We start from the raw sequence: 72,089 nt of genomic DNA on the forward strand, positions 1-72,089 counted from the left end.
GGATTTGACCTCATAATCGGACGTCTTCCAGTCGATATTTAAACTTTGCCGTTTACCGCAAGTCTCTATCTATTACCGTTCTCTTCCAATTTAGCGTTAGGTTCTGGCCGGACGGACGGACGGCCGGAAAAAAGATTTTTTGGCGCATACGTTTTTTGGAATGTGGGGATAGGGAATTAGGGATTCGTGCTCATCTCAAGTTTGAGCCCGATCTGACGACTTTCGATTTTGCACGGTACACAAAAGCTGTCTCTGAGAGAAACACAGCTAAAATATATAGATAGGTATATTTTATTTATAAAGTTGAAGATTTTTTCCATGAGGCACAAAATGTGGAAAACAAATAATATTCATAATTTACCAGAATATGTACCTATGTTATTAAAGTCTTCCTGCGTATAATTTTTCATTTGCGCAGCCAAGAAAAGTATTTGAGTGTCAAATTAAAATAATTTTGAGCTCAAAACTACATAAAGTTAAAAAAAAGTCCCTTTTAATCATTTTTAGCATTCCTTAGTTTAAAAATCCAATTCATTTCGTTTACAAAAATTGAAATATAATGCCATGTAAATGTTTGAGAGAGTTGATTTGGCTAAAATTGATATTTTAATTAATAAATATTGCAAATTAATTGGGCTTTCTAGGAATTCAATGAATATATTGACGTAATATTCGAATATTGAAACAAACATAGAACATACAAAGTTAATAAATTGGAAAATAACATCCTACATCATGTCTCATATAAAATAGACAAACGGACAAACGAAGTTATGAATTTTTTTATAAAAACTCTTCACCAATTCTCAGAAATTTATTCGTTTTATCTTTCAAGTAGCTGTGTGGAGGGTGGATTCCATGAAAAGTTGAATAAACCAAAAATTCGATGAATTATCTCACATTTCCAAATGCGAAAGCTATAGAAAGTCAGTTGGTTGAACACGTTTTTAGGAGATAAAATGAATTTTTCAATCCATTCCACCTTTTTGAAACGAATTAATCAAATCAACAAGTTGTCATACATATTGCGAGGGTGGATGAAAGCTGCTTCTGCACTTCGCATCTCATGGGTGAAAGTTGAGGGGATTTTTATTAATTTCGCCGAGAATTTAAAGTGCTGACTGCCCGTTGACTCCTCCAACAATCATCCACCACAATTTGCTCGTCCTTTTCGTAGGAATTCGCTTAAAAGTTCACAATTCCAAACACGTGCGTAAGTATTTACTTATTTGGTCAGTGCTTTCCCAACACGTGACCGGTGTTCCAACACACCCTGCATCCACCTTTCGCAAGTCAACAAAATTCTATTTGCAGCTACTGTTGGGATGTTCAACATATACGTTAGAGTTCACAAGAAAACTCGATTAATTGCCACACGTTAGGAATTTTTGTTCACTATTTCTTAACCTTTTTATCGCATTGTTATTTTTTTAAGGATATTGTAAATCAAATTTAAAAGAGAAACAACCAATTGATTTTCTGCATAGAGAAAAAAATATCTCAAATACTCTCCTGTAAAGTTAAAACAAATCTTTTAATTTAAAATGAAAGATTCGATTTTCTTCTCATTGCAAATAGAGAACGAGGTAAATTGTCGCTCCGCTCCAATTTACCTCGCCCCGCTTCGCGGGGATTTGTTGCGCTTCGCGCAAATTTTAGAGAACAAAAATTGTGATGGTTTAGAAGTAGATTGGGGCCACTTATCAAACCCGAAAGAAAAAAATTGCAGAGAGAAGAAATCATTTTCATGCAACATGTCAGGCGCCAAATTCAAAAATTTGCAAAAACTGCATGAACTTTATATGGGGGCTACCTGAAGGGGGACTTTGGGGGGGGGGAATGAATACGACCATCTGAAACCGCCTGTTATAAGAGCCTCTGTACCAAATTTCATCGCGATCGGATAAACGGTGTGGATTTGTATAGAAAAGTCTGAACGACGATTACCAACAAACAGACCTTTCTTTATTATATAGATAATTTCTCTATCAATAGAAAAGTTTTATCTAAAATAACTTTTGAACTCTTTGAAATGAATTTATATAAATTCCTTTAGCCGCATTTCGATCACACTCTCATCTACACAAACTGCTGCAGGGGAGAAGAGAAAATTTCAATTTTAAACCTCCCTACGTACCAACAGGAAGTCATCACCGGTAGTACATTTATCTTAATATAATATATAAAGCTGAAATGTTTGTCTGTCTGTGGCACATGAACTCCTCCGAAACGGCTGGGCCGATTTTGATGAAATTTGGTATGGGGGTAGAGGGGGTCAATACGAGTTGCAAGCGCTATACGAGATTCCGCCCCCTCCCCCCTTTATAGCGCCCCCACAGAAAAATTGATTTTTTTCCCATTTTCTACCTGCTGAAGGGTCAGATAACGGGATTTTTTTTATTTTAAAATTTTTTCGGGTACCGTATTATTCATCCCCCCTACTAATATACGCCCCCCTATTATAGTTTAAAATGGAGTTTGCTCACACGTGATTGGGGGCTCGGGTTGACTAGTAAATAATAAAAGAACAATTTATTTTGTCAAACCCTGAAGTTTTATTTGATTTATCCTCTTCCAATTTTTTTTATACACACACACACATTCCAATCACTGAAAAATGAAAAATTCCCTGTCCAAATGCATATAAAACCACAGGTGAATTTTTGTAAAATACTTTGGTTAATAGAATTTTACACAAAAATATTTTTATTGTATTTAGTTGTTTTGTTTTTTTTTGTTTTATTAATTTGTTACTCTTTGGTTATTCTACAAAAAAATATATGCGGGAAATTCATATTTTGGTGATTCACTTGATAAAAGTAATCAAACGTAAGAACGTAATTTATTTATAGGTACATATTGTTACAGCGACGCCTAAAACGTCCCCAAAAACCCCCAAATACAAAATTTTTGTTCGGCTTTTATTTTTTTTAATGAATACCCCACAGGCTTTAATCAATATTGTTGCGGCAACGCCCAAAATTCCCTTAAAAAAACCCACCAAAAAGATTAATTCTTGAAGATTTCTAATTTTTTTTTTCATTTAAATCCACCCTTTTATTTTTATGGGTGTTCTTTTTTTCGGTTAAAAACACTGAAGCATTTTTATGGGTGAGTTTTTCAATCACTCAAATATTCTTATAAAATTCTTGAATTATTTCTGATTCTGGAATCCAGATTCCAGAATCAATGAAGAAATGAAGTGCCCCTTGGGAGATTTGTGAAAATTGCGCACCCCTTGCATAATTCTCATCAGTTTTGTGCAAGTCGTCGACATGTCCGGACGTGTGGTGGAATGCAGAGGCACCTATAAAAGGGGCCACGGCGAAGAAGACGAGACACTCCTGCGCAGGAACTCGAAGAGGAAACATTCCTCCAGCGGCCATAGCCAGCGATTAAATGAAAACCAAGCAACTTCTTCAGGAAATCAACGAAGCAGTTCGAAGCAACGAACGCAATCAGCAAAGAGTGGCCGCACGACTGAAACGCTATCGGGAAAATTCCATTCTCCAAGAGGAAGATTCTCCCCGGATCACGAGCGTCGCGGGAAAGAAAACACACGCAACAAATTTTATTCTCCAAGAGGAAGATTCTCACCGGATCACGAGCGTCGTGGGAAGGAAAACAAATACGACAGATTTTACTCCCCAAAAGGAAAAGTCTCTCCGGATCACGAGCGTCGTGGGAAGGAAAATAAATACGACAGATTTCACTCCCCAAGAGGAAGAGTCTCTCTGGATCACGAGCGTCGTGGGAAGGAAAACAAATACGACAGATTTTACTCCCCAAAAGGAAAAGTCTCTCCGGATCACGAGCGTCGTGGGAAGGAAAACAAATACGACAGATTTCACTCCCCAAGAGGAAGAGTCTCTCTGGATCACGAGCGTCGTGGGAAGGAAAACAAATACGACAGATTTTACTCCCCAAAAGGAAAAGTCTCTCCGGATCACGAGCGTCGTGGGAAGGAAAACAAATACGACAGATTTCACTCCCCAAAAGGAAAAGTCTCTCCGGATCACGAGCGTCGTGGGAAGGAAAACAAATGACAGATTTTACTTCCCAAAAGGAAAAGTCTCTCCGGATCACGAGCGTCGTGGGAAGGAAAACAAATACGACAGATTTCACTCCCCAAGAGGACGATTCTCTCCGGAACAAGTGCGTCGTGGGACAGAAAACACACGCGACAGATTTCACTCCCCAAGAGGAAGATTCTCTCCGGAATACGAGCAGCACACACGCGACCACTACAAAGCGCCGTCTTCCGTATTACAACCTCGAGGGAGGAATTCCACCAAGGGTGTAACATCGCCGAATAGAGCACGTCCCACGCAAACTTCCAGAGGCTAGGAGCAGCCGCCTGACGACATTCATTTGTTGCCTTCCAGCAAGTTCGCAGACTCACCAAAAGCTCAACGAGAAAGATCTGATTTGGGCCACATCTCAAGCACTACATTCGTGCCGTAAGAATTAGAGGAGAAGTTGCATTGAAGATTCCCGTGTGGGCCCCAAAAGAGACAAAAGCGGCACCGGAAAAGGAAAATCCACCACGACGCCCCAGTGAGCTTGTCCGGCAAGTTGTGGGCAGCAATAGTCCAAAACCAATACCACGCAAAAGCAGCGAGATCGTCGACCCAACCGTGCGACGCCCAACACACCCCGACATTCGCAGTGCCTGCAAAAAGCCATTACAAGAGCATCACGCCGAGGGGAAATTGGAAGTCGATCACGAGGAAATTGGAAGCCACAACGTCATTCGTCCCAAAGATCGAATTGCGCACACTCCCTTGACAGTTTTGGAGCTAGATTTGAACAGCAGCAGCTCAAGTTCTAGCAGCGACATCAATACGGCGGAGGTGGGAATCCAGTGCGAGCTCGGTGAGAAGCCCCCAACAGAGAAGACATTAGTGGACACAGAAGTACAAACTGACCCAATTAAGTGGCCGTACGACTTGGGAGTGCTGAAGCTTCTCGGGGAATTATCCAAGGGTGATCAAGATCTCATCCAGAGTCAGGAGGCGCTTCTTCGCAGTGTGGTGGAGAGAAAAATTAGCCCAGTAGGACAGCTGCACACCATCGCGGCAGCAAAGCCACCCCACGCCCACGAAACCCAAAGAAGAACACCAAGATGGCTGAACCAGAGAAATAAGTCGTCATTGCTAAAATTCATTTTTCATTTATCCCATTAGGGGCATTTTATTATTTTTTGATTCTTTTGAAGTTAATGAAGATCTCAAAGGGCAAGAAGCCCAAAAACCCAACATTGTGAACTCCCCCGAAGAGACTGAATAAACTGAATTTCTTGAATTTTTAAACTTAAACACTTTCTTTTACTGGTTCCTCCCAAAGTCGGGAGTCATGGCAGAAAATTCGGCACCAGAGCAGTCCGCGGCGGAGAGCCCCGCCGCAACAATATAAATACTCCTCATGATTTAATCAATGTGAATACCCCTAATAAAGCATGGAAAACCATTGGAAAACTAATACCAGTTACAAAAGTTCATTCGGGCACTTTGAAACTCATTCGAGGCATTCAGAAAACTCTGAACAGAGATACGGCAAAAAAACGCCGTCATCAAAAGGTTCCTGCACAGGAAATTATTGTTACGGTAATACCTAACTATGCTCTCTCAAAAGCCCCCAAAATCATAATTCTAACTTTACGTGAATAACCCTATTACTTTATTTCAAGTAATTATCTCTAAAATTTCGAGAAAAATGAATAAAAAACGCTTTGAAAAATTATTTGCATAATTTCCCATATTATTTTTTACAATTCCGGAATGCCCCATACATACCCCTTGAGCCAAATAGACAAATTATGAACCCTTTGCCCATATTGCGTCAAGATCAGACGTGTTTGACCAAAATTCGATGTTAGAGGAAGATGATTGCGGCCCAGAAGCTTAAAATTCCAATTGGGGACAGAAACGTCAAAGACCAAGCAGTGCAAATCATGAGTTTCATAATCAAGAAGCCCGGAGGGCAAGAATTGAACTACATAAATGCTACACAGCGCAGTATTTGGGAGAGAGTACAGAACCACAGAATCAGGGAGAATTTACAAGTTACAAAGGCTCATTATTTGAAATGTTGATCTAAATCTTTTTCTTGGGAAGGGAAAATTCATTCTGTGAGAGAAAAATGTCCGAGGACTCCAACACTATCGTCGTAGACATACCAGGGCCTTCCACGGCATCAAAGCCCGCCGTAACAATATCTTTTATGTTCTGATTATTCGATTATTCGTGGCAATAGAAATAATTTTTCAAGTTTACGCATTTACGAACGGTACTTCTTACAAGTGAATTCCCCTAAATTATAATTTCTGTTGAGACTTCCGAAATGAATACAATTAAACTTTTACTTTACATTGAAGATCATAAAAATATCCTAAGTTGATTCAATTATCCTAAATAATTTTGAAAATATTGCAAAGGGATATTTATTTCTAAAAAAAAACATAATTTCAAAATTACTCGGCGGAAAGGAACATTCAGTTTCTCTACATTCTTTTTCTTTTATTTTGTATTCATCATATAATATATTTTTATTTTATTTTATATTAAATTTTGTTGGAACACTCCTTTGTTTTATTTTTGTATTTACATAAAATTGCAACATTTTATGCAGTTTACAATGAATTTACATTTTATTTATCTTTTTTATCTTTCATATTTCAAACTGATATTTAAAAAAAATCGCTGAAGGAGGTATATTTCAAAAACATCATATCCTAACACATCTTTTCGGAGGATGGAATTCTATACTATGTGTATAGGCGAAAAATGCACGTCATTCAATAAAAATCCGCATTGTAATTCTCTCTTTTGGAAAAAGAGAAGAGAAAAAAGTATTAAAAAGAATTCCCTGAACAATCATTTCTCCATCATAGAGACACTCCGCAATAGTGGAGGTTTTGAACTTGCAAACGGTTTCAATTTCCCTTTTTATTTCATGATTTTTTTTTACCATTGAGTATTGTCAATCTTCAATGCTTCTCTTCGTCTCGGGTTGAAAAAATATTTTTTCGACACCTTTCAAATCATTCTGTGCTAGGTTTTTATTCTAACGTGCTCAAAGTTAAATTCGATTGTTTTTTTTTTAGTAAAAAAAATGTTTAAGGATTTTTTTTTTAGGAATTAGGTAAAAAAATTATGCTTTAAAAGTTATTTGATTGTTAGGAAAAATAATTCATGAATTGTAGTTTTAATTTTTCGAAAATGTGCGAAGTATCAGTTTTCGTGGTCAACTGATAAATGCAGTTCATCCCTGCCGTAGGGCCAGACCATTTCTTCACCATTAAATTTGCACATATGTGCCATATTTTTGTACTTGTAGAGCACAGGATTATCAATGTAGGACTCACATTTGTAGCACCACACGGACAAATCGCTAAAACTCAGCGTGAGTGGATGCTCCGTGTCTAGATGATGGTAGAGCATATGTTCACCCACATAGCGACCACAGAGTGTCCGGAAGCAGTGTAGGCAAATCCAATTTTCCGTTGGGCTCGCACACTCTCCGCACGGGGCCCACGTATTGATTTCTACAAATATTTCCCACACATCCAAAACACCCACCACATCCCCCAACCCCATTTCATCAGAAGGGGTGAGCGAGGGTGGTGATGGGGGTAAAGAAGAAACATGCATGAGCAACAAATTCATAATAACACGATGACATCGCTCATATTCAACCTAGTGACACATCTCCGCCTCGCATATCTATCGAAAACATATGCTTTGGCATATTCCTGTCTCGTACGTAACACACATATGTTTGGAAAATTTACATACAATTTTAATAAAATAAATTGTTTTATATTGAAAGCCGCGTGGTAAATTGTGTGCAACATGAATGCGAAAATAAAAATTCGTCATATCAGTAAAATCCTTTAAAATGCACCACATGCTACATTAAATATTAAAATAATTTTTACAATGTAATAAAATTCAATTTATAAAACCGCACACACACGCAGGGAGTTCGCTGAAATTGAGCTTCATTGTAATTTATTATGTATTATCTGCAAATTTTATTGTATTTTACAACAATTAAGCAGAATATTTTAAGGTACAACAAAATAGCAAAAGCCGGAGATTAATTAGTTACCTTTCAATTCACTTAATTATCACAAGCTTCAATCGCAATTATTGCATCCGCAATAAAGTCTAACTACAAAGGTAGATACATAATGTAGTTAAAACTGAATAAAATACAATGATTTAATTTAATACATTGAAATAAAAATGTAACAAATCTTGAAATTGATTCGTATTTGAGTATTTAAAATGTAATTGAATAATTGAAAATCTTGAAATTGATTCGTATTTGAGTATTTAAAATATAATTGAATAATTGAAAATCTTGAAATTGATTCGTATTTGAGTATTTAAAATGTAATTGAATAATTGAAAATCTTGAAATTAATTCGTATTTGAGTATTTAAAATGTAATTGAATAATTGAAAATCTTGAAATTGATTCGTATTTGAGTATTTAAAATGTAATTGAATAATTGAAAATCTTGAAATTGATTCGTATTTGAGTATTTAAAATGTAATTGAATAATTGAAAATCTTGAAATTGATTCGTATTTGAGTATTTAAAATGTAATTGAATAATTGAAAATCTTGAAATTGATTCGTATTTGAGTATTTAAAAATGTAATTGAATAATTGAAAATCTTGAAATTGATTCGTATTTGAGTATTTAAAATGTAATTGAATAATTGAAAATCTTGAAATTGATTCGTATTTGAGTATTTAAAATGTAATTGAATAATTGAAAATCTTGAAATTGATTCGTATTTGAGTATTTAAAATGTAATTGAATAATTGAAAATCTTGAAATTGATTCGTATTTGAGTATTTAAAAATGTAATTGAATAATTGAAAATCTTGAAATTGATTCGTATTTGAGTATTTAAAATGTAATTGAATAATTGAAAATCTTGAAATTGATTCGTATTTGAGTATTTAAAAATGTAATTGAATAATTGAAAATCTTGAAATTGATTCGTATTTGAGTATTTAAAATGTAATTGAATAATTGAAAATCTTGAAATTGATTCGTATTTGAGTATTTAAAATGTAATTGAATAATTGAAAATCTTGAAATTGATTCGTATTTGAGTATTTAAAATGTAATTGAATAATTGAAAATCTTGAAATTGATTCGTATTTGAGTATTTAAAATGTAATTGAATAATTGAAAATCTTGAAATTGATTCGTATTTGAGTATTTAAAATGTAATTGAATAATTGAAAATCTTGAAATTGATTCGTATTTGAGTATTTAAAATGTAATTGAATAATTGAAAATCTTGAAATTGATTCGTATTTGAGTATTTAAAATGTAATTGAATAATTGAAAATCTTGAAATTGATTCGTATTTGAGTATTTAAAATGTAATTGAATAATTGAAAATCTTGAAATTGATTCGTATTTGAGTATTTAAAATGTAATTGAATAATTGAAAATCTTGAAATTGATTCGTATTTGAGTATTTAAAATGTAATTGAATAATTGAAAATCTTGAAATTGATTCGTATTTGAGTATTTAAAATGTAATTGAGTAATTGAGATTTATTTGAATAATTGAACAGTAATTTATATGTAATTGGACTTTCAATTACAATTACTTTGTAGTTAATAAGTGAAAACTCAATTACCAATTACTTAGCATGTATTTGCAATTACTTTCAATTACAATTACAAAGTATTTGTAATAGAAAATTCAATTACAATTACAAAGTAATTATAATTCATGATGGTAATTAAAGTAATTGTAATTGAACTTTGACAACACTTATTATGATCACCTGCAAAAATATTAACAAGAAAATATTTATAGTCACAACGAGTTATTATTCTCCAAAGAATTATCATAAAAATAATTTAAAAAAAAATAGTATGACAAAAACTAATAATTTTTCTACAATTCCTACAGAGAAAATCTTCTTGTAATTAATATCCATTTCTTCATGGTTTTCTGCAACTAATAAATTTTCACGAAATGTGTCACTATGGACTGAGCAATGCCATGGATATGTATGTCAAGAAAGTATCGAAAGGAATCACAAGAAATATTTATCACCACATGAGGAGAATATATCTCTCTCACAGCGCAGTGAGAAGGACTTACCGCTTGGTGCCTGAGATGGATCCAGCATTGCGAGATGTGGGCAATTTTTCAGAGGCACCACGGCAAACATTTCCTCATTGGCCAAGGCGATGGCATTTTCCGCCAAGTAATCACTCAGTGATTGATGGTCTTTCTTCACCTCACCACGCGAACTCGACGGGCCCGGATGTGGTTCTTCCACCTCCTTTCCCGCTCCACTGCTTCGCTCATTTGTACTGTCACTATCACACGGCTCATCTTCAATCTTCATCCCCTGCACCATGTCACTGAGGCCACCACCCACGTCGCCACACACAAAATTGGGCACTTTCTTGCTAAACTTCAAGCACTTCCAGTACTTCTTCTGCACCGACACCACATTTCGTATTGTCTCCACGCAACTTCCATTCAATTCCCGTCTGCATCCATCCAATGGTGGCAGTGGGTCACCGAGAAGTGCCTAAAAGGATACACATTTTTTTTGCGGAGGATTGTGATGATTAAATTTTTGTTGTAGTATACCTTTGAACACATGGTCATTGCGTATGAAATGGAATTGACATTGTATCCACCCTCGAGGCAAATGATAAGCCGCCCATTCGCCAGGGATGCCAGCCAGTGTGTAAAGTGCCCATAGGCCTCGGGGGAAACTTTGCACCCACCCAGGGGATCTCCAATTGCAGCATCGAAGCCAGCCGACACCAACACCAATTCCGGATTAAATTCATACGCAATGGGCATGATGATGCTGTGAAAAGCTGCTGCGTATTCTGCATCACCCATCCCCTTCCGATTCCACGGGATATTCACATTGAACCCCTCCCCGGGTCCACTGCCCACCTCCCCATAATCCCCATCTCTGCCCTTTGGGAAGAAATTCCCATGATCAAAGCGATGAAGTGACACATAGAGCACATCTCGACGATTCTCAAAGATATGCTGTGTCCCATTCCCATGATGTACGTCCCAGTCAACAATGAGAATACGTCGAAGGCCGTGAACTTGAACGGCATACTCGGCTGCCACGGCGATATTGTTGAAAATACAAAAGCCATGCGGAAGATCTGATTCAGCATGATGTCCCGGTGGTCGGACAACACAAATCCCACTCTGGGAATTCCCATTTACCACCTCATCCACCACCTGAAGCACACTACCAGCTGCAAGGGTAGCACACGTCCACGTAGAACTGTGGAAGTACACGGAGTTGTACCTATCCGGGAAAGAGCCTCAAATGTCATCAAAATTCCCTAAAAAAAAAAAAACTCGCCCTTTGAACTTCTTCTCACCTTTCCCCAAATGCCTTCAAATCCTTCCGTTCAACGGACTCCTTCATCAACCTCACGTGCTCAGGTGAGTGCACAAGTTCAAGCTCTTCGAGTGTGGCATGTCGACTGGCCACCCGGTGCATCCTCTCAACTGTTCCATATTCCCCAAAACGCTCCCAAATCTTCGTTATCCTCGCCGGACATTCAGGATGCACCTCAAAGTCATTCTTGTGCTCCGTCATGGCGTCATCGTAGACAAAGCAAACCCTCTTCGGGGCAACCCTGAGATTTGTCGTCATTTCGAGACGCTGCAAACGCTCATCATTCCTCCGTACGCACTCCTGATCCTGCACAGGGTAGCAATTGCGTGTCTCAAATCTCTCCGCGCGCACCAATGGACCCTTGAACAGCGTCGTGACTTGGTGCAGCTCCCGTGGGGGATTAATATTATTCACCTCCTCCAGCCCATACGTTCGATGAATCTGCAAACATTTCCAGTATGCCCTCTGCACGGAAATGCAATTGAGGATGGTCTCCTGAACGCTTTCGCATGGAGCAGCCAGAGGTGTGAGATTTGGACAAGGATCCCCAAGGAGGGTTCTTAACGTGAGAGCAGCTCCCTCGGCTAACGATCGAAGGCAGTAGCCACCTTCGAGGATCACTGCAACCTTTCCACTCGCCAGCGACATTAGGGGTGACAGGAAGTGTGCATAGCATGCCGGAGTCACCTCCATTTCACCCTAACAAAGCAATTTATTAATTTTTATAGACTTTTGCATTGTGGGATGATCCAATAATAACTTTGAGATTTTTCTGAGAGATTTTTGAGTCAATTTTGAAAGAAAAAAAATTTTTCACTTAATATGACCAAATATTGATTAAAAATTAATATTTTTTCTAAATTTTTATTAATTATTTTTATAATATATTTTTTACATTAGTTTCCTTAATTATTGGACCATCCCTTATTTGTAAAAAAAAAAAAGAAGAAAACTAGGAAAACAGGAAAAGCAGTTGGGAAAATAAAACGTAGGTGCACACTAGATATACTCATGGATATAGACTAGAACGAAATTCAACAAATGAGTCAAAACTTTGTGAAACATGTCATGTAGAGAATTCCGTAGAACATGTACTAATATATTGCTTACAATTTGAAAAAGAGAGAAAAGAATTATATCTAGATAGAACGATAAAAATGATATTGAGTGATAATGATAAAAAAACTGAAAAATTGATGAAATTCCTGTACAAAACTAAACTAATAGATTATATTTAATATTTTAAAAATCTGTAAAAACATCATGTAAACACATTTGTCCGATACACTAGTTTGTATATGGATGTAAATAAATTATTATTATTACGAGGTAAATTGTCGCTTCGCTCCAATTTACCTCGCCCCGCTTCGCGGGGATTTGTTGCGCTTCGCGCAAATTTTATATAGAGAAAATAATTGAGATGAAAAAAGTCCAATAGAAAATGTATTCGTTGGTAACAATCGCCTGGTATCAGTAGTCTCTGTACCAAATTTCATCACGATCGGACCAACGGTGTAGAAATGCATAGCTGAACAGACACCATATTTTTGAGAGACCTTTCTTTATTATATAGATGGGCCACGCAAAAACCTCCAACAGATATTTCAAAGGGAAAAAGTGAATTTCACACAACATTTTTGGCGCAAAATTCAAAAAGTAGTCAAAAAAGCGTGATTTTTATATGGGGGCTATGTGAAGGGGGGCTCTGGGGGGAAAATGAGTGCCGTTGGTAAAAACCGCCTGGTATCAGTAGTCTCTGTACCAAATTTCATCACGATCGGACCAACGGTGTAGAAATGCATAGATGAACAGGAACGAAATTTTAGAGAGACCTTTCTTTATTATATAGATGGGCCACGCAAAAACCTCCAACAGATATTTCAAATGGAAAAAGTGAATTTCACACAACATTTATGGCGCCGAATTCAAAAAGTAGTCAAAAAAGCGTGATTTTTATATGGGGGCTATATGAAGGGGGGCTCTGGGGGGAAAATGAGTGCCGTTGGTAAAAACCGCCTGGTATCAGTAGTCTCTGTACCAAATTTCATCACGATCGGACCAACGGTGTAGAAATGCATAGCTGAACAGACACCATATTTTTGAGAGACCTTTCTTTATTATATAGATGGGCCACGCAAAAAACTCCAACAGATATTTCAAAGGGAAAAAGTGAATTTCACACAACATTTTTGGCGCAAAATTCAAAAAGTAGTCAAAAAAGCGTGATTTTTATATGGGGGCTATGTGAAGGGGGGCTCTGGGGGGAAAATGAGTGCCGTTGGTAAAAACCGCCTGGTATCAGTAGTCTCTGTACCAAATTTCATCACGATCGGACCAACGGTGTAGAAATGCATAGATGAACAGGAACGAAATTTTAGAGAGACCTTTCTTTATTATATAGATAAAACGTAGGTACACCACATCATTGCTACAAAGCTAGAGTTTTCATTATCAGAAATAAAATTTCAGGCATGCAGTTAAATAAACAAATTTAAAAAAAAATTAAAGAAAATTAGTTAACGAAATATAAGGGATGGTCACGTTATTTTGGAAACTCTACAGGAACAAAATGGACAAAATGTGAGAATTTCAAATAATTTTTTTGAGCACAAAAATTAATTTTCTAAATTGAAAATACTGAATTCTTATCAATATTTGGCCATTTAACAAGAGTGCAAGCAAATTTCGAATTTTTGGTTTCAAAATTAGCTTGAAAATCGCTCTTGAAAGTCTCCGAGTTTCCAAAATAACGTGACCATCCCTTACTTTTAAACATAAAAGAATATCGAGGACTACATTGTAAAAACGGCTAAGTCGGCTAACTTTGTATGGGCTCCGAACTGACTTAGCCGTTCTTTTTAGCTGTGATTCTTTCGAAGAAAATTTTTACAATATAGCCCTCGATATTTAGAGTGATTTGCTTAACATAAAGCAAATCACTCTTAAAGGTCCGTAATTAAACTAGCGAGCTAATTGAATTAAAAATAATTTTTATGGGTTCCTTTTAGCTCAAATAAGACATTTTTAGCAAAAAATCCCAACTCAAAAATTTTCGGTTTTTCATCCTTCTTGATCCTGTGATTCCTTGAGGATGTTCTTTTGTGGTTATAAAATGATCAGGAATTGTAAAGACATAGTCTTGTATTAATTTGGACTCAATATTTGAAAATTAACTATACAAAATGAAACATTTTCAAAATCGAGCCATTGGGTCAGCGTAGTCAGCGTATGACCTAATTGGTCTTAAGGGTTAAATAGGATTTTGGCAATTATGAGTTTTGGTGAACAGTTTTAAATAATTTGCAGAACAAATTTAAGTTTTTTTTAAGCAGTAAAGAAAGTTAAAAAAATAGATTTATAGTTTTTAAAAAACTAAGACATTATAGAACGATTTTTGTATTTGTTAAAAGCAAAAGCAGAATGAATAATATTAAAGAAATGATACTAAATTTATTCGATTTTGATTAAAGAAAATTTTTTATAAAAAAAATTTATTTAACCAATTTTAAAATCTTTCCTTCGATATAATGTAATTTGTTAGAAACATTAAATGGTTCTATTAAAAATATCATTTATTTGTGAATAACTTCAAAACTATTTTAGTAAATTTTGTTTATTTTCAAACATTTTTAAAACTCTTTTAAGTGAATGAGATTAAGTAGCAAATACAAACAACAATATTTCAAGACAAATCCATCCACAACCACCAAAAGCTGTTAATGTTAACCCATTATTGCACTGAAATTGTATACCTTAAGCATTACCAAGCTATTTAATTTAACAAAAGGCAGACTCAACGACTGAAACTTGACCTCACTTCACAGGCTTCCCCTAAAATGGATTGTAGTGCAATTTCGGGGGAAATTAGCAAAATGCGGTCATTGAGTGTGGTTAATTAAATTCAACAACTAACTACCTTTTCATCACCCAAAGCGGAGTCATAGCCCGCAGAGACTATTACCAAATTGGGTGCAAACTATGGGAGAGAAAATGGGAAAAAGGGTGCCATAAGTTACATGCTCTTAGAAAAATCAAAACACACCTCTGGGCATCCAAGGGCTGCGTCGTATCCGGCGGAGATTATCACAAGTTGTGGTTGAAACTGTTGGTTTTTTTTTTTTCATTTTATTTTATCAGTTCATGTCATTGGGAAGAGAAATTAATGTTTACAGTATAGTGATGGGTAAGGTAGATAAAAAGAGGAAAACAACAGTGATGATCATAAAAATAGATTGTGTTTCTAATTACAACCATTTCACGGTCAAAGATTTTCTATTAGAATATTTTAAAAAGAAAAAATAATTTCCAATTTCTTTGAACTTTTTATGACCACCACTGTTGCGAATCATGTTAAACACAATTTTGGGGTGGAACTTGATTGACATTTTTCGTTCATGGTCATTGATTCTTCACTTTATATATGGTAGTAACGCTATCATCGCACTCACCTCTGTGGCCACGGGTAGGAGGACCTGCTGGAAGATGGCCAAGTAGTCGGCGTCGGTCATGCCGGTGTGATTGAGTGGCAAATTGAAATTGAATCCCCTACCAGCACTCTCGCCCACCCAATCGAAGTCAGACTCCCGCAAATTGGGCCAAAACTCCCCATGTTCGTAGCGATGGATGGAGAAGTAGAGCACCCGTGGGTCATCGTAGAACATCCGCTGTGTGCCCTGACCATGATGGATGTCCCAGTCGACAATTAGAATGCGCTCAGTGTTACCCCGACGGAGGATTTCCTCTGCAGCTATTGCGACATTGTTGAAAAAGCAGTACCCATTGAATTCCGCCTTCATCGCATGATGCCCAGGTGGTCGAATTATCGCCATGCCATTCTGTACTCGACCCTCGGCAACAGCATTCACCAGCTCCACGGTACTGCCCACACACAACAGCGACAATTCAAATGTTGTCTGCAAAATGGGGGAAGATTCAACCCACAAAATAGCACCATTAGTCTTCCTCTTGCATCCACTTTGTTCATTTCAAGATAAACTGGAGTCCTCCCCCACCCACCTACTCCCTTCAAAAAGACACGAAAAATGGACAATTTTGAATATTTCAGTGCGGACACAAATGCATCCACTTCCTCCAACCCTTTGTTTTGTTCTCCTTTCATATGAACTGTACAAAATGTAGCGCAGTCCACTCCATTGATCGCATTCATTAATTTTTGATTATTTTCCGCAAAAATTTGAAAGAAAATTTTGTATTTTATACTAAATTGTAATTGGGGAAAACTGTTAAGGATTGTGCTAGTCATCGTGGGTAATTTGACTTTTTTAAATCGCCACAAAATTAAAATCTTTTTAACATTTCCAGATAAATTCTATACAGTGTGTAGGGAAGTTTAATTGCTTCAAGATCGTCAAAAGAAGATTTTGTAAAAAAATCTTTTTGAGAGAAAATTTAGGTCACAGTTTTGAAGTTAGAAATCTCGATCCTCCAAGGGTTAAACATAGTAAATGATTATAAAAATGATGTAATTTCAAATTAAGTTACAATCTCTCCTCACTATTTGTGTATTATTTTTCGTAAATTTTTATATTTTTGTAAAAATTATTAATTTCATACCTTCTGCAATATTGTAAATTACTTAATTAGTATTCTTCCAGCTTCCTCATCTATTATGACGTGATTCACATAATAAATTTGTTATTTGACCACTGAGGATGACACGCAGAGTGTCGAAAGCTCTGGCAATTCAAATGTTTTAATTGCTGAATCGAATTTTACCCGACGCTCACCGAAGAAAATTCCAAAAGTTTTCAAACAATTCATTTCATTAGAAAATTTTTAAATAAATACAAATTTGTATCATAAAGTTGTTTGTTTAATCTGTAGCCATGGCTTTCAACACAAAGTTCTTGGGTTCGAAACTCATGATAATTTTTTCTGTCTTTTGTTTTTAGATAAAAAGGTCAAGAATGCTTTTTATTTGTTGAAATTTTCGCAAAGTTAGATTTCAAAATTAACCCAAAAAAGTTCTAAAGCTCTTTCTTTACAGGAATCCATTAAACTCTTGGGAAAGTCAAACCTTTTTGCCATTTTTATGCGCTTAATTTTTTTCTGAATAAATCAGTTTTGATCGTTTTGATACAACCCAGCGGGCACAGTTAGAAGATTTCTTGAAGATATTTCGAAGATTAATCGATGAGATTTGTCAGAAATTGCATACAAAGTTTGCCGACTTTTCCCAATGTTTATTTCTATTGTATCTAATGAAGACGAGAAGTTCTCGTCTGGGAAATTCATTAAAGAATCTCCCTGGACGTATCGCCTTGGAGGTACAATTTTCGTGTCGATTCTGGCCCTTGGTGTCTTCATCAAAGAACGTTTTCATAATATTAGAAATGAATCTCCGGCACGGATTGAAGGCTCCGTTGGAATATAATTTTGAGTTCGTCGAAAAGTGACAAATTTTTCCGTCTTTCTGGATTCAAAATTTTTGATCTTGTGCAACCATCGGCTGAGAAACTTTCTTCTTCCAGAAATTCCGTGCATAGATCTGGAAAATTCCCCATGTTTTCCTCTTTGGAAGCACAATGATTCTCCTAAACATCCTCCTCAAGCACAATGTCCTCTACTTTATCTTCCTCCCCAGAAAGTCCCCTCACTTCTTTTTTATGTTTTTTTTTTCAATAATTTATAGTACTGCGACTTTGTTAACTTACGTAATCGTCCACTGCTGATCATGATTCATGGCTTTGAGGAATTTTCTCTTGACCACACAAAACTGAATGACGGCTTCTTTATTTAAAGAAGATTAGTCGGCAGATGTTTAGTATACGAGTATTGTAAACATCGTTTTACTTTTACGACTATTTTGCTACTGGTAGAGAAAAAATCGAATTTTTCTCGATTTGTGAATGTATTGGTGTGTTTCGAGACACAGTATTAAAATCTTAGAGATCTCTATATTATCTGCCGATTAATCTTGAAGATATCTTTACGACTGCTCGAATCCCCTATCCTGTGCCCGCTGGGATCTTACAAATAACTTTTTTCTGAATATTCAATAATTCCTCGATTTTAATGGGAATTGAACCTTCAGAACTTGGGTAAAGAAAGGTCATATAAATGTGCGTGATTAGAACCTCTCGGCTATTCATTTTCTTAGCAGTTATAGACTGTTCAGAAATATTAACATTAACTCCAGCTTTGATCTGTAAATTTTATAAAAAAGTTAATTTATATGAATTGTCTGCAAGCTATTATCAACAAAGTTTTTAATGAATATCAATAAATAATTAATTAAGAAAATAAAAAATTTTATTACAAATTACGGCGTTTTATTACCTTTGTAATTAAAAGAAAATTAGTTTAAGAGCTTTGAAGTAAAATTCATGTAAAATTTTCTCTCACAGAGTTATGCCCTTTTTAAATTCAAATAATAAATCTTTTCATCATTATGTATCTCACACAAACTTTCACTATTAAACTTGCAATGCAATATAAATTTTCGTGTACAGTAGAAGTCCACATCTGATTGTTTGTTGATGTGGACTTCTACTGTACCGCAACCATTATGTTTATGACGGCTAATGATTTAATTTTTTTTATGATTTAATTAAAATTTTATGTTTTGTTTTCTATTATTAAATTACCTCCTATTCTCATCTTCACCTGTGTGGCTCAACAATCCGCAAATAACGATTGTTTTAACTGATAAGCTATCACATGCTTCATCGTTTTTTTTTTATCAGCTCCTTGTGAGCTTATTCAAATCTCAAGAGCCCCCCAGACGACATGTTTACGATGAAAGTCACCTCATTTGCGTGATGAGATGAAGCAATAATGCCCAAAAAATGTGAATAAATGGTTTGAAAATACACAAAACTCACCGGATGGATGTAAATTGCGTCATAGCGGGAGCTCAAATCCTCCAGGGAGGCTTCATCCGTTGAACCACTGGTCCTCTTGAGGGTTTCGTAGTGTTCCTCGGTGTGTTTCAGGAGGATTTGCTCCTTTGTTGCGGATTTTGGTTCGATTTTCATGCATCGATCCATGAGTTTTAATTCTTGGCACCTAAGATGCAAAGGAGGGATGCATTAGATTGCTGAGAAGCAAAAGGGAATGGTAAAAACTCACCTGTCCAGGACACTTGTCAACCTAGCTGGACATTCCGGGTAGTTCTCATCCCAGAGACATTTGTGCTGCGCCATTTGGCGGTCGTAGATCAGTCCTGTTGCCCCGCGAATCATCTGTGTAGCCTCCATGGCTGTCTGGTAGGGATCCCTGAGTGTCTGAACGTCGCTGCTTCGCTTCTCACTGCTCGAGATCTTCTGGCGAGCGCGCTTTTTTGCTTCCATCAGTGCTGAGCTACTTGGTCGTGGATTCGCCATTGATCTCGTCTGAATCTTCGCCTTCTGTGCGGCTCTTCGTGTCACCGCCGGAGAGCTCTGCTACAACAAGTAACCGATAAACTCCTCAGATAACCTATCTCCCCAATTAGTTAACAAAACAAAGACTCACCATGTTTTTGCCTCTTTCTCACGCTTTCCGGAAACACAGTGGTGGCACGTCAAGATCCCACGCACTTCTGCAACGAAATAAGAGGGAATCGCATTAGAGTGAGAGACCATCTGGGGCTTTCTCCGGAGTTGTGGGGAGCAGCTCGTGAGCACTTTTCCTTAATTTGCTGGCAAATTGAGCGCTCAGCGAGCAAATGAGCAAACGGTACCATTAATATTTCATTACGCGCGAGCACAGTTATTCCCTCCGCGACGGCTCCAACGCACTGCCATGGACTTTTGGGCAACAATGAGGCACTGCTGAGGAGCTACTATCTGATCTCGCGAAGGTGGCAAATGCAAAAAACAACACACCCACTGGATATTTTGCAATTTCTTTCTTTGGTTGTGAAAAAGAAAACACAACACAACACAAAAAATTAAGAGTAAGGCAACACCTTCTTGCAGCACATGTGATTCTTTCCGAAGGCTTATGTGCCTTAATGTGAGATTAAATTAACTATATTGGTTTGTCTAATATTCACACGAATTTCTAACCTAAGATATTCACATAAGTTCAGTACAGTTTTGATTTTCTGTCTCAATTATCCCCATTGAATGTAATGGTAAAAATGTTAGGTTATAAATCCGGATAAATATGGGACAACCCAATAATTAATTAACTAATTTAATTAACTAATGTTGACGCAAATTCCAGTTGAAAGCCCCTCAACTGAGACGCAAAATTTATAACAAGCGGGAAATAGAAAAGGCTGCCCAGCAGCACATAAAGAAACTATTTTTAACCCTTTTAACCGTTGAGAAGAACTAAAATCACCAAAGAGGGAAAACAGAGAAAAATTGTGCAAATTCAAACTTAATTAAATAAAGTTGGAATTTAAATTGAAACTTCCCTAAGTTTCAATTATAGTCAGGGGATGGCAAACCCCGAGAAATCAGTACTTTTCGTGACGCAGCAGTCTCTTCCGATCAGATGAAGGGATTAATTTGCACAATTCCACTTGCAATCAAAAGTACATTTAATTAGCTTTCGATTAATCCCTATCTCATCATCCAGATTGACTTATAGTTAGGTCAACTCATGGCAAAAGACTGCAGGCAGTGCTAGAAACTTGAAAATTGGCATAAATGTTCCTTAGAGCATATAAAGGAAGGCAAATGAGTGTGGTTTGGTTTCGTCCGCTAAAAAGCATATGGCGGCCAATTTTCAAAATGGCGTCCTTTTAAGCTATAATGTAATCTAAAGTTTGTCGTAGGTGGCTGAAATTTTAGTATGTTATAGCTGGCATCAAGACCTTTCCAACGATAGGTCATTTGACTTCCTAGGTACCCTAGAACCTGAGATATTGCCATTTTTAGGTTTTTCTTTAGAAGCTCATATCTCCGGTTCTACGTAACGTACAAAGGTGTTTGACCTATCGTTGGAAAGGTCTCGCAATACTCTACAACTCTCTAGAACATTATAAATCAATTAAAAGAACATTTATAGGTCAAAAGAACAAAAAAACAATGTGTAATTTTTGACGTAAAAATTTTCATTAAAAAATAATTTTATCGGAACAAATTTTTTCCCAGTGTATTGTCCACATTCAGACGTTTCCAAAACATGGTCATTATAGGCTGTAGATCAAATAGAACCAGAGTTATAGCGATTTAAAAAACGTGAAATATTGAGAAAAAATTCTTGTAAATATTTCAACAAAAAGCAGAAATTTCCTAACCACTGTCGTTGTCAGGTACTCATCTCGGCCAGCGAGAGAGGAAGCACAGTCTTAATCACAGCCACTGTCGTTGTCAGGTACTTCCATTGCTAACATTTACAATTAAAGATAACATCCCAACAACTAAAATTACATACTAAACTTAAAATTAACTTAATCCAATAATATCTTAGAGAACTTTTCTCCTTTCTGACTCATAACAAACCATTATCTAACCTTTAAGCAGGTAAAAATATGGAAAAAATCACTTATTTGGGGGCGCCAAGAAGAGGAGGTGAAAGCGGAATCCCACATAACGCTTGCAACTCGTAATTACCTAATCTACCCCCATACCGAATTTTATTACAATCGGCCCAGCCGTTTCGGAGGAGTTCATGTGCCACAGACAAACTGACAAACTTTCAGCTTTAAATATATAATTAATATTACTTCTACACCAAAAAAAATTATAATAAGGAAATATGTATTTTACGATAAGAACCTCTATAAAATAAAAGATTTATTACGAATCTCATCATAACTATTTCTGAGTATTTAACAAAAAATAATCCAAAAAGCAATAGCAGTTGCGCATAAAATGCTACGAGGTTAGCAAAATGACAAAAGTAATTCTCGTCGGGAAATCGAGACTGGCGGCGAAAACGAGAAATGAAGAGAAAAGATTTGAACTAAACGAACTTTCTTTTTGCATTTCGACAAAATTCGTGATATCCGTGTTTTTTCCCAAATTTGTGGGCATAAAACGCATTTTTTGGGCTCCTGGGGCACTTACGGATGCTCTGGGAGCCTCGGGGAACTCCTCCGTGCGGAATTTGGGGCCCGTGGAAATTTTGACGGTTGGGTTACAAATTTGAAAATTTTGACGGTTGGGGATTTTACACGACTCTCATTTCCCGGAAATGCATTTTCGCGAACTTTTCAAACCAATGATGCCATTCGACGCGGCGTCGCTTCCTGATTCCAAAAACTTGCTTCCGGCCGAAAAATTCGGCGGAAAACGCGAGAAAATTGCGGAAAATTGAATGTGTGAGGGAGACAGTATCACTGACGAGCGAGTAAGAGAATAACGGTGAAATAGCATGTGTATCCCGTCTCATTTTCTCCTCGATCAACTAACAGCGCTGCCATGCGTCTGGCCCAAATAATAAAATTTGAGCTTTAACGAACTTTTTTTTTGTTTGTCACAAAAATACTATTTTCCTTATTTTTTTCCCAAATTTTTGGGCACAAAACTCGTTTTTAGGACTCCCGGGGCACTTACAGGCGTTCTGAGGCTCCCAGGGAGCTCCTCCGTGCGGAATTTGGGGCTTGCGGAAATTTTGACGGTTGGGGATTTTACACGCACTTTTTTTTCTCGGAAATGGATTTTCGTGACTTTTGGAATTTTTGATGCCAAAAATTCAAAAGCTTTTTCCTGGTCACAAAAAACCACTTCCGGCCGGAAAATTCGGAAGAAAACGCGAGAAAATTGTAAAAAACTGAAAGTGTGAGAGAGACGGATAGCGGTAAAATGCATCCATCTCATTTTCTTTTGAGCAAACAGTGCCAAAAAGTAGCAGTGGTTGCTTTTGGAACTACATTTAGGGCGCCAATTTCAAAAAGTAGTCAAAAAAAAACAAAAATTATATGGGGGCGCTACGATGGGGGGCTCCGGGCGGAAAATGAATGTCGTTGGTGAAAACCGCCTGGTATCAGGAGCCTCTGTACCAAATTTCATCGCGATCGGACCAACGGTGTAGAAATGAAACAGAGAAAATGTGATTTTTTTTCAGGAAAACTTGTTTTAAAATCAATGAAATTCTTTAAAAATAATGGAAATAAAATCATTTAAAAAGTTTTCAATTAATCGTTTTATTTAATAAAGCATTTTTCTGAATTTTCTTCGTCTTTAGCTTATTTTTCTTTCCTTCCACTGTTCCTACGGATAGATTGAGGTCCTCTGGTTCAATATCAGTAACTGTGATTGAGCTGAAGGGATTAAGGGAGCGCCTTTTGGATTTCTTAGCACTAGAAACCACAGGAGGACAGAAAATCGATGACTTCCTCTTACTATTCCGAATGATTGGAGTTTGTATTGTTTCTTCCAATTTTTGGGTTTCAGGAGATTCTTCTTTTGGTTTTGGAGAGCTTGGCTGGTCAACTGTCACAACTTCTTCCACCTCATCCCTCTCTTCAATGATCTCCTGGGATTTTGCTGAATTTTCCCTCTTTACAGCTGGAAATTCACTGATGACTGTGCTGAAGACGCACGTGGGGCGACATCCGATGTTTGTCGACGCAATCTTTTTCAATCCCAAGCTCTTTTGATCCACTGCCCACGCCGTCACATCACCAGCACTGCCAACGGAGGTGAGGAACTGCGGATTTCTACATGAGATTGCCTTTACACGCTTCTCATGAGCTTCCACGGATTTTTCCTTCAATCCTCCATCAATTTCACGAAGAAGAATCTTCCCGTTCTCCATACCAATAGCCAGGATATTTGCAGTGATCCACGCAAGACATGTAGGCCGAGAACTGCAGTCAATCGTGAGCTGAACAGATGCATCTTCTGAACTCCAGATCTGTACGATATTCTTTCCGGAAAGACTGAAATGCCGCCCATCCGGGGACCATTCGACACAATCAACTATCCGTCCGAGTTCTTGCTTTGATTTGAGATTTGTAGCATATGCCTGACGTCCTTTGACTAGATTCCACGTCCTCAGCGTTAAATCCGTCCCGAGAGTCAGAGCGAGTTTCCCTGATGGGTGGATACGAATCTGAGTGACTGCAGAACCTTTATGGGCGTCCTTCCACTCTCGGGCAAGTTCCCAGTTGTCACACGAGTACGCCAGCATTGATCCATCAGCACATCCGGCAAAGAGATGACTACCATCAGGTGAGAACTCCAATGTATTCACAGTGGCAGATTGAATGGTCAGAATAGCAATTTCTTGACGTGTCTTCAGGCTGTAAACGAAGATTTTGTCATCTGCACCTCCACTGGCCACAATCTCACCACATCCGGAAACGCAGCGAATAGAGGCAGCATGGGAATGAGATGCAAAGATCTTTGATAACTTCCCAGATGGTTTGTCCTATAAAAGTGAGGTTAGAGTCACGTTAGCTGCATTTCACAAATTATTCAATGAATTTATAGCTTTATATTACCGGATCTGTTGATTCAAGAGTGAATCCTAACAGGAACTCCTCGTATGTGCCCACAATCACATCAAACAAACTCATTTTTATCTATTTTTTCTCTAAAATGTATTCAAGGAGGGAGTCAATAAAAAGTTGACCCTATAAAAATTATGTCGGTTGAAGACATGAGTTATGAACATTCTTAGGAAAAGTCATTAGACATCTTAGACCTGCAAAGGACGTTTAACACTTGAAGGACTTTACTGGTACTTGCTACCGATTTGAACCTTAACCCTTTCGCGTTTTTTGGGTCATACGCTGTCTCAAACGTCAAACATTTTATTTTTTCAATTATTTGAAAATTATTATTAATGCATCAAATTCACGCAAAAAGAGCCAAAGAAGACGTTCTGACTGTGAAAAGTCCTCTGAAAACATCCACAGAATAAAAATCGTGGTAAAAATGAGCATGTTTCAATGGTTTTATGTTTCACGTTGAACGCTAAAGGGTTAGAATCGTCACAGAACAAAATCTATTGGACTTATCTCGATGAATTTAGCATTTATGTATAGGAAATTTTGATTACTTTCAGATAGAACAAAGAAAATCTCGAGAAAAGACTTTTCTTTGTAAGATAATTGAGGTCAAAGTCAGAACCCAATGCGGAGGATAAAATTGGTACTAAGTACCAATCAAAATCCCATACATTTTAGCCATTGTTTTGAGGTTATGCTTCCCCATATTTCCCAAATAAAGTACTCTTGTTCACTTTACCTTGGAGAAAATTATTAATATAGACTAATTTTATTGCCAGAAGTGACTAAAAAGTTACTTGGAGAATCAAAGTTTGTGATGATTGCATCGATTCTACGCAATTTTTTTTAATGACGATTTTCTCAATTAAATATTTAATAGTAATTAGACGCAGAAATGCTTGAAAGTGGTCAAAAATTAGTGAAACTTTCGATTCTCGTTCAATAAACTGAATAATAATTAATTATTTAGCATATTTTATCAGCTGTTATTTGGTACCAATTTGATCCTCCGCGTTGAGCCGAATGTTGGGTCCTCCAAGTGTTAAATTGACATTTTCCAAGTGTATGTGTTGAATGTTGAAGACATTACACTTGACATGGTACTGCTGAAGATATTGTGGAAAACATTTTCAGAAAGGCAACACAATGTTTTTCCATTCAAGAGCAGCTGGCAGTTAAGTAAGTTACATTGCCAAGTGCAAAGTAATTTGACGAAAGATCATACTGTACTGTAGTCTATTCATGAATAATTATTACAGTTCTGTCACTTTGGTCAAGACACTGAAATACGACAATTCCCATTTCTCGACAAAAGATAACTCAATTATTAATTTTAACAATAAAATTTTGCTTCCTTGTTAACATTTGGAGGATCGAGGTTTCTAACCTCAAAACTTTGAACTTGATTTCCTCTCAAAAGAAAATATTTTTCCAAGTTTTCTTTCGGCGAACTTGAAGTAATTGAAATTCCCTACATCAGGATGAAGAATTTATCACGAAATATTTAGTGGATTTTTTTTAATTCTGTGGCACTTGAAAAAAGTCGAATTGGCCACTTTGTCCAGCAAAATCCTCAAAGGGTTATATGGAAAAACTCCATAGAAATGTCCATAAGATTTCCAAAACTTACATCAATTGGGATGGTTGACGGGATGCCTGACATCTGACAAAAAATTGACAATTCAGTGTTTGTTTTTGTGTTTTTATAGGAAAATGTGATTTTTGCCGGAAAAGTAAGTGCTGAAAAGTTTTAAAAATGATTAATTATAAATTAAGATAATCATAATCATTTAATTCAATATTTCACAAAGGGAATCATTTGCTGATTTTCTTATCTTTTTGCAAAGAATGTCAAAAAATCATGTGTTGTGTTGCTGGTAAACACCAGATTGCACTGAAGAATCTCCAAAATAATGAAGAAATTCCTCATTCTGTGTTATTTATTCATGGGGAAATTAGTGAAAAGTGCCAAAGGAATACCCTTTTAATCACTCTCAACAGTGAGTATCGTGATAATTGTGCAGTGTCACGAATTAATGGGGAATTCAAAAGTCTTCTGCAGCTCAATGTTGGCCTCAATAAGTTAACACTGAACTACTGCAATGCCGTGTTCTCAATTAATATTAATCATAAAGTTAGTAAGAATACGCGATCTGTGACGCCGCTCTATATAGTGGTCAGGAATCACGATGGGTGCTTCCAGGCAAGAGAAGGAAATTCACCTGTGAATGCATGCGCGCGTATTTCCGTTGGCCTTCGCATGGCCCAGATGGTCTTTGCGGAGAAACTCCGGGCTCACGGGGGCACAGGCAGGAAGACTTTTCATCTCAGTGGGGACTGTGAGGTGTTCAACAGCAATTTGACCATCAAGGAGGCATTTACAATGACTGAGAGTCAATTATGGTTAATATCAATATCAATATTCAATGTATCGTGGAGTTCGCACCTTATATCCTGAAACTCCTCAAAATATGGAAGTTAAAAAAAATCATTCCAGCCTTTCCTACGGATCAATTAGAGTTCATTTTCATCCTTTTCTCCGCGTTGAATTACTATGCTGTAATTTAAAGCGCATTAAAGAGCGCAACCACCCACACATCCCTCCCACCCATCAAACCCACAATTGGTACTTCAAATTAATTTCGCAATAAATCAGATGTGAGCGATATTTTTTTTTATTCACATAAACAATCCCCTGGTTAATGACAACAAATTATACACTGATTGGGCGCAGAAAATGTTGCAAAAATTTCCCTTTATTGCCACCCCTAATTTGAATTTTCATGCAATCAGTGGAATCGTGAGACGAGCAATAAAATCTTATTGTTCAAATGGTAGCAATTCTAATGAATTGTATACAATAAAGATGCGATTTCTTCAAATGTATTTGTTGTATTGAAATTAATTGGAAGAAATTAGAACGGTTCTTTAGAATATTTCAGTGTTAGAAAAATATTTAGTCCCTTAAAATCATTAAAAGATATTTTAAAAAATACTGAAGTATAAAAATTAAGTTTAACCCTTCGTTTACTATGAGGGGTAGGTGACCGACCCCAGAGCAATATTTCGATTAATTGCGCCTTAGTTCTTAGAGGTATAGAACCAAGCTTTTGGAGATAGGTTCCTTGGTTATCTGAGAAGATTGTGTAAAAATTTGAGCTCAATCCGACCATCAGGAAAAAAGTTATTAACAAAAATGTAAGAAGAGGGAATTCAAAAATTGGTATAACGGTCTTTATTCCAGTTTTCTTCCATTATCACTCTTTGTCTCTTTCTTGACGATTCTAACCTCAAAAAAATTATTGAAAAAATCATTTAAAAAATCCATTTAAAAATTTATTTTTGTGTTCTAAAATGGACAAAACACTTAGGGAGTACCAAGAAGTCTATTAAAGCTCATTTGAACGAAAGTATTTGCTTTTTTTGCGAAAAATTCTATGGGGTCGTTCACCTACCCCAATAGTAATGCGTGTAAGTGTTTTGGTCACAGTATACGGACGGTTAAATATCTTAGATTAGAATAAACTTCAATATGAAACTTAGGTATCGTTTTTAGCAGTTAAGAACGTAATTGTAAAATCAAATTCATAAAAAAAATGTTTTATTGGAGACCGCATGCAACATGAAACGTTGAAACGTTCAAGTCTTTGTATCACAATGTTTATTCAGTGCTCCTAGAGAATATTTCAGCAAGTATTTTCTAGAATCCCAAAAAAATCTAATTCTGAGTATTTAATTGCTCTATTTTTTTAACTTTTTTTTAAAATCACGATTCAATAATTATTTTATTTAATCTTCATTTAGTAATAAAAAAAAATAAATTAAAAAAAACTATCTAAGAAGAGATCTAAAATAAATAAATAAATTGTAAAAAGTGCTGCCAAAGAATTTTTTTTTAAAAAATAAATGGGTGCGAACTCCACGTGGTTGAATCAATTGCAAGCGCTTTGGCAAACGCAAATTGTTGCTGATGCAGGTCTTTCTTCGCTCGAGAGCTTATCGACCGGATGCCGGACTGTCAGAACCGCAAATTTGTGGCTTTTATCGGATGCACTCGCTACTGTGGCACGAAAGATCCAGCCTACACGTATGAGAGCATTCAGGCAGCCACAGTTGCAAATGCTGCCCTTGGAAGTGGTGGCTTAGCGCTCCTTGGCACAGGTTGCCTCTTTTCCTGGCCCGAACGTATTTGTGATGTACGTCGGTGCCTCGAGGATGAGACTAAGGTACCACTGGATGAATTAATGGACAACAGTGCGTACCGCAGGACGTATGGGGGGTGCTTTGCAACAACCATCGGGGTACTTTTGCACGAAATGGGTCACATTTTTGATCTCGCTCACTGTAGCGAGGGTATCATGGGTAGCAATTGTGATAGAGTGGATCAGATGCTAACACTGAAGGACTTTCATGGGCAATATGGAAATGTCCCCAAACGCCATGTGCCCACGGGACGAGGGACAAGGTGTACGATTGTTAGACATCCCGGGGGTATGGCTGCAGCTTTCAGCGCAATGTCCCATTCGAATGGTGTTTACTTCACGGAAAATTGCCTGACTCTCCTCGACACTCACAAATGGTTCAATGAATCCCGAGAACCACAATTAGACGCAGGATTAGCTTTTAATGCCGATACAAGGGAAATTTGTGGCAAATATCCCCTTCGACTGGTGGAAATGCGAAGTGCTTCGGGTCTCGTTGAACGCTACTGGATTATTTCCACATCGGAAAGCACAAATAATATTTATTTCTCTATTCCGTCGCATATTCAACTGATGAAGTGCACGATATTCTGCATTGATGCCTTTGGCAACATTTTAACCGAAACATTTAACTAATTGCACTGACATATAACAAAGATATTATTTTATTACTGAAAGAAGATTAAAATAAATACAAAATATTACAATAAATTTATATTGATCCTTGGTGTTATAATTTTATCCTACATTACTGAGCAGATTATCTGTTAATTGTTTCTTTAGGGCCTCCGGGGTTCTAGGGGTTGAATAAAAGGGCTATAGGGACGATCAACTAGTTGAAAATATCTGGAGCTAAATTTGCCCCTTAGTTTATTGAGCTAAGTCACCCCATATTGCAAGATAATGGAAAATCATATAATACCGGATAAAACATTTCAAATGAAAATTCTTAAATATTCCGAAATAATTAGAGAATTCGCTAAAGTCAACAACATATAAGACTGTTTGATAGATTACAAGATAAAATCTAATAAATTCTTTATCAAAACCACATCAGAGGATTTTCTGAGAATGATGAAAGGACGAAGAATCATTGTTTCCTCTCAAGAATTTCATTTACAGGCACAACAGAAGACAATGGGTGTGTACACAATAGAATTTATTTAATCGGCCAGATATCGGATAGATGGTAGAGGATATACATAGATAAGGAGGTGGAGTCATGAAGATATAAGAACCCGGAGATCACCTGCTTTCCGTGAAATATTATTGGATGTGAAGACGGGAAAGCAATGCGTCTCTATGTCATGTTTCACAAACGAATATCAAAAGCAATTTCGTAGAATCAATCAGAAATACTTGTCGTGCTTTTCTCTCGCGCTTGTTTTTCAAGTTTTTTTGCAAGACAAGACATTGTGCATTCCCGAGGAAAAGTTTTTAGCTCCCACACTCATACCCATCATGTCATCTTGGACTGTGTTGTATGGAAACCCAGGAGACAACTCTCGGAGGAAATGGCTCTCGGTGTGTTGAGATGAGAAAGATGGAAGAATGCTATCAGTAAAATATTTCTATGCACTTGTAAATGATATGACGACTCCCTCATACCAGAGAAATTCTCACAGGATGACAGAAGGAGGATTTCTGCATAAATTGTTAACAAACTAATGCTCTATCTGTTTGCAATGCTAGAGACTTTTAAAATGTAGCACCCACCCATGGCAATCTCGCCGGTATCTTCAAAAACAAAGACGAACTAAATAAAACTCTCAAGGGGTGATGCAAAAGAAGCCCCAAAAGAGGTGCAAAATACTCAGAAAGTCAATCATAACGCGTCCAGTTATTAGAGTTGGTATACCACAACGCGGATGGGTCAGTCTATGCGTTGTAATTTAATTTTTAAGTAGTATTAGTAGGCAAAGGTGATTTTTTTTATGAAATTCATCAATTCGAAAGACAAAAATGGTTATATCTCAAGTTCTATTGCACATACAGAAATTTCTTGACAATTTTTGGAAAGGTATTGAAATAGGCTATAAATTGACATAAATTTCAATAATTTTCAAGGTCACATCTAGAACAAAAATGGCGGATATTTGTTTGATCAAAACAGTTTTTTGGACTTTTTGTCCTCAAGGAATGGTTCTAGATGTTTTTAATGTTCAAAAAAGTTGTAGAGTTTTGCAAAACCTTTAATTTGATACCAAATTGATCAATTCGGAGAGACCGTTAAAGAGATATGGCTCTTAGAACTTTTCAACTTCAAGAATTTTTCAAATGACCATATCTTCTAAACGGCGACATAGATTTTCTTCATTTTCGGACTGATGAAAGATATTGAGTCAGGCTACAACATATCAAAATTTAAAAGATTTTTCTAATGGGGATTCGGAGATATTGCCCCTTAAAGTTAGGCAATTTTTGTTTTGGTTTTTAGCGCCTCTTGCGGATGTTTTTTAAACTTGGAATGTTCTAGACAGTTGTAGGGCTTATCGAAACTTTTCATTTGATACCAAGATGGTCGAAATCGGTCAAGCCGTTCTCAAGTTATTTCGAAAAAACACTTTTCTTTAAGTCGCCATATTTGCTAAACGGCTTGACCGATTTTCAAGTATGAATTATCGATGAAAACGTCTCACTTAGCACTACAACATACTAAAATTTCAGACCTCTAGCTATAAGGGAAGTGGTTGACGGTATTTCAAAATGGCGGACGGCGGCCATCTTGGATTTTGAAAAATGCGAAAAAATGAAATTTTACACCCACATTTCTATAGAAAGCTTCAAACCGGAAGTCTCTGATCAAAAATTTTCCACCGCCATTTTCGTAATGTGGGAAGTCTAAAACGTGCTCATACTAAGTTTGATCTTAGTATCTATCTTAGGATCTTAGGTGGTCGGTTTTTCCGATGATTACAATACTTGGTATGCCACGATTGTGGTATACCAACTAATAAATACATTGAAAAGCCAAAAATGTCCCTTCTCCCCCTACAATTGCTGCATCTCAAAGTAAAGTTCGCGATAGTGAAAGTTTTCAAAATCATACATGCACAAAAGTTATGAGGAAATTTTGTACTTTCCACCAAGTTTGTTTCCTTTGAGTTGGGTACGCAATTTCAACATTTTCCCTATATAGAGAATGTTTAAGGGATCACTTTGCTGCTTTTACCATTAAGTTGACTGATTTTCTCACAAGAGAAACTTCCTATTATTGTATAACTTATTACCGGTACTTAAATTATTATAGATTACACCGGATGTAAATGCATATCACCACAAGTTTTAAGCATTAACGCCATAGCCTGCCAGTATATTGGCTGCTGTTATTAAAACATAATTGTATGTTGCACAAGAAAATGTTTTTTATTCAATGTTCTGTATTATTATGTAATACGGAGCACCAGTGTATGCATTTGAATCTAAAAAGCAGCGGATGAATTTATTTTTTAAAGAGCAAATAGACCGTGATGACTTATGATAAGCTAATAAGTTTGCTTCATAAATATGCCTAAAACGTCTTATTTTCATTTAAACCTTGAATTTATTTATCTTTATGTAAATATAGGAGTTTTATTTAAACAAAAAGCATTAAACACTTATTAAAAAAATTAATAAATGTATGTGTACGTATACATAGCTGATATAAATTGACGAATTTGCAAAGATAACTGGAATGTCTCACATGAAGTTTCGGAAATGAAAAGAAATACAAATGTCGTCATGATTCACAATGTATAGTAACGTACATTATGTATTGAAGAGACATTCGATAATTTTGGTGAAACTGATATAGCTTCTTTAATACATTTATGTGTAGGGAATTTCCTCCATCATATTTTTGGTGGGGCTTTACAATCGCTGTTGAGGTAGCATTTTCATCTGGGAAACCCCTCCTTTTGGTGTAAGGTAGGGGTAGAATTCTATCAACGTATATGTAATATATAAAATCTATATAACATACATTTTCCTTCCATGCCTGCGGAGTGTGTAGATGATAAACTTTAAACTGGTTAGTCCTCCTTCACTTGTGCCGGTATCTTCGCGCCAACACGCCGCCTTCAACTATAATACTAAAGGGTATATAGGGTAGTGGAGGGGGACGAGTTGGTCCCATATCACCGTACCGTGAATCTATGTTGGTAACTAATTGCGGAAAACCTAAATTTGCAACTTTAATTAATTCCCCGGTTCAATAATATACAATACACTGAGGGTGCTTGCGGTACAGAGAATCAAATATTTGCATAGACATATATAATCTACATTTTACATAGTAAAATATGTACATGCTCGGAATGTTGGAGGTGAAGTTAGTTAGGCCCAGACATTACCCATTGCTCTTGTGTCACCGACCCTCCTGCTACTTATTGAATTGTCTTTCACCCCACTCCCCATGCCGTCTTTGACGGGGTGTCGTCGTCGTGGTATTTGTGATGACGCAACACTAGACATTCTACCATCAATCGTACCACAACACTGTACATAGATATTCGACGTGTTGAAAATTACAAAGGTTCAATCATTCATGGGGAAAATTTTGAAATTTTTCTTTTCATTTTTTTTTTAAAGAGAAATAGTGCTTTCGTTTAATTCCTATATAGGGTAGTCAAGATAAGATTGACCCTTCCTATGGGCCAAACCTATAAAAGCGGTCCATATCTTTTCAAGCAATGAATAAGAGTATAAAAAACTATTTTTTTTATTTTTTAGCAGTGTTTGTAATACTTAATTTTAAAGTCTGAAGTATCTCTTTATTAGTTAAAAAAAAACTTAAAAAATTTTGAAGCTCAAAATGATTTTTTTTAAATATGTTTTTAGGATAACTTTTATTCGATTTAGATTTGAGGTACCTGACGCTAGCTATCCTTATTTGAATACATGAATACATACATATATACATAATATATAGTACTTTTAAATTTTTTTTTAAATATATTTTCTTCCAAAATGAAACCTTTTTATTATCATATAAGATAAAAATATATAAGTTTCCTTTCAAGGAAAATATCCTAGAAAAATTGAAAAAAAAAGAATGAGAATTTTAATAGAAATTTCGTTAAATTACAATTACCTTTTGTGAATTTCTACAACACTATCGAAGCCTAATGCGTGTTGTCTTCCGGCATGAGAGGGCACATTGAACCCAAATGGTGGTCTAGAGAAGAAAATATATCAAATTACTTTATTGAAAGTGCACTTGAAGTCAACATAATTGCACATTTGAGGACTCCACCAGCTCCTCAGTTGACTTAGAGCGTCTTTGGTGGGTTGGTGTTTCGTTTGTACGTGCAAATTGTGGTTAAATTGGATGCAGAGAGTGCACGAGTTTGGGAAACTCAATCTCTTTAGAGCCAATAAAGGGAAAATTTCGCTTAGAAAATTAAATTAGACCACTCTAGCGTCTCACATAGTGAAATAGTTTCAACTTAAAACCCTTTCCTACCCTTTAATTTATAAGCACCACTCATAAAATATACTTAAGTACAATAAACACTCAACTATTTCAAACCCACCCACACCCAAAACAAAATGTAAGGGAAGGGTGGATGAGGGTAGGATGCATTTGGTATAATGAAGTATTTTTGGGGAGTTGTACCTACAAATTAAATTACGTGTGTATTTCCCCCTTTTAGAAATTTAATTTCCACTCATGAATGCTCACGTACGCGAATATTTGGGTAACATATTAAGAAGTGTATTGGAGCGTGGCATCGTGTTTAAGGACTAAAGAACAGTCTAACTAAATAGACAACTAAATTGGGCTTTAATTGCTTTTCGGCAGTATTTGCGAAATATTAATCTGGAAGTTTGGAAATTTTGGTAATTTGCAAGATAATGAAAATGTTCCCCATATATACATATGACTTGGTATTATATAGATTTTGCCGAAAACAAAAATCATTTGGCAGGGGTGTAGTCAGAAATCTATTCAAATGGCGTGTTTTATGAAAACTTTTATGTATTCGAAGAGCGTTAAAAATGGTCAAAATAATAAATAGCTAAAAGGTTCCTATCGAATTAGCAGCATTTGACAATTTTGCAATTCTAACTTTTATTGGTTTAATATTTCAAATATTTGACTTTACTTTTCTAGTCTTAAGTGTTGTTTTTGTAACGTCAGACGTTTCTTTTCCCAAGATTATGTTTACTATCGGAGAAATTACGCTTTTTTTCTAGCGATTGACGTTTATTTTCTAACACATTTTTAATCTTGCGTTTCATATTTATTTTTATGTCCTTGTTTTAACGTTTACCGTACATTTTGCAATATTTGATATTAATCATATTGTTTGAAGTTTATTTTAAAGCTTGACATTAATTTTTCTAACGTTCGAAACTTCTAACCAAAGTTCCTAAACAGTTTTTTTTGGTTTCTAAGTTGAAACCAAAAGTTTTAGACTGTTTAGATACCTAAATACTCTCCCTGGCTACACCACTATCACTTAGCAGCTGGTTTCTAAAAGAGATGTGTGCTAGACGTTGTTTTTCAATTGAAGTTTCGCATTATAGAATATATTTAGAGAGAAACATTACAAAAGATTCTAAGTTTCTAAATTTTTTAATGGCTTTTAATTAGTTTAGACAGGCCTTATTAGTGTAGGGAGCAGGTGTTATATTAATTACATTTTATTTGAAATCGTTGCTCTTGCTATTAAAAGTAGGTAAATGTTATTCGCTAGACAAATGTTTAATTTTATGCAAAATAAGCATAAAATCATATTTGATTCCTCCACTGTAAGATGGAAATGGGGTGGAAGATATATGAGAAAGAAGATGCAAAGTGCAGCATCGTCTTACCAGGTAAATCATCTTTCACGCACAAGAGCATTGATGAGTGAGAAAATAGAGAAATTAAAATTAATTAACTCATTTTCATTCCTTCACATACACATTTCCCCTCCATTTTCCACCCTTGTGGTGTGGATGATTAAATATGATGAAAACTAAAGATTTCTCTCGCAAATGTTTATTCCGCTGTGTGTGAGGGTTTCTGCGTGGAGAGAAAATTTGCTTTATTGGTAATTCCTTGGGAAAACTCGGGGAGACAGTAAATGGGAAGCCATTAGGAGAAACTCGAGGGGTTACGACGGTGGCTCATCTCAAGGATATCCAATTTTTGTCTGAATGAATAACACATTCCTTATCATAAATGTGTCCATTTCCAAATTTATATCCATGAATTATTATTTCGATATATTATCATTTATTGCCTGTTTTCTCCCACCTTTTCTCTCTTTTCCATTTCTTCCATTTTCTTCTATTGTTTCTTTCTAATTTTATTTTTAGGCTTCTACAAGGAAAATTACCTTCTACCTGCGAGGCTTTTATACACGTGAGAATGTCTGTGATAATTCGATGAAATTAACCATATGGGGTTCACAATACTTAGAGAGAGAGACTGGCGTGAAATTCACCATATAGTGAGATTTTCCATTATATAAAAACAAACTGTGATAACACACACTTTTATGTCATGTTTGCCTCTCTATCTCTATCCCAATACATAAGAGCTTAACCAAGAAATAAAAAACACAAAATTAGCGATAAAGTGCCCACAAGGATTGTCAGTCAATCAGTTGAAAAGTGAATTTAGTGCAATTGAGACGTTTTTTTTAGTTCGTTGTGAATAAAGTTCTCTTGAAAAGAATTGAAGTAATTTAATTGAAATACAGTAATAGTTCCATCAGTGAGACGACATTTTCGAATATTGAGTGCAACTAATTTATCACACAAAAGGATATCGTCAGCCCTCTCTTCTGCCTGATTTCACCACCCCCATTCAACTCCTAAAAGAGAGTGCCTTCAATACTATTAATGTGCTTGTGAACTTTCAAACTTTCAACGTAACCATATACATAATATAGGGCTGCCTTCGTGAAAAATGGAACCCAAATTATCAATGAAGACCGTTAAAGGATATCCAGATTTACCCGCGAACGACAAAATCAATACGATTCATTTTCTAAATGCATCCCGGGAGGTTGTTGCTGCTTTTGGTAAGTAATACATTTTGCATACATAGCAGCAGGGGTGAAAAAAAAAAACGAGAGTGCTGTATAGCGTGATAAAGCCATATGTGATTTTTCACTCACTCTCCCCCTAATTAATTAACTTGTTTATTTGGCAGAATCATTTGGGAAGCTCTTCAAACCCGTGGTGTATGACATGAATGGCAATATTGAGGTTTGTTGGGGTTGTGCATGATTTTAGGGATGAGTTCATGTTGAAAATTCAAAACAAATGCAGAATCATTTAAATTCACGTACCAGCGTGCGACTGATAACACACAAGAGCTTTTACATAGGACAGCTGAGACATGTCTCACACCTAGATAAGATAAAGCACATGTGATAAAATTTTGTAATTCTATTTTGGGGGGAATTTTCTAAGCATTGAGTCATAATTTGTGGGAATTTTTTTTTTCAAAATGAAAAATTTTATTAAATAAATTCTTGATTGATTCTATATACAAAGAAATTCTAAAATATTTGAAAATTAAATAGTTTTGATTAATTTCTCCATGAAATATCCCAAATTATTACAGCATTCCCTATTGAATAGTAAATTGTGCTGCATAATAAAATAAAATATACTTTATTTCACCCCAGAAACTCCATAAACACTATATTCAGGACAAGATGGGGAATCAGTTTCTCGACGATATGCTTGTGAATGATGCGAGAAACAGACGATTAATTGTTGAACCACTACTATGGCTGAAAAGGTAAGACGACGATGAGGGATGTTTCCCTCCACCAGAGCACCCGCATTGGTACCAGAGCAATTACACACTTTGGCACATTATGACAATTATATTGCTTTTGCCGCAGATATACTCTCCTGTGGGTGCTAAAAATTGCCTTTATATCCGCAAAAGACCAGCAAAATTGCCTTCTGTTTGGCAGTGGGTGGGGGTGAGTTTTGCGTGGGTTATGTGCGGGTCCTCTGGGGATGATGGCCATGGATGAGTGGTGGGGGGGGAGGAGAGATGAAAGTTTTTGGGTGGGTGAATGATAAATTTGATAAGATTTACATACATTCAGGGAAAACCGCACACTTTCTCTTGTTGTCGTGTGGTCGTCATCATCTAAGACGGTGTCTCTGGGGGTGGGGGCTTAGATCGTAGGATGAATTTGCGCTCACAGTTCGTGGATGGTTCTACATACTACAACCACCAGGAAAAGCTCACCCCCAGACTTAATGGATGGCCTGGGATGGAGGAAAAAGCGGACAAGTCGGGGGGAGCTTTCTATTAAAATGTGGCAAGATTGAGGGTGGAAAATAGATGGGGATCTTGAGTTGAGGCGGGTGGGTACATGGTACGGGGTCGAGAATAGTTGACATGAGAGAATAAATGAAAGAGTATGTCAGAGGTCATATACACCATGCCATAGGGGTGTTTGTGAGATGGGCAGATTGCTGTGCTATGTGTATGTGTGTGGAGGGTGCAAAAGAAGATCTCGAAAAGTGTCTCACTCCTCCATGGCTGTTTTTTTGCTATGTGAGTAAAAACCCCAATAAAGAGGGAGATGCAGAGACGAATTAGCTGGTTTTATACTTACACAGTGTGGTTAGTATGTTATCAAAACTCCCAACACTTGTATATGGGAGCTTTTGGTGCTGGGAACCATCCATGGTGATTCACATAAAACCATTATGCGAAGGAAATCTATATATGGAGACAACACACGAGAGAAATATCAGTTCCATTAAACTTAGATTAAGACACTTCCTGGATGCTACTTTCAACTACGAGGTTTTGTCTCATACACACCACCCACACTCCGCAAACATATATGTAGAAGCTTTTCCTCTGCAATATTGGGGGGATCACTTTAGTGTCACTCTCTGTTACGGTTGGGGAAAACAGTGCTTCCCAAAATTTGCCCATTACACATGCTCATGATGGTTGGGAGCATAAATACTAAATAATTGTCTATGGATTTATTATCCACTACACTACAAAGAAAGGTCCTTTATTGAATATCAAAATTATGTTTTTTTTTCTCTATACAATTTGTTCTTCATTTCTAAAATTTTCCATGTAAATACACGTATAAGCAACAAATTAATCGTGCTTATCTACTCGATTAAATCACATTAGTAAGAGTGAATTAGTACTGATTGTCTCCTTATCAATAATCCACCTCAGTATGTTTAATCAAGGCGATTTATAAAATTCGCATTATCATTTAGGGTAAAATAAAATTGTCAGATTTAAGATTTTTTTTTAATGTGAATTTTATGTGCATATATCAGTAGGTATTAGTAGGTATATTTAGGACCAGGCAGTTTTCTACTAAAAGAGAAATCTGTATCAGAAAATTACTTTTCTCAGTATACCAGTCTTTTACTTCCACACACATTGAGCAAGAGGAATAGCAAATCCCGAAGTGTTGCGACACCGAAGTTTATCGGAAACATGTAAATTTCCACAACTATAAAGTATAATATTCCTGCAAGAATTATACCGAACTATGCTTGAGTCTTAAGTGTTTAGGACGTCGGCAACAATATTTATGGAAGTTTTTCAATTAAAAAGAAATTAACTTTTTCACTCTTCAAAACTTAGTTTCGCAAGTTTTTAGAATGCGTTCTAACATTATTGTAATAAGAGACAAAGTCAGAAATGTATTTAGTATTTTTTATATTTTATTATAGCTTAAAAATTACGTTTTTTCTAACTTTCGACATTTTATTTTATAGTTTGTGAATTATATATTTTTTTGACCTCTATAATTGTGGCTATTACCGTGTGTACGCCACACATTGTAATTAAATTTTACTCAGAGGACAAAAAGCTTTTGTGGTCGTACTGTCTGAGAAAATAAAAGACTGCGGTCTATTATTCTTCATTTTGGCTAAATACCGTACAATCTTACGGTTTTTTTTTTTAATAATTCTTCATAATGAAAAAATCGCAGAACTTGTTGTCTTGGTTAATCTTGGATATCAGTTTGTTTACCTTGTGTTTGCATTTTTAATAAAGAATATTTATCAATTTGGTTTAATTAAATAAAATTCTTAATTTTGACACATAATTTTTTTCAACAAAAAAGTTTTAGAAACAGTGCGTTGGCGATTTGGTTCAGAGTGATGTGGTTTGTGAGGATTTTAAGCCAAATAATACCCTTTAAATTTGACTCCTGATCACCATCACTCTATCTGCTAACCCTGCGGAAAAATACCTTCTAACTCTATGTCATGTTGGCTCATTTTGTCTCCGATTATCTCACGCGGTAATCCCCCCAAAAACTAGGTGGGAGGTTTTATTTTGCCATTTCCCAAAGGAGAGAGAAAAGTGTGTGTGTAAAAATAATTAGGGAATTAGGTGGTTGCTCCCCGAAGGGTGGATCGAGAGGGCGGTGGTGGGCTATCTTGGTGGTGATGCGGAAAACAGTAGGCGGATTCAGCACGCGTCACGCTATGTCGGTACTCTATATCGGTAGTCTATATCGGTACCGATATAGGGCATTTGTGCAGTGAAAATTTTTTTCGGTATTCTCATACCGACATAGCGTGACGCGTGCTGAATCCGCCTACAGGTGGTGTTTATGGGTTTTCGTTACGGAAAGTCGCGCGCTTATATGGAGCACTTTTGGGTACTTGAGCCAATGCTTCTTTTCCTATGAACTCTATGTGCGGGGGCGGTGTTTGTGCACTCTTTAATTCGCAAGAAGGGAAACATCTCTCGAAAAAGTGGATTGTGCGGGAGACGAGATGGATTGTGGGTGGGTATGGTATATAGCGAAAAGTAAGCATGAAATCCCATTAGGGGATGAACAAAGTTTTCAGCATTTCCACGGTGAATAGATAAAAGTGTGTCGTCGTTTTTCGGGAAGTGGCTGAAATATTGTCGTCGTCAATTCCCCAAAAAATCGCGTGATAAGGAAAAGAAGGAAAAGTGGCGGAACGTCTATGCGATATGGTGTGTGCTCTGCGGAGATGGTGCTACATGTGAAAGAGGCGATAAGATTGATTCTGCATGGAATCATCTTATATGGCATCCTATGGGTTCCTCTATTGAATATATAATCGATGTTGTATATATTCAAAAGTATTTCCGTTTACCAAACATACTTTAAAATCTTGTATTTGCAGAGCATTGGAAATGATTGAGGCATTTTTCACCAACATTCTCAACGACAATTCCAAACAGGAAGATTTAAGACAACACATCCGCGATGCATACAAATGCACCCTGCAGCCATACCACGGGTGGATTGTCCAAGAAGCATTTTCCGTACGTATATGGAATAATCGTAAACTTTAGACTAACATAGAAAAAAAGCAAAAATAATAAGTTGCGTTTTATAATTTATGAGAAGTTTTTCTGCTATTTATCATCATATACTTCGAGGGGTAAACAGCTGAGGCCTGATTTAATGTTTTGTACATGCTCTGCTCATATTCACGAAATATTTTTTTCGTACAGCGTAGGGCAACAAAATACAGATTTTATTTTAGATATTTGACTATTTTTTTTTATATAAAATAAAACAATGACGATGTTAGAAGAATCTACAATAGACTTAGAAAGTATCTAGGTTTAGAACTCTGAGAGGCTTCTTCTAAGCAACATCCTTTCCTTTCATTGTCCTTATTTACTAAATATTTGTAAATTCACGATTTATGTTACTTTTTCTTGTAGCTGTTTACCCCTTGACAGATTTTTTTTTTAAATTTTCTTACAATATTTTTTCTCCAACATAAAGGTAATTTATCGATGGGTACCAACAAGAAGCCAATTATTTGGACAAGGAGCAAAACATTCAGAAAACATGCAATACCTAGAAATGTTCCTTTTACCTCTCCGTGCGCATTTGCAGCGACTAAATAACCTCTACACAGCCCATAGTTTGCATTCAACGAAAAAAGCGTGATACTTTTATATATATTTTTAAAGTAAAAGATGAAAAATAAAGTAAATCATACGTATGTCCAAAGGTTGACAATAAATAATATAATAGCACCTCTCTTGATCTTTTGTACTTTGATAAATTAATAAAGTCTGAAGTTGCAAATTTTCATCTCTCGTCGCTATACAGCAATTTAATCATATTACAGAGCTTCATATATTTTCTGCTGTGTTAGGATAAATTGTTAATTTAAAGTTTTATGATTAGTTTTGGATTTAGCATCAGCAATATTGTTCTATGGGAGTGCCCTGTGTTGAACGCTAAAGGGCCACTCTATCAACTTTTGTACAAATTAATTAACTAAACCACTTTCAGCACTTGAACATATTGGTTGGGGGTGGTTGTGGTGGTGGTTTTTATCTTTTTGCCTTGATTCAAGTAAGTATCTACTACCTATATTTTATGTACTTATGTATAAGTTAGCTCCCGTAGTACATTGAAATTTAATGATTCCCGAGAGAATGGTGTATTCAACAAAATTTTGCACTTTGATGAGACTTTGACGATGCTGAAATTTTGTGCAAATCGATAAGAAATTCTTTGGCACATTTTTAACGACTTCCGAGAATACTTTACACCACAACATTTTGCACTAAATATACCGAGAGGCTTTGGTGATATTTTTTCACCACATTTTAGCTGTGTTTCTTTCAGATACAGCTTTTGTGTACCGAGCAAATCGAAAGTCGTCAGATCGGGCTCAAACTTGGAATGAGCACGAATTAGGGTCCCCACATTCCAAAAAACGTATGCGCCAAAAATTTTTTTCCGGCCGGCCGGCTGTCCGTCCGTCCGAAACCTTTTGCTAAATTACAAGAGAACGGTGATAGATAGAGCCTTGCGGTAAACGGCAAAGTTTAAATATCTACCTGAAGAAATCCGATTATGATGTCAAATCCACCCCCCCACCCCCCCGTCCGCCATTTTGAATAACCTCAAAATTTTGTTTTTGCTATATCTCAGCCGCTATTATAGCTAGAGCGCTGAAATTTTGATATGTTGTAGGGGCCATCAAGACCTTTCCAACGATACTTCATTTTCGAAAATCGGTCAAGCCGTTTAGTCAATATGGCCGCCACAATTTTTCATCGAAAATCGACCATAACTCGAAAACGGCTTGACCGATTTTGATCAACCCGGAGTCAAATGAAAGATCTAAACAAACCCTACAACTCTCTAGAACATCCGAAGTTTCAAAAGTGACCGCTAGGGGCCCAAAAATCAAAAACAAAATTTTCGATGAGTTTTCGATGAATATCTCGAAAACGGCGACATAATTTTTTTTCTTCATTTTTTGATATGTTATAGCTGACTATATTATAAAGCTTCATGCCAAAAATGAAGAAAATCTATGGATCCGTTCTCGAGATATAGCCTTCCAAAGTTGGCATGTCATATCTCGGGTTCTACAAGTCCGATTTTGATCAACTCAAGTGCAAATGAAAGGTTTCGTGCAACCCTACAAATGTCTAGAACATTGCAACTTCGAAAAATGTCCGCAAGAGGCGCTAAAATCGAAAACAAAGTTTTCGAAAATTTCGAACTCGAATTTTTCGAAAATGGCGACATAATTTTTTTCATTTTTCGATATGGTATAGCTGACTTCAAGACCTTTCAAAAAAAAATTATGAAAATCTATGGATCCGTTCTCGAGATATGGCCTTCTAAAGATTTCTTAGGGTATGACTTTTCTACTTTTCCCGACTTTGCGCGTATTTAAATTAATTCGAGTTCTAGTTTGCTCTCACAAAATTGGTACACTGACTGACAGAAACACAGCTCTCGTAAGCGTGGTCAGCTTACCAGTATATTTTTTTTTGCCAAAAACGCTCGTGAGTGAAAAATTGCTGCATTTTAACTCTTCGCCGTGTTATCCTGTAGTGAGGAAAAAATTCGAAAAATTTCACAGACATAATATTTCATACATAATTTAGGCGAAGGATTATTATTTTTTTACCTATTTTCCCGGAAGTAAGTAGAATTTCTCCGTGAGATGGATAAATAGATAATTCTTAAAGAAAGTCATAAGAAAATCAACTCAGATAAGAAGAGTAATGAACAAATATTTTCATGCTGGATTTTCATACTTATACATAGCTGTGTATTTTCCAACACAATATTTGCGACATGAAATCCTAGAAAAAAATTCACAATTGACTAAAGACTTGGAGGAAATACAAGAAACTTCTTCATGGGTAAGTTTTTTTCCAGTGTTTTCCCAAAACGATACTATCGTTTTATTTCACATGTTTTCAAGAATTTTCGCTCAGATTTCTTTGATGAAAATGTGATGAGTACGTGTTTGCATAGCTACACTACCTACGGTTAAATGTGAAAAACATGTCCCTACTGAATTTTATTTATAATGTAAGTCTTTTATGTTTTGGAGATTTTATTATAAGCAATAGAAAATACGCATAAAATGGTAGAGAAAATGGTTGGTAATTTCTTAGGAAATTTTTAATTCTTCTTTGATCATCTTGTATCTCGATTATACCCTCGAATAAGAAATTTTCTCATTATTAACAGTGACAAAATTCCTTTGGAACTATTATATTTTTATGATATTATTATTAAAAATTTGAATCGCAATTATTTTTTATAATTCTATTAATATCTTTAAAACTATTGATTTTTTCTCAATTTCCCAAGATGTAAGTAAAGTGTACACCGGTAGCACTTTATAGAAATTAATTAATGAAATAAAGTAAAGGCATCCCAAGAAGATGAATATTTCATAATGAGTTCTCCACTTGAAATTCAATCTACTAAATGTATAGACATACATACCTATATCTATCTATACTATTATATACATATCTAGAGGTTATTTCTGTAATGAAGTCGGAAATGAAAATTGAGTATGATGAGAGAAATGGAATTAAATGGTTTTCGACAGCTAGTCACATAAAATAATAGAAAATTATAATTCCGTTTTGCAACTTTCAAACAAAAGTGATCATTTTATTACCTAGTATAAAAGAGAATTTGAACTTATATATATTGAATGTTTGCATTGCAGAGTAGAGCTTTTCCATGTCACTTCCTACCACTTTGCAAAAATCAACTAGAATGCTTTCTGTTCTTCAATTTTCTCAAATAATTATTGCATTTTATGCATTAAATTTTCAGCCACCTCCTTTATAGCAAAACGTAGTTGATGCCGCATAAAGAGTGTTTACTTGTAAGAAAAGATATTTTCTCCCAGAGAATGAATCAACTAATGGAATTCATGATTCATTGGTATTTTATTTCACAAAAAAACCTTTTGCAATCACTGATGCAGAAAGACTTCCAAAAGGACGCAAAATAATATCGCCATGAGAAAGACAATAAGAGAGCAACTGAGTGTAATAAATATTTCCATCGAAACGGAGTGATTGATTTTTGTTATTATGGATATCAAAGGAACCAATATTTTTTTTTACTGGAGGCATTTTAATATTTCAATAACACAGGAGCTTGACTAAATACAAGGGAAATATTTTAATCAAATGCAAAGTAGTGGAAATTTTAATATGAATTTTTCATCATTTTCCAACTTCCTCATGTTTGATCGGATTTTAATAAAATGATTTTTTTACCAAAATGTCCGCAATATTTTATTCTATGTATTTATATATAGTCACTTTTTCATGTTACATACAGGTATCGTTTAATAACTCGGATGAGCTTTTACGTAATTTATATATTTTTTAATTTCAAATTGATTTTTAATATTTTCCTGCGACACACCTGAAAAATGCCTTGTGAATATTTTAAAATCTGTAAATTTTATATTAAAGAAGTCTAGTCACTGTTATGTGGGAAAATTTTGACCAAACCTGATTAGTAGGTGTTCTTTAAAGGAAGCTGCAGAAGTCTTAAAACTTTCTATATTGTGACAGCCAAGTCATTTATTGTAATAGTACTCAAAAATATAAAGAAAAGAAAATTCTTTCCCAATTGTCTTATTTCGGAAAATTGGGATTTTTTCTCATAAAAATGTCTCTCTTTTTTTTTAAGAGAGTTGCACTAACTCGTCATTGAGTATCCAATCAATGTCTTTCACACAATTGTGTTTTAATATTAGGTAGAAAAAGAAAATGAACGGATCCTAAATACCGGAAAAGTCATTTCTGAAACATTTTTCACGACGGAAAAAGAACATTATAAGTTATTACAAGAAATTCAATTTCCTTTATCAAAATTGCATTAAAGGAAAAACTCAAACTTTCGCTAATTGAAAACCATCTCTTTATTGTGGAAGAGTAAATTTTATTGCGATACTTTCCGTTTTTATATTCCATTGAGTATTCAATATGTTTCGCATCAATTTTGCAATTCAGTTTTTTTTCTCATTACGCCCCCGTCCAAAAAGGGCACACAAAGAAAGTCAACATGGAAAAAGATAATAATAAAATCGGGAAAAAGGCCATAAAAATCTGTGATTTTTTTTTATTCGCATAAAGTGAAATTGTGTTGCAAAACAGCAAAAGTATACCGAAATGCCTGAAATGTACATAAATTGGAACTTAAGTGCCATTAGTTCCGAATCAGAGATTCCACAAAACTGTTTCGAATAATATAAATATTCTAGGGTGTGGGGGTGGTTAGTTCCCTCGGTATGTGGTGGGGGGTTGATGGGAAAAAGACGTGGCGGAAGGAAAAAAGTGTGAAGATTGCCGGGAAAAGTGGAGTACAGAATGGACAGAAGTGAAATCAACGAGGTGGATAGCAGAGAAAAAAACGAGCTCGTAGTCTAATGGCACAATCCACACTATTATTGTGCAATAATGGCTTTCTCTGCAAATGTCCGATGGACCAATTTCTATTCGGATATCCATTAAATGGGTGTAATGTATGAAATTTATGAGGTGGACATTCTCTCACTTATGCTCAGATCGTTTATTCTGCTGCCCCTTTTTGACTCCCATGCCATCAACTACAATCCCCAATTCCAGCCCCATCATTTTATTAACATACTCACTCATTTTTTTTTTTACATTCAGCATTTTATATTCTTTTTGTCTCTCCATATATGCGAATATAATGCAGTTTGTGTGAAAATTATACCCTCACACCTCCGAGTGGCCTTATTTTTTCACATAAGCCAGATCAGCACAAATTAAATGGATGATTATAAATTACTGTAGGGCTTACACCAATAACTGCCCAATGGATTTTTGGTGTGCTATTAAATAGTAACCCCTCTGGTAAATGGAAAATTGATCCAGTAAATTACTTTTTTTCTCTCTCGACAAATTTTGCATAAAATTTTGAATTATTTGTTGAATTTTCATTGCATTTCATGCGTAAAATTAAGTTTAATATATATGTTATGCTCTCTTCCCTTCAAACGAAAGGGGAAGTGTATGTACCTTAGTTGCAAATTAATACAAACTTGCGATACTTAAAATAAGAAAAAGTGGGCAATAAAAAATAGGGGAGTGATTTTAGGGCTGGAATTTCTCAATATTATGCATTCTGCAGACATTCAGAGGAGCATTTCGAGTGCGAAAATACTCCACACGGTATAATTTTCACACCATTTGGTGTCCCCATCTGAGCTATTCATGGTGTGCTGCTCCCCTCGAGAAAATCCACCTACACGCCCCCATTGTGAAAATATGGCGAATAATAAAACTGACAAAATAAAATTACGTATTACCATAATAATGCACTCAAGTCCGTGTTTCTATTGTACTGCAAAATTGTGGAGAAAAGTTCTCATCACACACAAGCACCCCATAATTCTCTCTCACTCTGGGGGTGTCCGGAAATCATACTTTGCTATGCGGCGCGGATGAAAGAAATGGGTGGAAAAGAATTTGTAAAACTGACGAAGAACAATTTAAGTCCATGGGAATATTAACGAGTTAATTTGCATTATTTAATCGGACTGTTAATAAAAATTAAAGTGGGACGCTGAAATGTGAGTGGCTGGGATGTCAGTAATAGAATAAATTATGTGAAATTCTTTCGCCATATTCCACAACCAAGGGTGTGTGTTTTCTTAATTAATCAATAGCCTTCCAGTGGGGCATGAAAGAGAATTTTTTCTCTCTCACAGCATTCACCCTCCCGCGTATTTTTTTTGTCTGCACTTCCCCGCGCGAGCACGATGGGGTGTTCCGGGGGTGAATGGGAAAAAAACGCAAGGACGTAGCGTTTAACAAATGACTCGCGTAAAAAATAATATCTTAAAGCATAATTACTACAAGTGGGCCATCAGTCACTGTCCCTTTATTACATTGTTTAACGCACAATACCCAGCCGTCACCCTCCTTTTTTTTGACAGACATGTAGCGTAAAAGTTGAATTTAAAAGCTCACTCTCAGGGTTAGAAAGGGCAAGCGCGGCTTACATATTTGTGCCTTGAGTGAATTTTTGAAAAATTCAAAGAGAATCTTATTATTGATATTTTTGCATTTTGAGACACATTGATAAAAAAAAAATAAGGAAAGAAGAACAATTAAAGGAATAAAAAGAAAAATTTCCACAGGAAAGCTCTATCAAATACCCCACTAACTATATAAATTCAACTTTCACATGGGTCAAAGAACAAAAATAAACCGCATTACAGAAATATTATTTACTTGCGGGCTATTTACTCCAATTATACAATGTTTACTATTTGGTGGTTTAGTAAAATGTTGCCCTGGTAGCATAGCAGACCAATTATTGTTAATTAAGAGCGACAATTATTTTCACACACCCCATGTGATGGATATAAAAGACACAAAGAAAAGCTCAAATTAATTTTTTCGCGTGTACAAAGCTTCATACATTTTTTGTTCAAATAGCCCCGAAAAGGAACTTTTAATTCTTAATTCGCCCTTGGAAGGTGGCATGAAAGGATCTGACGGTTAGATAAGCTCATTTTATTAAGGTAAAAGTTGTGCTTTCGTCAAATAAGGGATTAAATCACAAAATATACTACACAAATATGCTTGATTTTAAAAGATTAATTTTAGGAAGTTTTAAAGGATTTATTTCACTGTCTCATTTGGCACAATTTACATTTTTTAATATTATACTCACATTCATTAAACTATTACAAAAACCAAGGCGAAAACTCAATAAAACATTCATTAACGTTTCCAAAATTGATTTTTTTTATTAATTTCTCAAGAGCACAATTAGTAGTTTAATTATAATTACCTATACCCTCAATTAAAATAGCGCTTGTGGAATAGAATGAAATAGATCATTAAAACGAATTTTAATATAGAAATTCTCTAAATTTTGCAGATTACTCTTCAATTTTGCATGATCATTGATTGAAAAATAATTCAATTATTTTTAAGCGAATGAATTTGGAAAATTGACGTTAATTGAAAATTAATTTATTTTAAATTATAATAATAAAATAATGGGAGTCAGATGCATTAAAGTTCAAAAAGAAGAGCTTACTAATTGGATATAATATTGACAGGTCACCCTCAAAAGGGTCATTAACAAAAATCATGAATTATCAATGAAAGATAAATTCTTGTCTGTAAAAATGCTATTTTAAATCATCACATATACGCTAATCTTAACGTTTTCAAAAATAGTAAATTAATTTGTTAAAGAGAGGGTGTATGACCCAAAGAAATATTCTCCATCTAATTGTTGAAAGCTCTCCTCTTCTTCTTTTTCAGTATGTAATATGCATAGTTAGCATATACTTACACTGATTCACAGTAATTGCAAATTGTCACCAATTTTGCCGAATAATCAATTTTTGCAGCATAGTAGAATAAAATATGTGAAGTAGGAGGAAGAAATATACGTTTTGGGGCAGGGTACAGATATGTTATATACATACATACCTATATAATGTACATATGTATGTACATATATTTTTCCACAAACCACATTACATTTTACTCTGAACACTGCAACCTCGGGCACATGGTTAGTAATTTAATATTTTTGTTTGTGTTCCCTTCCCTGTTTGTATATGAAAATATTGGCAGCCTGTCCCGTCGCTAAATCGCCGAAAGCAATATCCTCCGGTAGGTCCAGCCCCCCATACATAGTAACTTTGTCAATTTCCCCGGCATATTTTCCAATAAACATTTTCCATAGTGATTGAATTTGTTTTATTTTTGTTAATAAACTCCATGTGACGCCCACACCACGATTTACTACCAGCATGTGCATGCGGATGCAATTTCAACTCAACGAGAAATGGTGTGGCTACACCCACTCTCGGTATGCTACTTTTGCTATTTTCTTCAGAACACACACACACACACACTTTTCACTGTTGAGCAAACAGAAGAATCAACGACTAATGATGTCGAAGGGAGGGCTTAAGATAAATATGGGATGAGAACAAATTCAAGTCAACTATCAGAATTACATAAAATACTTCCCTTCCATGTAGTCAGGGAGTTTCTCATAGCCATGAAAGATGGGCTAGGAAGAGGGGATTCATGAGAATTCCTCAATATGATTTACGGATAGTTTACTTTGCAAAACTGCCAAGATTGGGTTCTAATGAAAAATTCTCTCTGAAGGCTTCTTATCTTTCAAATTTCAATTGAATCCACATACAGACATCCTTGATTAATTTCCCCTCCATAATTCAGAGCATATATTTTACAGAGCATGCCAGAGTTATGCATTGCATACAATAAAGATTACTCTTCTGTGAATTTTGAAAGAGTTCAAGTAAACTCATATGAGAAATAGCCTTAAAAGATTTTCAGAGAAATGTTAGTGAAACTAAAATTCAGGGACGTAGCCAGAAATTCATTTATGAGGGTATTTTTATTTATTTATTTTTATTTAACAAGCTAAACTAAGATTATGAACAACGACTAAGGAATTAAGAATTATAGAGATTGCGATTACTAAATCAAATAAACGATTCTTGTATTCAAACCAATCTTATTTTAATTTATTAGTGCAATTCTATCTTTTGAAATTTCTTTCCTTGCTTTTGACATTCATTTTTATAGAGTTTGAAAGTTTTAATTGTTAATTTATTTATTTACAGTACCAGTCATTTAAATCATTGTCCTCTAATGTTTTACGTTCCTATTCTAAAGTTTGAATCCTAGTTTTAAAAAATTTGTTTTGCAAAAGTAGAATGACTACAAAAAAGTAATTCAATAAAATTAAACATGTTTTTAAATATATTTAAATTTTTTAATATAAATCTAATCAAAGTTTAACGTAAATCTCACCACTTGAAGCTTTTAACGAGTTTAATTAATTTTCACTTTGTGCCTTTTTGGACAACACAAATTCGATCCTGCGGTGCGGTCTTTTGCCAAATAAAGTGTTAAATGGAAAAGTGAAAATAGGCTTGTTGTCTCTACTATAAAAATTAGCATTTCAAATTAAGCAACAATAAAGTTCTCATTGGTATTCCAAAAGCGGTTGGTTTAGTCCCACCGCCACCCCGTGTAGATGTCTTTCCCATTCTCGAGTGACCCGAAAGCAATTATTTCGTCTACCTTTGACAAAATAAATCTTTCTCCGCCTTCCCCCGGGGGAGGTCTGCGGTGGCTTCATGATGAGGGTGGGTTTTTTTTGTATGTTTTCTCGGCAGTATTCTGCGGGTTAGTTTTGATGTGTATGCATAATGTCTTAGCATAAATCGTCCTAATATAAAATACATTCTCACCACAGTGTCCCACTGGGAAAAGGAACTCTAATTCCCTTCCGCAAAACCAAGGACTGGGATGACACAAACCATCTGGGAGCAGTAGAGGAGTCGAAGTGTGAGGATTACAGCTGAAATAAGTAGAATATCTTCAACATGCTCCTTATATAATCCGAATGACATAAAGCTGATAAATTACGATGGTGGTTTTTGACATACACAGAGCCACAACTTCCAGCTTGTGCTGTGGAACCATGCTCTCCTGGGTTACCCAGCATAGCTACATACATACAGTGAGATATGGGAGTGAGCTCTTCCCACCCTTATGTACCTCACGGGGGCGGCTGCGACAGCTACTTGAGATGTATAAAATACACTTGGTCAACAACTTTCCATGAGATGCGGGGTGATGTAATAATATGGTGAATAAAATAATTCCCCTTTCTACCATATTTTTGCAGGGGATTCCAAGGAAGTTGATACCACGGAGAGAACATTTTTATGTTTACTTTTATGCTATTTTTTTCTATAAAGTTTTTTAATGATTATGGACTAAAATCAGAATTGTTACGTAATTGTTTGCATTTTTAGGCAAAACAATGGTGTATTGAGTTGAAGTACAAAACATATCATCCCCAGACGAGTTTTTAGGATCAAATTCCGCCACAGCTTGCATCTCTGGGTTATCCTTCGTTTTTAAAACTCTTGTCTTCCACAGCCTGTCTGCAATTTTAAAGATCTTGTGAGCGAAAAATTATCTTAAAGAAAAAAAAAAAAAGTCCTAAAATCTCCAGAAAAGCTTTTCACTACCCACTATCAGAATACATAGTTGGTGTACCACATACGTAAGTATTTATATAAAAAAAACTCAAAACAATTGCAAAATCAAAATGTTCCCTCCATAAGCTTAACGTTCCTTACACCAGGAATTCTTTATGAATCGTTGCCATGAGATGACTAAATGATAGAGTATGTAGGATCACCGTTTCTTGCCACGATTTTAAAATTAAATTTTCACAAAATTAATTGTCACGATTAATTATATTATTTTTTATGACCAACCTTACCCGTAGTTAGGAATTTTAAAAAAAGCCAGGAGCTAGAACGATGACAACGACCATTTGAGCGCAACCATTGCACGGGAGTAGAAGCCAAGGAGACGAAGAATTATGAACATCATTATACGACGCACAATTTAATTAATATTAAAATTGTGCAAATATGAGGAATCTGTCATGTCGGCAGAAGAGATGAATTACATTAGATTAAATATAAATTTTCGAAAATGTCAAGAAGTTTGTTAAATGAAAATTTCAATCTTTTGGGGGTTTTTCGCTTTGATGTTTACCAAAATGTTGACTTTAATGTTTGCTCCATTCACATATTTATGCTGACACAATTTTCTTGCCATGCATGGAGACTTTTTCCCCATATAAACACCCCCGCTGTTCTCGTAGCTGTATAATCCGCTGTTTAATATTCTCACCAATATTTGGGGAATATACGCTGAAAATTTTTCACAATGTCAGAAAGAAATCCGGGCTTCACATTTGAGAAAAGCACGAGAAGTTGCTGTTGAAAATAACAAACATACTCCATCATAAACACCATCATTCATGTATGTGGTAGCCTTGTAGCGTAGCGTACTCAAGAATGGAAATTGAAGATTTCACCAAATGATTAGTTTAATATCCTCCCCCAAATGCAATATATCAGCACAAAGAAGAATTCTTTGAGAAAAATTGCTTTAAATCAATATCCTTATCTGAATCACAAAGTAAAATTTCATCTATCGCGACTATTGTAGTAGAATTGTATATAGGAGAAAATGTACTCTGAACTTTCATATCCGCGCGTCCTTTATTTTAAATTGAATTATAATAAATGAATATTCCAGCAGTAGATTGCTTCCGGAGGTTCCTTGCTGTTTGGGATAAAAGAATTACATCATCTCTACCCAATAGACAATACGATGAGGTCATGAGCTTTATTTTGTGTGTATACAGCTTTTGGAAAATAAGCTCAAAATATTCCATTTGTGCTTTCAATAAAAACATTCGCATCCCAACTCTAAAGGACGTTAAAAGAGGTGGAGTGAATAAATTAATTCTTCCTATTTTAACATGGTTCTCAATCGCTGTTTACCTATTTAGGCAATAGGGTAAATATATCAAAAATTGTATACTTTACAGAAAATTATTTTTTTTTACGCAATTGATTATTTTTTTTATTATTATTGCCTAAAAAGTTTAAGCAGAATGATAATTTTTTTCGTAGTTTTTTTGTTTTTAAAAAGACCAAGTTAATAGTTTTGTTAAGAAACTACCGCATTTTAGCAAACTTTCCTTATTGCAAATTATATGCAAATGGGATTTTTGTGGTTCAAAAAACTTTCCTAAAATCATGCTGAAGTGAATTTAACAAACCCACATTATTTGATTATCTTTGATACCTATACGCACTCACAATCAGTGCAAGAGCCTACAAGAGATCATTTAGCTAGAGTTTATTATTCTTTTTGTTCTATACTCTTATAAGGATCTATGAGAATATTAATTTAATGAGAATGTCGAGGATCATATCCCAAAAATATTTTATGTTTATTCATACACGCTATCAAAATACCCCTCTTACAGTATGGTAGAAAAAGAAAACTAAAACCTACATAATCCCCCACCTATTTCCTTGTCTTTGTTCTACCAAAAGCTTCATGATATTTTATATGAGACTCTGCTGGTGAATGTTTGAATGCGTTCTTTGAGATTTTCCCTGACTCACGATTATGTGGCATGGCAGAGAAAGTGTTGACCACCTTACATTTTTCCCAACTTCCCTTTTCCAGTATTATGTCCCTTCCTGGGGGTACTTTCCCTATTGCCTCACCGTCTGAGCAAACACACGCAAGAATTTATGCAATATAGTGCTCCTTTGCTCCACCCACAGAGAAGTTTGATGGACTGTAAGCCAATAAGGCTGAATTCTTTTTTTTTTTCTTAAGCTAGAACTTTTAATTTTTAATCTTTTGTAGTTAAAAGAAAATTATAAGTTGTTTTTTCAAATTTAATTAACATTTTAACACTTTAAGGACCATAAGAAATTCAGTGAGCCAAGTGCATTAAAAATATTTTTTGGGAGTTCCTTTGAGCTCAAGACAAATTGACAGACAAAAGTCGCAACTTTATAATATTCCCCATATTGTCGTTCCTCGTTCCTAAAAAAATTTTCTTTTTATATCAATCTGTTGGATTCTTTAAAGATCCATCCTAACAAAAACTAATAAAAAATTTGAAGAAAGAAGCTGTAATTTCAATAAAATTTATAATTTGCAATTTATAATAATTATGTTTTGTCGTTTTTTGTATAAGTTAGTTTGGTTAAGGAAGCCTTTTATTTTATGTTTTCTTATTGTGATTTATATGACGTTTTGAGAGTATTTGTCACCTTCCTCGGGTCTGCAATTTTATATAATGTATACCTACATATTTTTCTTATACAGTTGACCGAAATAGTTCCACATTTTTGTTTTTTTTTTTTTAATTATAATAGGTACCATTTAAGTTTTTAATGGCCGCCCAAAGTGTTTAGTTTAGTCTCTATATGTTTTTCTAATTGTATTAATTTTGTACTTGGTTATGTCGGTAAAAAATTAACTCTAATGTTCGCTAGACCTACCATGGTTTGGGGGGGGGGGGGTTAAAAAAAACCATTTAAATTAAATATAATTATTTACAATTTAAGTCAAAAATGTATTGATGGTACATGTACCTATGTAGGTATACATACCGTATAATAAAATTTATTTTATCCACCCATATACTGTACGCTAAATATTCTTCTCAACAGGTGTGTGTGGTGCTCCTGTTTTACATTATAATCCATTTCTCTGCATAATATCGATTTCTGCCGCTTCGGCTCACAGCCATAGTGTATGGCTTAAAAGAGCTGAAAGCTACTTCACCGTTTATGGCCGGCTAAATATTTCTCCACATTCTTATCATTGTTTTATATTATGCATTGGATTTTCTCAACATGATATTTTGTGGTGTTTTGCTCTCCCCCTTTTCCGCTTCAACCCACATAATCTTATGATGTGGTGCCAAGATACTGAGGGCTTTACTATATAGTTTTTCGTATTTAAAAAACATGTTGGGGGTGTGTGTGTAGGTAGGTATAGTTAAGGAAAAGGGTGTGCTCAGTATGAGGGTGACCATTTACATGTTGAACAGTGGATGGGGGTGGTGCTTTTGCCAGAGCCTATATGCCACCCACTCGTGGAAAAGCATTTAAATTTAGAGGGAAAAATTGACTCACGCAAACCCAACGGGGGGTGGTTTTTTTTTCTTAAGGTGTGTAAACACATCACTTTTATAGTTCTGAAAATGACAATTTTCTCTGAATACATAAATGTATTACCCCGGTTGGGGATGAATTTAAATTCCGTTGAGAATATAATGCTAAATGTGTGGAGAAAAACTCTCTCGTTTTTTTTGGAAAATTTTATCCATTTTCCCGGGGACAAAGCAAAGCGAGTATGGCATTTGGGATGGTTGGATAACAGAAAAAAAGGGTTCTGCTGTTTTCAGGAGTGACTTTCCCCTTGGGTTTGGGGACATTGTTGCACAAAGGGATGGCCCAATGGATGGAATCAACTAGTTCTCCTCATCCAGGGTACCCATATCTTGATGACAAAATGGACCAAGTCAATCTTCAAACTCCCACACGCAATATTCTATTGTGAATGATAAGAATTTTTATTGCTGATTTTTATTGGTTCCCTACTCGGAACTACATGGGTTCGCAATGGGAAAAAAAAACTTGCACATATACGCCTGCAATGTTCTTTTCTTGTGTATTATATGTTTGTTTCGTCCTGGCCGGGACCATAGATTGCCGAATATTGATTCTATGGAAAATTTAGTGTGATGGACATAAAATAAACTATCAAGTGTTTCCTAGGATGCCCATTAAGTGGGTTATTCGGGCTCAAGTTCAATCGTAAAAGAGTCAATTTGAAAATGAGATTGTGCCTAATGGTGCAGAAAGAAAATGACCCCAAAGACCCATATGGAAGAACGGACCAGCAAGAGGACTCTTTTTCCATCATCAAATTTTAATACAATATAACTTTTTTTTTTACAATTTGCATACTTTCATTGAGAAATTGAAAAAATAGTACTCTATATATTTATGGTTTTGTTATTTGACTTGCAAAAGGTCATTATTACTTTTTTCAATAACTCTAATTTGAGGTATCTGCATATGAATACTATTGTATGTTGAGTAGAAAATATTCCAAAAATTTTAATAAAAGTTTTTCCAAAAAACATCATTGAGATGATGACCAGAGCAAACATAGCACATAACCCTTGAAGCAATATGCATTTTAAATAGCATATTTCCTGTAGTATATTATTGAAATTAATTCCTCGTATAATGGATTAAAATTCCTAAAATACTGAATTACAGAAATTCGCAGAAAGCAATTTTGCATGTTATAGGGAGGAAAATGTTTTCCCATGGCAAGAATGAGTGGTTGTTTTTGAGGGTGAAATAGGTACTTGTAGCTGTAAATATTCCTTGTAATGCTGTACTCACAGAGCATCCCTATATATACCCATGTCTCTGCCACTTTTCCACCCAACATATTCTAATGCAAAATGTATTAATTCGAGAGGAACGTAATTGCGACAGTCTTTTGAAGGAAAATGCATAACATTTACCCATTTCGTCTTCACCCATCCAACCCTCTATATAGAGACATACGAATTAATATTTGTTGTTCGTATTTCTTGTACATGGGAAAAGCTCCACTATCCCCAGCACCATCATGTTCATGGCAATTCAGATGCTCCACTAAAACATACTATATATGAAAAATACTAGCCCTGGCTTGGAATTTTCCATTAATTCCATCATATTCATATAATAAGTTATTCCCACAATGTATATACACCATTGTTGTTTACTCTCTCAGGGTGCAAAAGGGGAGACTTTTCTATTATACGGGAGAATGCTTCTGAAGCTTCGCATCCAGCTTCAAAATTCCATGGTTTCAAAACTCACTGCTTTTATGGTCAAATTATTTGTGTGGATGCTCTCCCCACGCAAGATATTTTCTACAAAATATGTGACTTTAATATGCACTATCATCCCCCTATCACCCAACCTCGTCAGACGCTCCATAACTGACTTTTAATGAAAAAATTCCCCTTATTGAATTTATGCGGGTGCCTTGAGGCACTTTAATTTAAAATTACTCTCCCCTAACCAAGTGTGAAAATTTCGATATTTATGGTCAGACTCTGTGAGGATTTTTTCCATAAAGGAACTTTTGCTTTTGCGAATAGAGACTTTATGCACTTCCTCGACTAGTTTATCCAGTTTACCCAACCACCACTCTTCGTCATCCTCCAATCATTCTTCGCAAAATTTTGCCAGATCTTATAAGATTTGAAGGGGATATTATAGTTTCATTACGCTTTTTCGTCTTACATTCATATTTAAAGTAAATTCAAGATTTCAATATTTTATACAGAAATTCATCCCTCTCTGTATATTTTGTGATTTCGGGGTGAAATTGAGAATAAAATTTTTTGGTGGAAAAATGCAAAAATTTGGCCAATTTGCCAAAAGGAATGGCTGATATACGAGTGACGGCAGTGGTTGGAATGAAGATGGGAAAAAGAAGAAGCGCCGGAAGGAAGGAAAAAGCATGATGGTAAACCCAAAAGGTGATCACAAATCGAATCCCAAACCAATCACGTACGACATCACCAGAAATCAATATAAGATAATAATCTTCCTGTGGGTGGTATCAAGGTACACTTGGTGGGGATTTTTTTTTTTTTTTAACACCCACCCCTCCCTAAGGTCTTCGGGTCTATTGACCCATGTGGACCGCCAACACCTACAATTGATTTACAATTATACCGCAATCCTGTTATCTTTTAGGAATTCACCTAAGAGTCGGAGCGGTTCATTCAGCTTCTTCTCCAAGCTCACAGCTACCAAGTCTCGAACGCAAGGTTCCAACCCAAGAGATTCACAAATGTTGCGCATTCCCAGTCTTCCAACAGAATATTTCCTACACGAGAATATAACATGGTCTATATCCTCATATGTGTTACACGTTTCGCAGTATGGGTCATCTACCATTTCGAATCTTTTAAGATGAGCACGTAGGCCATAGTGATTAGATATAATACGACTAAGAGCCACTATTGTCCTTCTAGGCATAAATGAGAATCCTTTAAACCATTCCTGGAGCTTACATTCTGGTAGGATAGAATGACAGTAACGTCCATTTTCATCATTTGTGTAGTACGTTTGCCAATGAAACAGTACATCAAGCTGAAAGCATGAGTACCAATCTTCTGGTCTATGACAATCTGCATTTGAAGGGATAAGACTAGCCGCTCTTTTAGCTAACAAATCAACCTTCTCATTACCACTTATTCCAACATGTGCTGGGATCCACATTAGCACAATACTACGATTGTTCAAGTCTCCCAATATTGCATTAATGTCACGCAGGACCTTACAGGAATAAAGCTCTGAGCCGTTTAGAATTGCAAGTAAGCCCGACATAGAATCTGAGAGGATATAAATGTTAGGTCTGTTACAGTCTGAAGATAATGCTCTTAACAACGCCATTTTTATCGCAACCAACTCAGCCGTAAAATTTGATGCAGGGGGTGTTAGAGATACACATTCTTGATAATCAAGGGTGGAATCCCATATAGCAGCTCCTACTCCATTTACAGATTTTGATCCATCCGTATAAATCACCTGGGAATCTTGAGAGATATGTTCAAGCATGCTTCGTACTTGCACAGGAGCTATATATTGCCAGGATTCTTTAGGGGTGTTTCTAAGTTGGTTCCAGAGATCCATTTTAACGTACACTCTGCGTGTGTTGTTTGGACCTACTAGGGGAGCTTCCTGCATTGTGGGGTTAAATCTAAAATCTAGATCCTCCATGGCCTCCAAGATTCTTACCGTACTACTGAATGGGTTCAATCTTCTCAATCTCTCAATGTCTTGAATAAGGCTTGGTTGTCTATAGGATACTCTAAGAAGGAATTTTTCAGCCACGAACAAGTACCTTAATTCTAGAGGGGGGAAACCGCCTAGAACTTCTACTGCACAATTTGGTGAGGAGGGCATTAATCCTAGGCATATCCTTGTAGCTCTGCGTTGAATTTTATACAGTTTTTCTAAATGACCTTTTGCAGCCCCATGAAAGACAACGCAACCATATTCCAGTACGGATCTTATTGTGGTCATGTACAAGATCCTCAGTACTGACGGATGTGCTCCCCAACTTATGCCGCATACTGCTCTAAGGAAGTTCAGTCTTTTACTGCAGGATTCGACAATGTGCCTAACATGTGCCCCCCATCGGCATTTATAGTCGAAGACGATTCCTAGATATTTAAAGGACGGTACTGTTGGGATACATTCGTCAGCACAGATAATGTTTAAACTGTCCGGGTTATGCTTTCGATTGAAGACAACTACTGCTGACTTTGGAACAGATATTGAGAGTGCCTTTTCCGAAAGAAAGGATTGTATATTACAGCAGGCTTGATTTAATGCTCGTTCTATTTCGAGGAGGTCCTTGTGGGAACAACCTATCACGATATCGTCAGCGTACTGTAAAATGAAACAGCTAGAGGGGATAATTTGTTCGATTTTCCTGACGTATAGGTTATAGCATATTGGTGAGAGTACGGAACCTTGGGGTAAACCTTTAAAGGTTAAGGCAGAGACAACTTTTTTATTGCCTGAGAAGAAATTTAGCTTTTTTTCCGCTAGCAGAGAATTCAGCAAAACTGCTACGTGTATGGGAAGTCCATCCTCAACTAACTCTTTTAACAAGATATCAATTAGCACATTATCGTATGCCGAGGACACATCCAAAAAGATGCAACCCATTGATTTCTTCTCTGCCCATGCTATTTGAATTTTAGTGTATAGGTCAACAAGGCAATTCTGCGTTCCCATACCTCTTCTAAAACCAAATTGAGATTTTGGTAATAGATGGTTTTCATTTGCCCATATCTCAAATTTCTCTAGTACCAATTTTTCAAACACCTTACGTATACATGAGAGTATAGATATTGGTCTGTAATGATTTAGCTGAGTCCCATCCTTATCCGGTTTACGGATTAGGACAACTCTGACATCACTCCATTCCTCCGGAATACATTGTTGTTGCACTAGACCCTTGAAAATATCATAAAGGAGAATCATTCCTTCGTTTGGGAGTTGCTTAAGCATGGTTGCACTAATATTATCTAGACCAGGAGTTTTCTTTTTAAGTTTAGAAATTATCTCTGCTAAATCTTCCAACGTGAAATTCAACCAAGCATTTGTATCTCCTTCAATTTCTTCTACGTCTTCATGGAATGGTTTATACACAGAAGGTGGGGCCATTTTATCTGCAAAAGCACATATTTCTTGCTCCGTTAGGGTATTAGTTGATTGTTTTCCCGCACCTCTGAATTTTCTCGCTATATTCCACATTTCACTAAGAGATGTCGAACTAGAAAAATTTTCACACCTGTCTCTCCAATACGCTATTCTTTTGTTACGGAATGTACGTCTGGCTATAGCATCGGCCCTCCTGTATGCAAGTAAGTTTTCCCTAGTACCGTCTCTTCTAAATGCGTTCATAAGTTCACGTCTTCTTTCCCAAAGAACATAGCACTCATTATCAAACCATACTTGATCTGAGGAATTATTTCGGGTCAGGTTTGGATTATGGTTTTGCCCAAAATTCTTGTCCGAGGAAGATAAGTGAGCAGCCTCCAAAATTATGCCATTTAGTTTAGTCATCTTACTGAGGGGATCATCTTCAGTAATCTCATTGATTTTATTCTTTACAAAACGTTTATATTTCCCCCAGTCGATTCTAGATTCTCTAATAATGGGTGTATTTTCAAGGATTTCTCCATCATTATGAGTTCTTATAGCATATGTAGCCATGATTGGGAGGTGGTCACTTCCAAGCGGGTCTTCCATTAAATTCCATGTCCATTCAAATGACATTTGTGGGGATACAAAAGATACGTCTAGTGCACTATCACTGCTGTTAGGAAGCCATGATATTCTTGTTGGACGCCCGTCATTTAATGTTACAAAACCATTTTCCTCTACCCAATCATGTAAGGAAGCTCCTCGATTATCTTCATTTGTGGACCCCCACAAAGGACTATGGGCATTGAAGTCTCCTCCTATAAAAACTGATCCAGTTTCATTCAATGTACGATTCAGATCCTGGTGACATAATGCAGATGTTGGAGGAATATATACACACCAAAAATTAATTTCTTTTCCTTTCCACAAGATTTTTACACCCACTAATTCAGAGGAGATGAACTCCATATCTAAATATTCAATTCTTGAGCTTCTAATACTATTTTTAACTGCAATAAGAACTCCACCCCCATGATTAGTTCTATCATTACGATATAATTTGAATCCTGGTATATTGATGTGACATCTAGGAGAAATTTTAGTTTCTTGTAATAGAATAATATCAATGTTATGCTGACTATTCAAAATAATTAAGTCTTGAATTTTTGACCTAAGTCCGTTTATATTCCATTGAAGGACATTCAGGAAATTGCGGTTTGCATTACTCATCATCATTGGTAGAAACCATGAAGCCGAACAACTTTGAAATGAATTTCATCATGTTTGCTTCCAACCAAGGTACAATAATGTCTTCAAGGAAAGAAACAATTCCGTCGTCAAAACCAAGATCAACAACAAAGTTCATGAACTTGTCCTTCCATTTCGACTTCTTCTTACTTCTCTTCCCCCTCGGGTGTTCAGGTTCATCTTCCTTAGAATTGTTGTCTGCAACTGTTTCTGGGAGCTTTGATTTCTGAGTGCTTCCGTCAGCAGTCTCTACAACCCGGCGGTTCTTTTTCCGAGCCTCATTGTTTCTCTCCTCAGCCCACTTAAACCACGCATTCTCTTCCTCTTGCTTATCGATACTGCGCTTTCGCTTCGGCACAGCTCCCTGACTTCTGTAGAGCTCTTCCTCCTCCAAATCGCTTATCTCAATCTCCGAGCTTGAAATTTCCTCCACAGGCAGACTTTTGAATCTATTTTTTGAATTTCCCAGCTCTGGAAAATTTTTCCTGTTTCTCTTTGGGGCCTGGGATGCCTGTGTGCGATTCTCCTGAATCTCACCACCCTGTTCAAGACTCAATCGTTTCATCTCACGACGTTCCGCGATCTGAAGTACGCGATCATTTCTCAACTGTGTAATTTTTGGGCAATCATGAGTTGCTTGCTTGTAGATAATCTCACAATTTGGGCATATGAAAGCAACAGATGCGCAAGCCTTTGCTTCTTCTTCATTAGTGTGAAGCTTCCCACACTTCTTGCATCTCTCCCGGTTGCCACAAAATTTCGCAGTGTGTCCTGTTCTGAGGCACTTTACACAGTGCATAACCCTGGGTGCGAAAGGCTCAACTCGGATTCGGAGTTTGTTCACGAGGATATAGTCTGGCAAAATTGTACCCTCAAAAGTAGCTCGCACAATCGGCGTAGCCACAAGTTTTTCCTGATCATTCTCCGTGATCTTCCTCTTCAATCTGTAAACTTCAACGATCTTGACTTTCTCGTCAGTACCATTGAATGTACCATATCCCTCTTTCAGAATCTCACTTTCATCCTCTTTCTCATTAAGGAAAAATTTTCCATCCACCTCCGAATCAAGGGCAGGAATATAAACGAAGTACTTAATACAGAACTCCGGATCTTTTGGCAATTTATTTGCTTCGTTCCTGTCAGTCAGGGAAATCTTAATCTTCTCTCGATTAACTGGCAGGATGCGATCAATCGAGGCGTATTTCTTGAAAAGTGCATTTCCGATCGTAACTTCCTGAAGGCTCTTTCTATCTCTAGATCTCAAATATACGAAAAATGGGGCTACGGCTGTACCCCCATAATGCCTTGCACGATATTCTCCTTGTCCTGGATTCTCCTCTCTCAATCCCTCGTTCTTCTCAATGGTCCCCCCAGCTGCTCCCGTTCCCAATCCCCCATTCTTCCCAATGGTCCCCCCAGCTGCTCCCGTTCCCAACCCCCCATTCTTCCCAATGGTCCCCCCAGCTGCTCCCGTTCCCAATCCCCCATTCTTCTCATTGGTCCCTCCAACTGCTCCCATCAAAACATCGTTCTCTTCATCAATCTCCTGCCCAGTATCTCTCATCGGTTCATCTTCTTCCATTGTTCCCATCAAGTTGCCTGAGTGTACAACACTCGGCAACAAAGGATGAGATACAACACTCGGCAACAAAGGATGAAATAAAATCTGAACTGGTTCAGTCAATAATCTAACGGAATGGACCGAAAATTTCTCCTCTCTTTTTCTCCTTCTCACCTAGCGACTGATACTACGCCACAAAAGGGCGTAGTGAAAATCAATCAAAAATATGTTCTATGCTATCAAATATGTTGGCAGAGAACTAATACCAGTGCCCAGAAGACACTAAAATCTATCCACAAAGTCAGTGGATAAAAAATCTTTTGCTATCTAGCAAATAATTGAGAAATAAAATAATTTCTGAGAGCGCTCGATCTGCAGCGTGTCACGATTACAGCCGAACTGACTTGGTGGGGATATAAACGAAATTTGACTACAAATTTCTCGTAATATGATGGAGAAAAAGATTCAATGGTATAATGCTAAATTGCCATTTCCGCCCATTTAATTGCAATTTTCGACCTTTTCCCACCACCCTCCACCTTAAAAAGCGCACATAGATATTCGGCTACGTATTATAGAGATATATGATTATTGGGCCGATAACAAGGCAATTGAGAAATTTGATTTGCTTCCAACTGGTGACTGGAAACGCTTTTCTGCCATGGGTTTTTTTTGGCAAAGAGAGTCTGTGTGTTCTATCCTGTAAACTGGAGAACATAGTCACAGCCCAGGGAAATCTTTACTATGGCTGTCGCCCTTTTTCCCTATATGTGTTCCTTTTTGCCGTATAAAGTGTTAAAACACACGAAGCAAAATCCATTATCTGGGGATTTGCCGTCGCAGATGAAAATGAAATGTGGTCAGCATTCTTTGTAGAATATCCAAGTACCCCAACCCTTACGCTGCCATTCAATTCAAGTAGGAAGAAAAAGGAAAGAAAAAAGTGACCATTTAGCTCCTCAACTCTCTCTGCACTTTTCTCACCTACACCACAGAATTGTAGAAGAGAACATCATATTATTTACGACCAATAGAAATTCGATTTGTAAATTGAACTTACTCAGAAAACATTCTTTTTGTGCAATAACTACAATCATATAAATATTATTACGTGAGGTGTTTTGCAATGAGATGTACGATACAATTTAAGGGTGTATTTTCTTTTGGATTTTATCATGGATTTTTATTGAATAACATTATATTCAACACAATCAATCATTTGTCAGGTGGATGAGATTATGGAGAACAATGCTATCTGATCAGAATGTTCCTAAGGGGTGGGATCTAGGGGTTCGTATATGTAGCATCTGAGACACGTTCTATGATATATATAATGTAGTTTTTTCTAGTCAAACTATATACCTTACACCTCAAGGAGTTGACACTTTCATGGAGAATTTCTCAAGTCAATTTCAAGCCAATTCTCCGTCAAAACTTTTTCTTATATTGGGATAAACGCTTGATTTTTGCTTAAACTTTTCATCTCAGTGTAATGATTTTAAACTCCCCAGCTCATCTTTATGAACAATTGCACTATTATGCAAATTGATCTTACTAGTAAATTCAACCACCAACACACTATGTATTTTGATGAAAGTTTCTATATTTTGACGGAGAGAGAGAGAGAGAGAGAGAGAGAGAGAAATTGAGGAAAAACATGGAGTACGAAAGAAAAACTCAGAGTTGAAGATACAAGTGGAAGATGAACATTAAAGATAGGAGATTCTCATTTGTGTGTGCTTTTTTTTCGCTTTTCATGCTTCATATACACCGCTGAGGCGAATCGTAAGTACACCGGGGGAAGATGTATAAGAAGGTATAGTGAATGGCGTAATACGGAATATTTTCCCATTATATGCATACTTTGCTCTTTCCCATCCCCACACCCAATCTACTACACACTCATACCCTCCCTGTGTAAAGTATATCTGAAAGTCCAAAGACCTCCCCCATGTGACTACAGCAGAATGGGGTAGGTACAAGGGATTGCTGAGGAGATGGAAAAGTTTTGTGAACCGTGTAGAAAATAGTTATTTTAGTTCTCATGGCATAAGAATATCTTCATTTTTATACATAAGAACACTTCTCGTCCTTGCATCTCTTCCATTATAATGTAGTTTTATAACCCCTCCATAAATCCCTTTTGTCTTGCTCCTCATCAAAATATAAATTTAATTATACAAGATTCATTCCCTTTTGCAAAGAACATGCTGCATAAAATTCTCTAGGATTAATTCGGTGTGAAGAAGTCAAAGATCACAAACAGATGCCCAGTATTTTAAAACAAGCACATAAACTAAAAGTCAAACTTTTAACATTATACAATAGTGCATCATTATGTTTGGGTGAAGTAGAAATCAATATTTTTCTATATACATACCTATGACATATTATGTAAAATGTGTAATTAAAATGTTAACGGGAAAAGTCGATGTTTTAATTACCAAAATGGCCATGTAATTAAATGCAATGCATAGTTATTGAGAGCATTGAACGTGAAAATAGTGAAAACTACTACAAGAGACATTATTTAAGTGAGAAAGTTAATTAATTTTATATATAGAACCCATGGTTTGCCTCATGATCAAAATTAAATATTGCGCTGAAAATTAAACCGATTATGCAAATTGTACGCCATTATGGCTTTTAGTCATATTATATATGCTCTATCTAATAATAAAAATGTATTTCATTCTAGAACCTCCAACTACGTTGCTATATATACTTTTTTTTAATGTGCGGTGAGCCACTGCCACAAAAAACATTCATATTCTTATACATATTTTATACAATAAACGGAACTCACTCTTGTAACAAAGTTAGATGAAAAACACAAATTCACAGAAGAATTTTATTTATAAATCTCTTTTTACTCCAACATTTTTTTCTCAAGCAATTCTTGGATATTATTCTGCTGCTATGTTAGTCGTTCCCATGGGAAGTTAAATATCAACCACGATTTCTCACACTTGAGGATATTTGGTCAGAGACTTCATTTCAGACTACATGGTTTTATTTAGAGTTGTTTCACAGTGAGATTTAAGATTTATGATTGATATGAATTGGAATCTCGACTGCGTCTAGATCTTTAATAAGATCTTCCTTTGATTTCTTTTTGCTATCCCCACTGTAAAAGGGTTGTAAGAATTTCTGAATCCTATAAAGAAATTGTTTATGGTCATTTTAGAAAAAATAGATTATTTAAAAAATATTCTTACACATTCATATGTTCCTGTAGTTGAGATTTTACATTAGGCATTCGTCCTGCTTTTATTTCCCTCAAACAGATCCTCATCTCAATCAAAGCCCCCGATCCTGGAAAGATCATTCTCAAATCTTCCTCTTCGAACTCCATGAAGTGTCCTAAAGTTATGTTTTCTACTGCAAAAATTGAATTTCCTTAATTAATTTTTCATTTTTAACTCTTCAAGCTTTGCTTCTTACAGCTAAGAACTTCAGCTAGCCTATGAGGATGTGTAAATTGCCATTTAGTGAAAGCATCCTTAAGGGCTTTACAATTTGCTTGATGATCTTCCACATAATCCATGATTGCGATTGATATATTTTTTTTAACACAGGAATTTTTGAAAAGGCACACTAACAAAACTTATAAAACTGACTACTTTTCATTTATAAATATTTATTAATTAGTAAAAAATACAGATTGAAGAATATTTATTATTTCCACTAAAGTGTAGCAAAGACGATTCGTTTTGCCGATATATAGAACGTGAGAAACTTTTATTCTTTTGTGACCTTAAGAGCCGACGAATATAGCTTAATTTTCTAAATTAACAAATATGTCAAGAAGCTTCTTTCACAAAAAGTTTTTAGTGTTTCTATTTTAGATTCTTTTGATCATCTTTAGACACATTCCTATAGAATTTTCTTTAGCCCAATATTTTCAAGGAAAACATCGGAAAAAAGTCATGGTATCTATATCATTAGTCCTTCTTACTATATACCTACAATTTATCTTTACACGTCATTCATAGCCGAAGGAACTTCTAACAGTAACAGCTTTCCGTGTTATTTACACATTTCAATTAGACAAATTATTCCTTAGAGAAGATCCCTTTTGCAGGTGAAATTAATTTACCTGGAAAGTGATGAAAAGAGCATGCTTTTGAGAGGGGTTTCTGCAAAAGAGCATATTGTATGTATAATATGGAATTGTGGAGTTTTTTCTTTACACAAAAAATTCATTTAATTTCACATTTCTTTTCTTTTTTTTTTCACCGAGAATGGCAAAAACACATGAAAGGGATAATTTGAATTCTGTATAAAATTCTCTTTTTTTGCTATCTCCTTTGCGAATGTTACATTATACTATTCTACGTATTCATGAACATTGAAAGCTATTGTTACGGCGGTGTTTTTGGCCGTGGAAGGCTCTGGTGCGCCCGCTACTGTGGTGAACGACTCCTCAGACATTTTCTCACAAAATAGAAAATTCTCCCTTCCCAAGAAAAGACTTTGAAGATTTTTAGTTTTAAAGAATGAACTTTTATTTCTTTAATCCAATGGTTTTAAACTTTATTTTTATTTCATTTGCTTTAGCTTAATTCAACGTTTAAATCAACTCGTAATTCACTTTTTAATGGTTATTTTGTACTTCAAAGTTTAATGCGTAAAAATGTAGTGGCTTCGCGAAATGCGTTAATCCTTGGCGGTGGTCTTCGCGGTGATCTTCGCGGGCGGTTTGGCTGTTGGTTTCTTCGGGGGCGTCTTCTGTTGAACTTCTGGGGTTGCGTCGGATGACGGTTTTGGCGGCACCTTCGGCTTTGGTGGCGCACGAGCTTTTGGAAGCTTTACCGCGGAATACGGGTTTGGTGGCTGATATGGGTGTGCCTTGCTGGCTATCGCAAAGAAAAGAACCTCCAGCTGATATTTGTAAATGAGCGCGTGCTCCCGTGGTAATTCTGACAGAAATTGATCGATCTGCTCTAGCGTGAATCCCCACGGAAGAAAACACTGGGTTCCTGCGTCACTCACGTCAATGTCCTCAGAGGATGCCTCACTCTCACTGTCGGAGGCTGAAAGCTCTTCAGCTAAAATCTGTAGTGGTGTATGAGCTTGCCGAATTTTGGGGCCACCGACTGGGGCGCACCCTTCCGCGATATCTGGCGTGGGTTTCTCCACGTCCTTTGTTGATTCCACTGGGGAAGGCTTCTTGCACGTGTCCCGGATGTTGGGATGCGAGGGCTTTCGAATGGTGGGATCTCCCGGTGCGGTTCCCGGTGGGAATCTGGGCACTTTCTGTGGGCTGTTGGAGCCTGCAATCTTTCGTAACTTTTCACTGGGCAGCACACGTTCACGATTGAGTGCTGCGTGTTCCGGAGGCACTTTCACGGAATTTGGATTTGGAGGAATGTTTTCCTTTTTTGAGGAGATCTTTGAATTTGCACTTGTTGTGGTTCCTTTGGTGGAAGTTTTCTTAATCACACGCGGCGGATCTTGGCGACTGGAAACACCAGCGGATGTTTCAGCCTGATTCTTCTCAAGAGATTCTCCTTCGTAATCTAAAGGACTTTCACGAGGTCCGTGAAGAAATTGGCTGTCTTCGGCGACAGCGTTTACCGCGCACTTTATGGTTTCTCGCGAAATGGGGGTCTCACCAATCGCACGGTGCGACTGGTGGAAGTTTGTGTCACGGTAATTCTTAAATTCTCCCGAGTTTGGCGGTTTTGGATTTGGGGGCTCAGCCTCTCCCAAATGCTGCGCGGTGTATTGCTGATGCAATTCAACTCGTGCCCTTCGGGCTTCACGTTGATGGAATTTTCCACTTGCACTTCTGGATCTCTCGCGTTTATTTCCCCGTTGGGATTTATGCACTGTTGGGCTGCGGAAATGCCCTCCTCGATTTCTGCTATGAAATTCCAGAAACTCTTTCTCGCGTTGAAGGGCATCAAATTCTGCCCGTCGTTCTAATTCACGATACGCTCTCTCCCAATCAATTTGTCCACGATTATTAGCAAAATCTCGGCGAGATTGGCCTCGGGCGTCGTTCCCGGATGTTTCTGCACGATAATTTTCACTCACAAATCCTTCAAAAGGGTAAGCTACTTCGTCATGGAAGCCTCGTGGATTTTCCACGTAGAAATAATTTTCACGATTAATTCCTCTGGAGGGGTTAGCGACTTCAGTGAAGTGGCCTCGTGGATCTTCCACGGCTGAATGATTTTCTCTGCGAAATCCTTTAGATTGGTCAGCAACTTCTATCCCGAAGTGGCCTCGTGGATCTTCCACGGCTGAATGATGAAATCCTTCACGGTCTCTTCCCTTATATGCCCCGTGGGGGCGCTCGTGTTGCATCTCTCTCTCCATTGCACTTTATGCGTCCTCTCTGTTTGACAGCTGGAGCTTAACTGAGAGGACAAAGGATGTCGCGCATGCGCCTTCTCGTGTGCGCGCCCTCTAGCGTGAGTGTGTGTGTGTGTGTGTGTGTGTGAGTGGCGCGCGGTGAAATGTTAGGATGTCCTCGAAATGTCCTCACTCGAGGGCGTCCCAAATTAAGCACTTTGATGTCTTTCACCCGATTATTTCCGCATTTTCGCGATTTATAATTTATTTAATTGAAAAATTGTGCCACCAAAAATTAAAAGTAAAATGAAATGTTTTTAAGCGTGTTTATGTACACAAAAGGGGCGATTTAAATGTCACGCCGTGACACTATTATAAAAGTTTATTTTAGTAATGATGGGGTAAAATGAGTAAAATGTATGTAATTAAATTAAAGAAAATAAGGTAGAATAAAATTGAAGTTCCATATGTGATGGGAAGTTTTTCGTGAGACAAATAGGTTTCGTGATTCGAAGAAATTGATCACCATATATCACAATTCTTCAAGAAAGATTCTCATTAAGTTTGGGGAAGAAGCGCAATTTGTGGCGTGGAAACACATCAGGGGAAATAAATTAGAAAGAAAAAGCGCGTGTAAGGTATCTCTCGCTTGTATCCCATAAAGCAAGGATATAGACCTCTTTTTCTTTAACATACACATAAAGCTCTTTTTATTTAGATAAATAGCCAGAAAATCCAGCGGAGGCAATAAATTTTCATTAATTATTCATTTGCAGATTTTAAAACTTCTATACCACAAGCCCCCCACCCACTCACACTATACGCCAAACTCTCGCACCCTCCACCGCGCTCCAGCAGCCGTGGGTGTCTGAAGGGCTGTAAAAGTGGCCACCACCAGTGTATTTATAACAATAAGTTTGTGGCGGAAGAAAATGAAACTGGTAAATTACATTAAAATTTTCAACCGGCATCCGCGCGCTTGCAACTAATGTGATAAGTGCAAAAAGGAAAATAAAAAAGGCAAGAGATGCGCTATGGGTTGTAATAAAAAAAAACCCAGAGATATTGTTCTTAGTTCATGTTATGTTTCATAATTAGACAGATGCAGCAACATTGTGCTATAAATTCATCGTAAATTACTGTGCAGTGAAACAAGTTACGCAAAATAATTTAATGAATTCCACGCGGAGGAGAAACTTTTACTCGTCTGTGCTGTTCAATCAGTGTCTGACTTCCTTCTAGCACTTTCAATTCCAAAAATTGAGTCAATACAAAAGTTCTATTGCCCGTGAGGATTTGTGCAATAAAATGTTTATTCATAAATGACTTGTATTTTAAAGGATTTATTTTCGTATTAAATGAAATGAGATATATATGTATATAGTTCTCTGTTATATACATAACTCGTCCTTGTTTATTATACCTATATTTGAAGATGTGATTTTAATTGAACACGAATCAGGAATTAAGAAGGAAATTGCTTGGCTGCCTCATTGACCTGATTACTTGAAGATTTCTTCTTTCAGACGATAAGGAATTGCAGCTTTTTAAAAAAGTTTTCTTGTAATTAATTTAAAAGGGTATAACAGGATATTCTTTGGTGATATAGGTAGTATTTACTACGTGGAAAAATTAAAATAATTAATTTCAATCCAAAGATTTATACAATTTTGTTTTTGTAGGCCCTAAAAATAGTTATATAAGTAAGTAGAACGCAAAAAGAATTTATCATGTGGGAACGATGGAGAATTTTTGACAAGTAATTTCAATTATTGGCGAATAATTTTAATATTTACAGGATGTTACCAAAAAATGTGAAATTTTTGTGGTTTTTAAGCTAATTAAATTATTTATATTTTATTGAATGTGACAATATAAATTTGATATTGAAGTGAGACATCATTCAATATTTTGTCCGAATCAGTATCTCTTACTGGATTATTTAAATATAAATTAACAAATTTTAATATAATTCATGAATTTCTATGAAAAGAAAAATCATAAAATCATGTATTCATTAAAATGAATAGGGGAGACCGGGGTAAAAAAAGTCATTTT

At 36.1% G+C, this 72,089-nt stretch overlaps 4 protein-coding genes and 1 long non-coding RNA gene across 12 annotated transcripts; 3 read left to right on the forward strand and 2 right to left on the reverse strand.

The window, feature by feature from the left end:
• Window positions 1-6,932: 6,932 nt before the first annotated feature.
• On the reverse strand, window positions 6,933-20,350 carry LOC129789540 (histone deacetylase 6). Of its 7 annotated transcripts, none has more exons than XM_055826389.1 (10): window positions 20,118-20,350; window positions 19,910-19,976; window positions 19,526-19,836; window positions 19,279-19,462; window positions 15,883-16,347; window positions 15,477-15,536; window positions 11,415-12,133; window positions 10,648-11,338; window positions 10,147-10,585; window positions 6,933-7,546 (listed from the first exon to the last, which is right to left on the reverse strand). In XM_055826389.1, the coding sequence occupies exons 2-10, from the start codon at window positions 19,910-19,912 to the stop codon at window positions 7,233-7,235; spliced, it is 3,186 nt and encodes a 1,061-aa protein (XP_055682364.1). In that variant the 5' UTR covers window positions 19,913-19,976; window positions 20,118-20,350; the 3' UTR covers window positions 6,933-7,232. The 7 variants fall into 7 exon arrangements, with proteins under 7 accessions (XP_055682364.1, XP_055682358.1, XP_055682359.1 ...); XM_055826383.1 differs by having other exon boundaries at window positions 19,526-19,839; window positions 20,118-20,316; XM_055826384.1 differs by lacking the exon at window positions 15,477-15,536 and adding an exon at window positions 15,351-15,410 and having other exon boundaries at window positions 19,526-19,839; window positions 20,118-20,314.
• LOC129789549 (uncharacterized) lies at window positions 20,222-22,138 on the forward strand. Its single transcript, XR_008750475.1, has 3 exons — window positions 20,222-20,333; window positions 21,645-21,706; window positions 21,853-22,138. It is a non-coding gene; the product is annotated as an uncharacterized LOC129789549 (long non-coding RNA).
• Window positions 22,139-23,455: 1,317 nt separating this feature from the next.
• LOC129789542 (p21-activated protein kinase-interacting protein 1-like) lies at window positions 23,456-24,945 on the reverse strand. Its single transcript, XM_055826392.1, has 2 exons — window positions 24,783-24,945; window positions 23,456-24,709 (listed from the first exon to the last, which is right to left on the reverse strand). Exons 1-2 carry the CDS (start codon window positions 24,855-24,857, stop codon window positions 23,468-23,470), a joined length of 1,317 nt encoding a protein of 438 aa, XP_055682367.1. The 5' UTR covers window positions 24,858-24,945; the 3' UTR covers window positions 23,456-23,467.
• A 1,494-nt stretch (window positions 24,946-26,439) lies between these two features.
• Window positions 26,440-41,972, forward strand: LOC129789544 (glycolipid transfer protein A). 2 transcript variants are annotated; one of them, XM_055826403.1, is made up of 6 exons: window positions 26,440-26,524; window positions 36,284-36,993; window positions 37,125-37,180; window positions 37,606-37,721; window positions 41,099-41,240; window positions 41,713-41,972. In XM_055826403.1, exons 2-6 carry the CDS (start codon window positions 36,879-36,881, stop codon window positions 41,878-41,880), a joined length of 597 nt encoding a protein of 198 aa, XP_055682378.1. In that variant the 5' UTR covers window positions 26,440-26,524; window positions 36,284-36,878; the 3' UTR covers window positions 41,881-41,972. The 2 variants fall into 2 exon arrangements, with proteins under 2 accessions (XP_055682378.1, XP_055682379.1); XM_055826404.1 differs by lacking the exon at window positions 26,440-26,524 and adding an exon at window positions 26,683-26,791.
• LOC129789541 (uncharacterized) lies at window positions 26,473-30,044 on the forward strand. Its single transcript, XM_055826391.1, has 2 exons — window positions 26,473-27,194; window positions 28,768-30,044. Exons 1-2 carry the CDS (start codon window positions 26,653-26,655, stop codon window positions 29,627-29,629), a joined length of 1,404 nt encoding a protein of 467 aa, XP_055682366.1. The 5' UTR covers window positions 26,473-26,652; the 3' UTR covers window positions 29,630-30,044.
• Window positions 41,973-72,089: the final 30,117 nt, after the last annotated feature.

The sequence above is a fragment of the Lutzomyia longipalpis genome, chromosome 2, assembly GCF_024334085.1.
Source record: "Lutzomyia longipalpis isolate SR_M1_2022 chromosome 2, ASM2433408v1".
Lineage (NCBI taxonomy): Eukaryota > Metazoa > Arthropoda > Insecta > Diptera > Psychodidae > Lutzomyia > Lutzomyia longipalpis.

Coding starts and splice junctions, on each gene's coding strand:
- LOC129789541 (XM_055826391.1), top strand. CDS start 26,653: ATGTGTTGTGTTGCTGGTAAACACCAGATTGCACTGAAGAATCTCCAA. Junction 27,195..28,767: donor ATGACTGAGAGTCAATTATG/GTTAATATCAAT, acceptor TTGCTGATGCAG/GTCTTTCTTCGCTCGAGAGC.
- LOC129789540 (XM_055826383.1), bottom strand. Junction 19,463..19,525: donor TTGACAAGTGTCCTGGACAG/GTGAGTTTTTAC, acceptor TTTGCATCTTAG/GTGCCAAGAATTAAAACTCA. Junction 16,348..19,278: donor ACGCAATTTACATCCATCCG/GTGAGTTTTGTG, acceptor CCCATTTTGCAG/ACAACATTTGAATTGTCGCT.
- LOC129789542 (XM_055826392.1), bottom strand. CDS start 24,857: ATGAGTTTGTTTGATGTGATTGTGGGCACATACGAGGAGTTCCTGTTA. Junction 24,710..24,782: donor CTCTTGAATCAACAGATCCG/GTAATATAAAGC, acceptor TCACTTTTATAG/GACAAACCATCTGGGAAGTT.
- LOC129789544 (XM_055826403.1), top strand. CDS start 36,879: ATGGAACCCAAATTATCAATGAAGACCGTTAAAGGATATCCAGATTTA. Junction 37,181..37,605: donor ACATGAATGGCAATATTGAG/GTTTGTTGGGGT, acceptor ATTTCACCCCAG/AAACTCCATAAACACTATAT. Junction 41,241..41,712: donor TTGTCCAAGAAGCATTTTCC/GTACGTATATGG, acceptor TCCAACATAAAG/GTAATTTATCGATGGGTACC.